Here is a 71,930-nt window from a genome sequence, read left to right as displayed (position 1 = left end):
TCATTAGATGGCCATGGTTAGTCTCTCCCTCTCTGCTAGTCATTAGATGGCCATGGTTAGTCTCTCTCTCCCTCTCTGCTAGTCACTAGATGGCCATGGTTAGTCTCTCTCTCTCCCTCTCTGCTAGTCACTAGAAGGCCATGGTTAGTCTCTCTCTCTCTCCCTCTCTGCTAGTCACTAGATGGCCATGGTTAGTCTCTCTCTCTCCCCTCTCTGCTAGTCACTAGATGGCCATGGTTAGTCTCTCTCTCTCTCCCTCTCTGCTAGTCACTAGATGGCCATGGTTAGTCTCTCTCTCTCCCTCTCTGCTAGTCACTAGATGGCCATGGTTAGTCTCTCTCTCCCTCTCTGCTAGTCACTAGATGGCCATGGTTAGTCTCTCTCTCTCCCTCTCTGCTAGTCACTAGATGGCCATGGTTAGTCTCTCTCTCTCCCTCTCTGCTAGTCACTAGATGGCCATGGTTAGTCTCTCTCTCTCCCTCTCTGCTAGTCACTAGATGGCCATGGTTAGTCTCTCTCTCTCCCTCTCTGCTAGTCACTAGATGGCCATGGTTAGTCTCTCTCCCTCTCTGCTAGTCACTAGATGGCCATGGTTAGTCTCTCTCCCTCTCTGCTAGTCACTAGATGGCCATGGTTAGTCTCTCTCTCTCCCTCTCTGCTAGTCACTAGATGGCCATGGTTAGTCTCTCTCTCTCTCTCCCTCTCTGCTAGTCACTAGATGGCCATGGTTAGTCTCTCTCTCTCCCTCTCTGCTAGTCACTAGATGGCCATGGTTAGTCTCTCGCTCTCCCTCTCTGCTAGTCACTAGATGGCCATGGTTAGTCTCTCTCTCTCCCTCTCTGCTAGTCACTAGATGGCCATGGTTAGTCTCTCTCTCTCCCTCTCTGCTAGTCACTAGATGGCCATGGTTAGTCTCTCTCTCTCTCTCTGCTAGTCACTAGATGGCCATGGTTAGTCTCTCTCTCCCTCTCTGCTAGTCACTAGATGGCCATGGTTAGTCTCTCTCTCCCTCTCTGCTAATCACTAGATGGCCATGGTTAGTCTCTCTCTCCCTCTCTGCTAGTCACTAGATGGCCATGGTTAGTCTCTCTCTCTCCCTCTCTGCTAGTCACTAGATGGCCATGGTTAGTCTCTCTCTCTCCCTCTCTGCTAGTCACTAGATGGCCATGGTTAGTCTCTCTCTCTCTCTCTCTGCTAGTCACTAGATGGCCATGGTTAGTCTCTCTCTCCCTCTCTGCTAGTCACTAGATGGCCATGGTTAGTCTCTCTCTCCCCTCTCTGCTAGTCACTAGATGGCCATGGTTAGTCTCTCTCTCTCCCTCTCTGCTAGTCACTAGATGGCCATGGTTAGTCTCCCTCTCTCCTCTCTGCTAGTCACTAGATGGCCATGGTTAGTCTCTCTCTCTCCCTCTCTGCTAGTCACTAGATGGCCATGGTTAGTCTCTCTCTCCCTCTCTGCTAGTCACTAGATGGCCATGGTTAGTCTCTCTCTCCCTCTCTGCTAGTCACTAGATGGCCATGGTTAGTCTCTCTCTCTCCCTCTCTGCTAGTCACTAGAAGGCCATGGTTAGTCTCTCTCTCTCTCCCTCTCTGCTAGTCACTAGATGGCCATGGTTCTCTCCCTCTCTCCTCTCTGCTAGTCACTAGATGGCCATGGTTAGTCTCTCTCTCTCCCCTCTCTGCTAGTCACTAGATGGCCATGGTTAGTCTCTCTCTCTCCCTCTCTGCTAGTCACTAGATGGCCATGGTTAGTCTCTCTCTCTCCCTCTCTGCTAGTCACTAGATGGCCATGGTTAGTCTCTCTCTCCCTCTCTGCTAGTCACTAGATGGCCATGGTTAGTCTCTCTCTCTCCCTCTCTGCTAGTCACTAGATGGCCATGGTTAGTCTCTCTCTCTCTCTCTTCTGCTAGTCACTAGATGGCCATGGTTAGTCTCTCTCTCCTCCCTCTCTGCTAGTCACTAGATGGCCATGGTTAGTCTCTCTCTCTCCCTCTCTGCTAGTCACTAGATGGCCATGGTTAGTCTCTCGCTCTCTCTCTCTGCTAGTCACTAGATGGCCATGGTTAGTCTCTCTCTCCCTCTCTGCTAGTCACTAGATGGCCATGGTTAGTCTCTCTCTCTCCCTCTCTGCTAGTCACTAGATGGCCATGGTTAGTCTCTCTCTCTCTGCTAGTCACTAGATGGCCATGGTTAGTCTCTCTCTCCCTCTCTGCTAGTCACTAAATGGCCATGGTTAGTCTCTCGCTCTCCCTCTCTGCTAGTCACTAGATGGCCATGGTTAGTCTCTCTCTCCCTCTCTGCTAGTCACTAGATGGCCATGGTTAGTCTCTCTCTGCTAGTCACTAGATGGCCATGGTTAGTCTCTCTCTCCCTCTCTGCTAGTCACTAAATGGCCATGGTTAGTCTCTCGCTCTCCCTCTCTGCTAGTCACTAGATGGCCATGGTTAGTCTCTCTCTCTCTCTCTGCTAGTCACTAGATGGCCATGGTTAGTCTCTCGCTCTCCCTCTCTGCTAGTCACTAGATGGCCATGGTTAGTCTCTCTCTCCCTCTCTGCTAGTCACTAGATGGCCATGGTTAGTCTCTCTCTCCCTCTCTGCTAGTCACTAGATGGCCATGGTTAGTCTCTCTCTCCCTCTCTGCTAGTCACTAGATGGCCATGGTTAGTCTCTCTCTCTCCTCTCTGCTAGTCACTAGATCGGCCATGGTTAGTCTCTCTCTCCCTCTCTGCTAGTCACTAGATGGCCATGGTTAGTCTCTCTCTCCCTCTCTGCTAGTCATTAGATGGCCATGGTTAGTCTCTCCCGCTCTGCTAGTCACTAGATGGCCATGGTTAGTCGCTCTCTCTCCCTCTCTGCTAGTCACTAGATGGCCATGGTTAGTCTCTCTCTCTCCCTCTCTGCTAGTCACTAGATGGCCATGGTTAGTCTCTCTCTCCCTCTCTGCTAGTCACTAGATGGCCATGGTTAGTCTCTCTCTCTCTCCCTCTCTGCTAGTCACTAGATGGCCATGGTTAGTCTCTCTCTCTCTCCCTCTCTGCTAGTCACTAGATGGCCATGGTTAGTTTCTCTCTCCCTCTCTGCTAGTCACTAGATGGCCATGGTTAGTTTCTCTCTCTCCCTCTCTGCTAGTCACTAGATGGCCATGGTTAGTCTCTCTCCCTCTCTGCTAGTCATTAGATGGCCATGGTTAGTCTCTCTCTCTCCCTCTCTGCTAGTCACTAGATGGCCATGGTTAGTTTCTCTCTCTCTCTCTCTGCTAGTCACTAGATGGCCATGGTTAGTCTCTCTCTCTCCCTCTCTGCTAGTCACTAGAAGGCCATGGTTAGTCTCTCTCTCTCTCTCTCTCTGCTAGTCACTAGATGGCCATGGTTAGTTTCTCTCTCTCTCTCTCTGCTAGTCACTAGATGGCCATGGTTAGTTTCTCTCTCCCTCTCTGCTAGTCACTAGATGGCCATGCTCGGACGTTACTGTCACAACTAATGAGCACTGACTGTCATAAAGAAAGGAGGACCAAGGCACTCTTCATATAATACATTAAAATGCCTTTATTTGTATGACATGTTCAATGGAAACAATGTTTTAAAACTCTGACGCGTTTCGGCTTCATGGCCTTTGTCAGGGAGTACATTACTGATTTGGTGTTACATTCTGGTTAAGGGTAAAGTTAGGTTAAGCTTTTAATAGATGGGAATAAGCTAGTGCATGTAGCCTAAGACTTGGCATATAAATGGCATATATGATCAAAATAGACATGGAACATAGGATCATTTCTAGAAGCAATTGTCTGACCTCCTAAATGTTCTCTCTCCCCCAGTATCTCAGTATGTTACGGGGCTGTGAAGGCTACAATGAGATCATCTTCCCTCACTGCTCCTGTGACTCCCGACGCAAAGGCCACGTCGTCACAGCCATCAGCATCCACCACTTTAAACTGCACGCCTGCACAGAGGAGGGAACGCTAGAGGTAAGGAGAAGTGGTCTGTGTGTGTGTGTGTGTACTGTATGTATGTGTGTGTTGACCCTGTCTCTCTCTATAACAGAACCAGGTGATCGTGTTTGAGTGGGTGGAGATGCAACGCTGGGACACTGATGAGGAGGGCATGGCCTTCTGCTTCGAGTACGCCAGGGGAGAGAAGAAACCTCGCTGGGTCAAGATCTTTACCCCATACGTGAGTCCCACACACACACACACTTACAATACACACACACCCCCAACAAATGTCTGAACATGCTATATCAGTGTGCAGAAAGTTAACCCTTTGTTGTGCGGTGTGTCCTGTGCTGTGTCCAGTTCAACTACTTGCATGAGTGCGTTGAGAGAGTCTTCTGTGAACTCAAGTGGAGGAAAGAGGTAAGGACAGTGTTGTATGCTGTGATATACTCTCTACTGTCTAACCAGCAGTCTTATGCTGCACATTTCACTGGCTAATATTCTGTGAATGTTCTCCAATGATATTCTTTGATAATGTTGTGGAATATTGTGTTTATCCAGGTGGAAGAGGAGGCTGTGGATAAGGACAATAAGAACTGCAGTAAAGATGGTATGTGTAGCAAGGTAAGGCTTTGCCTGCCTCTGTCACTGGTACAGCAGCAGCCTGGGCCTGTGTGTGTGTGTGTGTGTGCGTGTGTGTTGTTTGTTTGTCTGTGCCTGTGTGTTTGTGTGTATGCGAGCGAGTGTCCGTGTGCGTGTGCATGTTTGCGAGCCTGCGTGTGTGTGTGTGTTGTCGTTTCCTGAGCCGTGTCTCTGTTTCAGAATATCTTCCAGCTGTTGAGACACAGAAGGGATGGAGGCACCTAGGAGGAGAGATCATCACCTCCTAAACATGCACTCCTCCATCCATCCCTCTGGTCTGGCTCGGCCCGGAACGACCTACCACCAGTACCAGTCCTCACACAACTACTACTACACCAACTACAAAGCAACAAACTACAACTTCTACACACCAATAACAGCAACTACAGATCAACAACCACTACACACCATCAAACTACAAATGAACAACTTCTGGACTGATTGAAGGAGAAACAACCACGCACACTACAACGTAAGCTGTTACTCACCATGAACCCTTGAATACAACCCAACCACCCAATGTAAACACATTAGACAAGCCAACAGGATGCTACAGTAGAAACTTACAGCAGCTTTGTACAGGTGAATAAGTAACTCTGAAGACTTAGATACATGCCTTCATACATTGCATCACCTCTTTGGTTAAAACTTGATGGAGACCTGTGACTATTGGCTAAGGAGGCTGACGTCTTGCGGTGGGATTAGATGAAGGAGATGGTTCTCTGGGACGCTATTGGACAAGGGAATTGACACGTGCAAGGCCATTGGGTGTTTTGTGGCCACTTTGGAGTGCTCTGGACTGGAACAGAGTGCAGTGGAAGAAGAGAAAAAAGGAGAGATACAGATGCTGGAACAGAACCTGTTTTAAAAGAGTAAACAGCTGGTGGTGATGGAACAGAAGTCATCACTGAGGGGACACTGAGGAGACGCATCTGAAAAGTGCAAAAACAGGAACATTGAGCTTCTTTGTGACTTTCATGACACACCATATCCCTCTGTGTGTGTGTGTGATATGTTGTGTGTATGATATGATATGGTATGTATGATATGGTGCGTGTGCAGACTGATTATGGACTGAGCTGTGAGTGTCTAGGTTGGAACCCTGGAGGTAGAAACACAGCCCTTCTCTGTGACTCTGAACCTAACTCCCAGACAGAGTCTAAACAGAGGCAGACAGACAGACAGACATACGGAGGGAGACGGCCCCACAATGTAAGAGACTGGACTCATATGAACTACACAGACAAACAGACAGACAGATATTATCTCCTGTTTGTAGCCACAATCTCCATTTCAAAGAGATCTATTGAAGAGACTATTACAGAGAGAGAGACCGTACATTTCCTTTATTTGTTTGACTTTTGGGCCGAGCAGAGCCAAGGGTAGCAATGTGTGTGTTTCAGCTGCTGTTTCTGTTTTGTTTTGTTGTTTTACAGATGCTGAAATTGCCCTGAAACCATTTTTTTATACACAAACCCTCCCATAAAAAAAACACTGACACACACAGAATGCTCATCATGTAGGAATTGGATCCCAGGAAAGTATTCTGCCATCTTGACAGATACCTGAACAATGAACGTTTACTTCCTGTGTGTTTTGTGCACCTCCTAAAGACAATATTTAAAAAAAACATTTTAAAATGTGGACATTTCAGACATTGGAAAGATAGCACAAAAACAACCCTGTAAGATGTTGACCATGTTAAGCTCAATATGTATTCATTCTGTGCTAGCCTATGCTGTGTGTTCTTCTGATGCCTAACCATGGGTTCTCATGAAGACAGTATTTATGCAGGGGATTGTAAATAACACTGAACTCAGAAGTGCATCTCGATTTACATGTTTTGTGTCTTTCTGTTCTTGAGAAAAGGTGTGATGCTTTGGAAAACACACCGTGATTGTCAGTCTATAGGATATGTCTATTGTGTTGGTTTAGCTGTGTCTCTGGTTCAGTTAATAATACATTGGTCCATGTGTGTCTGTAGAAGCTGCAGTGCTCAGAACTACCTGCAGGGGTCTCCCTCTCACTGAGAAACACTAGATCAGTTCCTCTAGAACAGGGCTGGCCAGTATTCTAACAGAGGGCCGGTGTGGGTGCAGGCTTTTGCTCCAGCCAAGCAGTAACACACCTGATTCAATATCCTCTGGTGGATGATATCATTGGATGTTGAGGCAACACCACACAAGTCTTTAAATGCAGTGTTAACATACAGTGGGGTTTTCCCAGTGGTGTAGTGGGTGCTAAACCCACTTTTTGTTCAGTGGACATTGGGTATACTCACTTCTTAATCCCCACTGATGCGTATGAAAGTAGTGCAGTGGCAGTATGCGCCGTATCAATGATGTGGTTCCTATAGAGAAAGTAGCCTACACAATCGCAAAACACATGAAATATATTCACATGTACCTGCACACAGCCTAGTTTCAGCTGAATACCATGGCAGTAAGAGCTCTCAGCTGGTTGTCCCATGGAGCAGCTCACAGCCGGTAGGGTAGGTAGGAAAGACGTTTCAACTTATATTTACCAGTAAATGATAACTAAGGCTACGATGGGTATGCAAACCAGGTATTGAAAAAGTTTGGTCCAAAGTCTTGGTTGAATCTTTGCAGTGCGCAATTCAGTCATCATGTGCTGTTTTGAATTAACATTTTCAAATGCTTTCCCAAGGAAACCTTCCTAATTAAAGCTGCAATATGTTTCTTTTTGGGCGACCCAACAAATTCACATAGAAATGTGAGTTATAGATCTGTCATTCTCATTGAAAGCAGGTCTAAGAAGTGGTAGATGTATTCTATGTGCGCTATTTCTATTCTTCCCATTCTTAAGTTCAGTTTTTGCATCTTTTATTTTGTTTTGTACACCCGTTCCAAATGGCTGAAAATTCACATGTACTCTACTGTAGGCCTACATTGTACAGTACAAACACTGCTAGCCAAATGGTATTTTGCTAGGTGAATTAAAGGGCAACTAGACCCTCCCCAAAAATGTTATTTTAGATTTTTCCCAGACCTAGAAAATGGTCTCCTTATGCGGTTTAAGCATTGATGTGGGCTTAAAACATGAATTATTTTTGTAGTTTTTGTATGAAACATTTTCGGGCAGAATTACGGTATACTCACTTCTCCAGGCACCACTACACCAATGGGTTTTCCTGTGATCTGTGAGTGATTTGATTTGGGACCTGAATCTCCAACAGGCTTAGTTCTGATGTTTGTTTATCAATGGATCATCCTGCCTCACTCCCATAGGCTACTTCACTTGTCAATCATGTCTCTGCTATCTCGCCCTCTAATCTGCGATATCTCTCTCTCTCTCTCTCACACTCCTTCTCTCTCTCGTCATCAACTCTTTATTTAAGTAAGATATTAAGCAAACTCTACTTCTCTTATTGTACAGTATCTTCACCTGTCTGACAAATCAAGCAAATGAGAAAATTAAAATAATCTGAAGAGAACCACAGAGGGTTGAGTTGATGACCGCTAAAGTCATTTAGTAATGTTACTTACTGACTTATTGTAATTAATTGTAACATATTATTTTAAATGAAATGATTTATTGATGCAAAATATTGATGTCTTCTCTCCTTTGGTGTCTCCAACTCTAATCTCACTTACCTAGTTTATAGTGCACTTGTGCACAAGAATGAAAAGTGTGTGTGTTGTGTTTCTGTATGGCACTTGACACAAGTCTGTGATTGTGTTTGTTCATCGATTAGTTCATTGATAAACACCGTGGATAGATACAGGGTGATGGATATTTGTTCCACTGAAGCCAAATGCTATCTAAGAGAAGTATGTTTTCTACTCCACCCAGGATGGACCATTTACTATGCATCTTAAAGGACATATTACAGCTTCTCTCTCTCTCTCTCTCTCTCTCTCTCTCTCTCTCTCTCTCTCTCTCTCTCTCTCTCTCTCTCTCTCTCTCTCTCTCTCTCTCTCTCTCTCTCTCTCTCTCTCTCTCTCTCTCTCATCAGAGCGGAAAGACAATTATCCATTGGACAGTCAGTGGCTCCTTATCGACCCACACAGAGCCATCTACAGCCACTAATGAAGCAGTATTGATATTACATTTGAGTCATTTAGCAGACGCTCTTATCCAGAGCAATTTACAGTTAGTGAGTGCATACATTTTCATACTGGCCCCCCTGATCGAACCACAACCCGTCAAGCGCCATGCTCTACCAACTGAGCTACACAGGGCCTATCACAGACCACTACCTGACTGATACAGAAAGCCACTAAATGCACATTCTCTGTTTTAAAACTGAGACTTGAAAAGTTGGCGCTAAACTCTAAACAGAAAAGATTCCGTTGATGTGTCTTTGGGTCCATTAGCCCAGGAGAAAGCCAACCTGAACGTCCCTATAACATGTCTTTCCAATGCGACTATAAATCATCATTATTTATCTTCATTCTTTCTCCCTCTCTTCTCATTTTCCAACTGAGCAGACACGGCTGTGTTTGTGTGTGTGTGTGTGTGTGTGTGGATGCATCCCTGTGCAAATGTGTGAACTGCGACAGGACAGAGGACTTGCCGCAGTCACATCCTGGCACTGCATTACTAGTGCTCCTGTGAGTGTGGTGTGTGTGTGTGTGTGTGTGTGTGTGCGTGTGCATGTTCACAATTAAGAGCACATCCGCATGTACAGTGCCTTCAGAAAGTATTCACACCCTTTGACTTTTTCCACATTGTTGTGTTACAGTCTGAATTTGAAATTGATTAAATTTAGATTGTTTTGTCACTGGCCTACACACAATACCCATAAGGTCAAAGTAGAATAATGTTTTTCCACATTTTAACAAATTCATTAAAAATGAAAAGCTGAAATGTCTTGAGTTAATAAGTATTCAACCCCTTTGATATGGCAAGCCTTAAGTTCAGGATTAAAAATGTGCTTAACAATTCACATAATAAATTGCATGGACTGGAATAATAGTGTTTAACATGATTTTTGAATGACTACCTCATTTCTGTACCCCACACATACAACTATCTGTAAGGTCCTTCGTTTGTGAATTTCAAACACAAATTCAACCACAAAGACCAGGGAGGTTTTCCAATGCCTCACAAAGAAGGGCAACTATTGGTAGATGGGTAAAACATTTAAAAAAGCAGACATTTGTATTTATTAAGGATCCCAATTAGCTGCTGCCAAAGCAGCAGCTTCTCTTCCTGGGTTCCAGAACATTAAGGCAGTTATATACAATTAAACATATTACATGACATGACATTTCATTACACTGTTCACAACACATTAAGTGTGTTCGCTCAGGCCACTAATCTACTATCACATATCTACAATACAAAATCCGTGTGTGGAGTGTGTGTCTTTCTCTTCACAGCCACCGCTGTTCCATAAGGTATATTTGTATCTGTTTTTTAAATCTGATTCTACTGCTTGCATCAGTTACCTGATGTGGAATAATAGCCATAGCTATATGTACTGTAGTACTGTGCACCTCCCATTGTCTGTTCTGGACTTTGAATATCCCTTTGAGCAGGGTGAAGTTATTAATTACACTTTGGATGGTGTGTCAATACACCCAGTCACTACAAAGATACAGGCGTCCTTCCTAACCCAGTTGCTAGAGAGGAAGGAAACCATTCAGGGATTTCACCATGAGGACAATGGTGACTTTAAAACAGTTCGAAGTTTAATGGCTGTGATAGGAGAACACTGAGGATGGATCAACAACATTGTAGTTACTCCACAATACTAACCTAATTGACAGAGGGAAAAGAAGGAAGCCTGTACAGAATAAAAGTATTCCAAAACATGCAAAAGAAACCGAATGGAGCTAAGCACAGGCAAAATCCTAGAGGAAAACCTGGTTCAGTCTGCTTTCCACCAGACACTGGGAGATGAATTCACCTTTCAGCAGGACAATAACCTAAAACACAAGGCCAAATCTACACTGGAGTTGCTTACCAATAAGACAGTGAATGTTTCTGAGTGGCCGAGTTACAGATTCTCTGCATCTGTTCTGTCAATGATCAACAACCAATTTACCCAGAGAGACACAGCTTTAATCGCTTCCAAAGGTGCTTCTACAAAGTATTGACTCAGGGGTGTGTTACTTATGTAAATGAGATATTTCTGTATTTCATTTTCAATAAATTTGCCAAAAAATCTAAAAACATGTTTTCACTTTGTCATTATGGGGTTTTGTGTGTAGATGGGTGAGAACAACATTTTTTTTATTTTGAATTCAGGCTTTAACACTACAAAATGTGGAAGGTCAAAGCGTATGAATACTTTCTGAAGGCACTGTATGTGTTTAACCTTTTCTCTCAGTCCACTGAATAAGGCCCTGTCTCTCTCATAACGCTACATTGAAGCTGTTTAGTACTGCTGTCAGATATTAGAACCGCCAATCACCCTCTCCCCCGCCCCCTCCTCCATTAACGACCAATCAGTTAAAACCCTTTTCTCTACCATTTGCGTTGTGTCAGCACTTTCCTCTACCCACCTTTCTCTCCTCTACATCTCTCTATCTCTCTGCATATCTCTCTCGTCCTCCCCCTATCTCACAATGCATCACTCAATCTCTCTCTGCCTATCTCTATCCCATATCTCTTTCTGCATTTCTCTCTGCCCCTCTCTCTGTCTCTGAATCTCTCTCTGTGTCTCTGCATCTCTCTCTCTCTGCATCTCTCGCTCTCTCTGTCTCTGCATCTCTCTCTGCCCCTCTCTCTGTCTCTGCATCTCTCTCTGTCTCTGCCCCTCTCTGTGTCTCTGCATCTCTCTCTCTGTCTCTGCCCCTCTCTCTGTCTCTGCATCTCTCTCTCTGTCTCTGCATCTCTCTCTCTCTCTGTCTCTGCATCTTCTCTCTCTGTCTCTGCATCTCTCTCTCTCTTGCCCCCTACCCTCTCTTTCTCTTCCTCCACCTCTCCCTCTGTGTCGCTGTTAACTGATCTTCGATCTGAGGGAGACCGTCCAGCAAAGACTAGTAGAAAATAAGATAATTTATTTTGAGATGCAAAACGTAGACTGACACCTATTTTAGTTCCTCCAGACAGCCTGTCAACAACCAGTTATGTTTATTTATAAAAAGTATTATTAGAAAGTGACAGTGAGCAAGAGAGAGGGAACAGAGAATGACACAATACAGAAGATAGTTTCTCTTGCCAGAATCTGGTGCCAAAATGAACGTGTTTTTTTTTGTGTGTGTGTGGTTCTTTTGGCTGAAGCAGTGCTGAGCTGAGGCCAGCCCAGTTTGAGCTCGGGCCCCTCTGTCCAATTCCCACCATCACATTCATTAACACATGGCCAAAGGACAATAACATCATTATCAGTGAAGGATTGGACACTTAACTCCCTACATTAGCCAAACTGCGCATGAAGACCCAGAAGATGGAAGAAATGCACAGTAAGCACTTTGAATTTGGGCAGGCCACAAATCTGATTTATATTGACATTTTAATCATTAAGGTGACACTCTTATCCATAGCCACAAAGTTAAAATGAACAGCAGTATTTAAAACAGTTTCACCATGTAGAATCACAAGTTCCGTTTTTGTAACACGGTGAGGTGACAAGCAACTCAAGTGACTGTCCAGTTTCCACATGGTAAGTCTGTACAGCCATGGTCCATTAAGATAGCGATGGTCCTCTTCTCCCACTCTCTTCTCACTCTCTCCTCAGAAGAAGTCCTTGGAGGCGGCCTCCACAAAGTTGGGTGCGGCCATGAGGATGGCGATGGTACAGATGATGTTGAACACACTGAACCCCACCAGACACAGACGGTCGATGACTGCCGCTGCAAACTGCCACTTCTCCGCCACACTCACCCTGCGGTCCTGCTCACGGAAATGATCGGCCAGGAACCGCACCTCCGCCAGCAGGGCCTGGAGCTGGGCCTCCACTACCCCAGCCTGGAAACACCCCGGTCTGGGCATGGCCCGTACCTGCTCCAGCCCCAGCCTCCACACAGCTGGAGCCTGAGGGGTCAGGGTCCAGAGATATTTGTGGAGGGGGGTTACCAGACATTGTGGAGGAGGGTGGGTGGTGGTGGAGGATGGGGGTATCAGAACCCCTTCCTCCTCCTCTTCCTCCTCTCCAGGTGAAAGCAGGGTCTGGTTCAGGAGGACTCTGGAAGCCCATGTAGGGCAGGTGACCATTGGGCTGAGGGTGGGGGGTGGAGGGGGGATTATGCTGAGGGTGGGGGGTGGAGGGGAGATTATGCTGAGGGTGGGGGGTGGAGGGGAGATTGGGGTTAGGGTGGATATTAGGCTGGGGGTTTGGATTATTGTTGGGATAGGACTGGAGTGTAGGATTGGACGGTGGGTGTGGTAGGGGCTGGCTGAGACTGGCCTGCAGAGAGGTGAGGCTCTGGGGGAGGGTGGAGGGGGCCGGGGTGGTGGTGGTGGTGGGAGGAGGAGCAGGTCTTGGTCTGGGGGTTCGAGGGGCTGTGGTGGGGTGTGAGCTCGCCCCACTCTCCTGGACGCTTCATCCTCAGAAACCAGGGAACCCACTGGAGTAGAACCAACTCAACCTGAGAGACACACACACACAGAGAGAGTAGGCAAGAGGACCCAGAGACCCACTGTGGCAGAAAAAAACTGAGATAGGGAGAGGACACACAGCTTAGACACACACACACACACACACACACACACAGTAAGTAGATAAGAGGAACCAGGGAATGTACTGCAGCAGAACCAACTGCATCTGAGAAAAAAGGACAGGACATACACAAGGTCCAGACAGTCACAGATATGAGAGGAACATACACAGACAGTCACAGATATGAGAGGAACACACACAGACAGTCACAGATATGAGAGGAACACACACAGACAGTCACAGACACACTTCAGGATCAATAGACAGACCTAGAGCCTTACCCATTGAGGCATGTCTCCACTGTTGGGGTCGTGGTGATGGTACTGAAGTACAACTACAGTCGCCACCACTGACATCCCTACGGTAACCATGGTGCTCACAAAATACTGACCTAGGATGGAGAGACAGTATTATACACACTGTAATGGAATAGACACTACCACTTCTACACTCCGTCCCCAGGGGGCAGCACCAACAGTGTCAAGACTGCGCTCTGCCAGGATAAGTCCACAAGTGCGAGCAATCAGATTTAATTTGCAATCTGTCACCAGAGGCCTCTCGACCTGCCAGTGTTTGGTGTTGTTTTGTGTTAGTTAACCTCTTTAGTTTAGGCATGCCTCTGTAGATTTATTTTTGTATAGATTTATTATTTCGGTCACCACTTTGAACAAATACTAATTTGCTTGGACTGGCTGACCAAGAGGTCATGATGGAGCTGGTCCTGGATCCTGGTAAGTTTGTTGTCTCCTGGGCACATGTACATACAACACAGTCCTCATAAGGTGCACTATGCAGAAATCGCTTCGCCATTTCCTTGTTGCTAAAATTCTAATAGCTCGCCTAATTTCAGTTTATGTGACAAAACTAGTAAGTATAGTGTAGAGAATCATTGAACCATCTATTTTCCATAACCAAAAAATATTGTATTTTCAGCTGTTTGAAGCTGGTGTACAAAACCAAAAGTAAAAGACATTACATTTACATTTACGTCATTTAGCAGACGCTCTTATCCAGAGCGACTTACAAAGAAACTATACTTAAAAACAGGAAACATAGAAATAGCGCTCATAGAACAGATCTACCGCTTCTTAGACTTGCTTTCAAAGAGAATTATAGATATATAACTCAAATTTCTATGTGAATTTTATCCAGTCGCCCAAAAAGTTACATATTATAGCCAGTGGTGGAAAAAGTACTCAATTGTCATAATTGAGTAAAAGTAAATATAACTTAATAGAAAATTACTCAAGTAAAAGTGAAAGTCACCCAGTAAAATACTGCTTGAGTAAAAGTCTAACAGTATTTTGTTTGAAATATACTTAAGTATTTAAAGTAAATGGAATTGCTCAAATGTACTTACAGTGCCTTGCAAAAGCATTCATCCCACTTGGCGTTTTTCCTATTTTGTTGTATTACAACCTGTAATTTAAATTGATTTTTATTTGGATTTCATGTAATAGACATACACTAAATAGTCCAAATTTGTGAAGTGAAATGAAAAAAATAACTTGTTTCAAGTAATTCTAAAACATAAATAACGGAAAAGTGGTGCGTGCATATGTATTCACCCCCTTTTCTATGAAGCCCCTAAATAAGATCTGGTGCAACCAATTACCGTCAGAAGTCACATAATTAGTTAAATAAAGTCCACGTGTGTGCAATCTAAGTGTCACATGATCTCAGTATATATACACCTGTTCTGAAAGGCCCCAGAGTCTGCAACACCACTAAGCAAGGGGCACCACCAAGCAAGCGGCACCATGAAGACCAAGGAGCTTTCCAAACAGGTCAGGGACAAAGTTGCTGAGAAGTACAGGGTTGGGTTATAAAAACATATCCGAAACTTTGAACATCCCACGGAGCACCATTAAATCCATTATTAAAAAATTTAAAGAATATGGCACCACAACAAACCTGCCAAGAGAGGGCCGCCCACCAAAACTCACGGACCAGGCAAGGAGGGCATTAATCAGAGAGGCCACAAAGAGACCAAAGATAACCCTGAAGGAGCTGCAAAGCTTAGAGATTGGAGTATTTGTCCATAGGACCACTTTAAGCCGTACACTTAAAGCCATTGCTTTAAGAAAAAATAAGCAAACACGTTTGGTGTTCGCCAAAAGGCATGTGGGAGACTCCCCAAACATATGGAAGAAGGTACTCCGGTCAGATGAGACTAAAATTGAGCTTTTTGGCATCAAGGAAAACGCTATGTCTGGCGCAAATCCAACACCTCTCATCACCCCGATGTTTTTCATCGGCAGGGACTGGGAAACTGGTCAGAATTGAAGGAATGATGGATGGCGCTAAATACAGGGAAATTCTTGAGGGAAACCTGTTTCAGTCTTCCAGAGATTTGAGACTGGGACGGAGGTTCACCTTCCAGCAGGTCAATGACCCTAAGCATACTGCTAAAGCAACACTCAAGTGGTTTAAGGGAAAACATTTAAATGTCTTGGAATGGCCTAGTCAAAGCCCGGACCTCAATCCAATTGAGAATCTGTGTCATGTTCGTTTAAGGACGGGTCAGACCAAGGCGCAGCGTGATATGCATACATGTTTATTTACCAATAAACACACAAACAAAACAACAAACCAAACGAAACGTGATGTCCAAAGGCTGAACACAAAACTAGCCTAAACACGGAACAAGATCCCACAACTAATGAGTGCCAATAGGCTGCCTAAGTATGATCCCCAATCAGATACAACGAGTGACAGCTGCCTCTGATTGGGAACCACACCGGCCAACATAGATCTACACATACTAGATCATACACATAGATATACACAACATAGAATATTCACACCCTGACTCAACATATAAGAGTCCCCTGAGTCAGGGCTTGACAGTACCCCGCCCCAAAGGTGCGGACTCCGACCGCACAACCTTTACATAACAGGGTAGAGGCCGGGTGGGCATTCCGCCTCGGAGGCGGATCCGGCTCCAGGCGTGACGACCACATACTCTCCGCCTCCCTATTGCGCCCCTAGTCTGGTCTGGACCTCAGCGCGCTGCCTCCCCTCTCCTTCCTCCCACGATACTCCAAGCCCTGTCTGGACCCTGGTGTGGGAGACCCCGAACCTGGAGAGGGGATGACGTCTGGGTCTGGACTGGAGCCGCTGACCGGAGCTGGACTAGACCCCGATGCGAGGAGCAGGAACGGACCGGGCCGGACTGGGGACACACACCACTGGTCTGGTGCGAGGAGCAGGAACGGGCCGGGCCGGACTGGGGACACACACCACTGTCTTGGTGCGAGGAGCAGGAACGGACCGGGCCGGACTGGGAACACGCACCACTGGCTTGGTGCGGGGAGCAGGCACGGGTCATACCGGGCTGGCGACACTCACCACTGGCTTGGTGTGGAGAGCGGGAACAGGCCGGGCCGGACTGTGGAGGCGGACTGGAGGTCTGGAGCGGAGAGCTGGCACAACCCGTCCTGGCTGGCTGCCCACTTTCGCACGACACGTGCGGGGCGCTGGCACAGAACGCACTGGGCTGTGCATGCGCACTGGCGATACAGTGTGTATCTCCGCATACCTAGGTTCCTTTATTAACCCCCGCTCCTTATGCTGCCTAACCAGCTCCTCTCTCCGTGCCCCTACTGCCTCCTTATCCCTACGAGCCTCCTGCAGTGCCTCCTCTTGAATGGATCTTTCCCGCTCTATTCTATCTATCAGCCCCCGTAATATGGTGGCCTCCTCTCTTACCCTGCAGATCCGATCCTTCTCTCTCTCTCGGCATTCCTCCTCCAGTGAGGACTCCTCCGGGAGCGCCCACGAGTTAGGGAACAGAAACTCATCGTCGTCGTCATCCTCCGACTCCTCAGTATAATACTGTTCCCACTCTTCTTCCCATGGTCATAGGGAATCAATCTGGAAACCCACCGGGTGCAGTGGTCGGGGCTCCTCTCTCTCGCTCCCCGACCACCCCTTTAGCCCCCCCAAAAATGTTTTATTGGGGCTGTCTCTCGGGCTTCTTCCTCGGCCGGCGCCTTCTGCGTTGCCGTTGCTCCTCTCTATACCGGGCCTCCACTGTCTCCTCCCAAGGACGGCGATCCATCCCAGCCTGAATCTCCTCCCATGTCCAGGATCCCTATCCGTCCAGGATCTCCTCCCATGTCCAGGCTGTCTGCTCCTGGGCACGCTGCTTGGTCCGTGTTTGGTGGGATCTTCTGTCACGTTTGTTTAAGGACGGGTCAGACCAAGGCGCAGCGTGATATGCATACATGTTTATTTACCAATAAACACACAAACAAAACAACAAAAAACGTGAAGTCCAAAGGCTGAACACAAAACTAGCCTAAACACGGAACAAGATCCCACAACTAACGAGTGCCAATAGGCTGCCTAAGTATCCCCAATCAGAGACAACGAGCGACAGCTGCCTCAGATTGGGAACCACACCGGCCAACATAGATCTACACATACTAGATCATACACATAGATATACACAACATAGAATATTCACACCCTGACTCAACATATAAGAGTCCCCTGAGTCAGGGCGTGACAATCTGTGGTATGACTTAATGATTGCTGTACACCTGTGGAACCCATCCAACTTGAAGGAGCTGGAGCAGTTTTGCCTTGAAGAATGGGCAAAAATCCCAGTGGCTAGATGTGCCAAGCTTATTTTTTCATTTTAAATATTATTATTTTTTCACCTTTATTTAACCAGGTAAGCCAGTTGAGAACAAGTTCTCATTTACAACTGTGACCTGGCCAAGATAAAGCAAAGCAGTGCGATAAAAACAACAACACAGAGTTACATATGTGGTAAAACAAAACATAAAGTCAAAAAATACAACAGAAAATATATATACACTGTGTGCAAATGTAGCAAGTTATGGAGGTAAGGCAATAAATAGGCCATAGTGCAAAATAATTACACCCCAGTATTAGTATCACTGGAATGATAGATGTGCAAGAGATGATGTGCAAATAGAGATACTGGGGTGCAAATGTGCAAAATAATTAACAATATGGGGATGAGGTAGTTGGGTGGGCTAATTATTATAGAGACATACCCCAAGAGACTTGCAGCTGTAATTGCTGCAAAGGGTGGCTCTACAAAGTATTGACTTGGGGGGGGGGGGGGAATAGTTATGCACGCTCAAGTTTTCTGTTTTTTTGTCTTATTTCTTGTTTGTTTCACAATAAAATATATTTTGCATCTTCGAAGTGGGTGGCATGTTGTGTAAATCTAATGATACAAACCCCCCCCAAAAAAATCCATTTTAATTCCAGGTTGTAAGGTAACAAAATGGGAAAAATGCCAAGGCGGGTGAAGACTTTCGCAAGCCACTGTAAGTATCAAAAGTAAAAGTAAAAGTATAAACTATTTCAAATTTCTTATTTTAAGCAAACAAGAGGGGACAATATTCTTGTTTTTTTTATTGACGGATCGCCAGGGGCACACTCCAACACTCAGACATAATTTACAAATGAAGCATTTGTGTTTAGTGAGTCCGCCAGATGTTCTCTTGATAAGTGTGTGAATCTGACCATTTTCCTGTCAAAAAGTAACGAGTACTTTTGGGTGTCAGGGAAAATGTATGGAGTAAAAAGTACATTATTTTCTTTGGGAAAGTAGTGAAGTAAAAGTAAAAGTTGGCAAAAATATAAATAGTAAAGTAAAGTACAGATACCCCAAAAAACTACTTAAGTATTACTTTAAAGTATTTTTACTTAAGTACTTTACACCACTGACTATAGCTTTAAATCAGGTTAAAGACCAGTTAACTAGGTTTAAGACCCCTAGACTTAGCGAGAGCAACAATATATGTATTGGCAGGCTAGTAAAACACAGACATACAGTCACTGACCTATCAGTGGAATGCAGTCTGAGGTAGCGGGCATAATCTCAGCCACCAGCAACATGAAGACAGTCAGAGAGAGAAGAATTGTAATGCCTGGAGAGAGGGGAATAGGATACATTTACGCTGGGAAATACAACAGTACATGTGGGTAGAACAAGTCTCCATCGCTCTGCCAACTCACCCCACCCATCCTTCTCTCCCTCCATCTCTGTCCCTCCCCACCACCCTTCTCTCCATCTCTGTCCCTCACCTCCCCTCCCCGTCCCCCTTCTCTCCCTCAATCTCTGTCCCTCTCCTTCGTCACAACCCCCTTCTCTCCTTCCATCTCTCTTCCTCCCCTCTGCTCTCTGTCTTTTCTAATCGTAAACATTTAATAGAGGTTTTCTTGAACGCTGCAGAATTACTGAAACAGATTCAGTAAATGAGAGCGGGCACGTACAGAGAAAAGAGAGGAGAGGAGAGAGAGTAGAGAAAGAGAGGGAGGGAGAGAGAGAGAGGGAGAGAGATATTTTACACTTTCCAGCGCCTCAGTCCTCCCCTTTTCACCTCCAACATCTCTCCTGTCTCCATCCCTGCTCCCTTTACCCTCTCCCTCCCCCTGTCCTTCACCTCTCCTCCTCCTCTCCCTCCCTCTCCTCCTCCCCCTCTCCTCACCTAGACCTATCTTCTCCCCCGATCGGGCTGGCAGTATGAACAACAGCAGTGTCAAAGAGGATATGAGAACACAAGGGACGAGGAGGTTGAGAGCGTAGAACAGAGTTCTCCGCCGTAGGGTCACAACAAAGGTCACGTCAGAGTAGGGCTCTGTACAGCACTCGTAAAATATCTCATGACGATCACCTGGTACACCTATAAGAGGGGGAGAGGAGGAAAGAGGGAGTGCGAGATTAGAAAATAAGACGGCGGAGAGAGAGATACAAGAGGGATGGAAAAGAAGAGAGGGAGGGTAAAGTGTGGAGGGACAAGCTGGGTCAGGTGGCAGACAGAGCTGTCTCACCCAGCAGGTCCCACTCTCCATTGGACATGTATCCTGACAGGTCAGCCTCCTTCATCTGGAGGTCCAGCAGCCAGCCGTCAAACGTCCACGAGCCAAACTTCAGCTCACAGCGTTGGATGTCAAAGGGAAACCAACGCACGTCCACATTACACGCACTGCTGAAAATACCTTGGACAGGGACAGTGGGGGATGGTGAGAGATATGGGGGGAGAGGGAGAGAGAGAAGGGAGAGGGGAAGAAAATAAAAGAGAGATTGAGAGAGAAGTGCATTACCGGTATGTCTATGTGAAACTATGAGTGAATATCCCTAAAATGAGAGAGGAAGGTCAGAGAGGAATAAAAAGAGAGAAAGAAAGGTTGATCTATAGACGTACCTGGAGGTAGGTACTCACAGAAGCCACTGGAGTTGACCAGCACATTTGTCTTAAAGGTGGCATCAAACTTATCATGGGCACTGAGAAGGGCAAAACAGAGATAGGTGTGTGTGTGTGTGTGTGTGTGTGTGTGTGTGTGTGTGTGTGTGTGTGTGTGTGTGTGTGTGTGTGTGTGTGTGTGTGTGTGTGTGTGTGTGTGTGTGTGTGTGTGTGTGTGTGTGTGTGTGTGTGTGTGTGTGTGTGTCAGACCCACCTGTTGTACAGTAGTATATCAGGTATCCAGACCTGGTCAGTAGTGAAGCGAAGGGTTTTCACTCCTGGGTATTCTGACTGGTTCCACTGAAGGTAGTGGTCAAACCATTGCTATATAAATCCAGTCAATCAGTCAATCAATTATTAAGGTTACAAGGAGCAACACACATGTGCACACACACACACAAGCATGGACACACATGCATGGACACGCACAGACATGCTCACCATCTGAAGCCAGGCATTAGTGGTGAGGATCTGGTTTTTCGCATCCTGTAATAAGATGAAGACAGTTAAATTAGTGTGTGTGTGTGTGTGTGTGTGTGTGTGTGTGTGTGTGTGTGTGTGTGTGTGTGTGTGTGTGTGTGTGTGTGTGTGTGTGTGTGTGTGTGTGTGTGTGTGTGTGTGTGTGTGTGTAAGAGAACATGGGAGCGTACCACATCCATGACTTGTAAGAGAGTGTAGGAGAATCGGACAGTGAGTGGTAGAGAGTCGTTGGCCACAGGTCTCTCCATACGGTTATAGTCCCTCAGTAGCTCCCTCAATAGATTACGCTGGTGGGGACCCTGCTCAGAGACTGAGAGAGGGGGAGGGAGAGAGAGAAGGAGGGGGATAAGGAGTGGAAAGGAGGGAAATGGATGAGGAGGAGGGAGGAGAGCGGGAGAGAGAGAGTGCAATGACGAGAGGGAAAGAATAGGAAGACAGTGGATCAGAGGAGACAAAATAGACAGTTACAAAGAGACAGCTACATTCCAGAAGACAGAAGGAAAAATGAGAGAGAGAAATATATAGAAAAAGGAGGAGAGTGAAAGAGATATGATTGCACTGATAGAGGAAGAATATCTAAAACAGGGGGAAGAGATGAGCTGTAGGAGAAGAAAATATTAATAGAGAAGGGTGTGAGAGATTAAAACATGATGAGAAAAAATACATCAAAAAAAGAAGAGATCATCTGAATGAAACGGTTTCAAATGGTTTTGAACGAAGCTGCTTTGTAAACAAGTACATAGATTTATAGATGACTGGAAGAGGCAGGGGGCGGGGAAGTGAAGAGAGGGTGAAAGAGGAGAATCAAGAGGAGAGAGTGTGAAGAGAGGATGAAAGAGGATAATCAAGATGATAGAGAGTGACGAGAGGGAGAAAGCGTATTTTCTGTGGCTGTTAAAACGTCTGATCTATTCCTGGAAATAGTGACACATTAAACACTAACACACTCCACTCAGACAGACAAAAAGACAGACAGACAGACAGACAGACAGACAGACAGACAGACAGACAGGAGGACCAGAAACCACACTTCTAGCAGCTCCATCGTGGACTGACTTCCCTCATTTCGGTTTCACAACTGTATCAGACTTCATGTATCTGTGCAGTTGATTAAATTCTGTAGCAATGTCTAACGAGTGAATGTAGGCCCACATACAGTACAGTATATACAGTACCAGTCAAAAGTTTGGACACCTACTCATTCAAGGGTTTTTCTTTATTTTTACTATTTTCTACATCGTAGAATAATAGTGAAGACATCAAAACTATGAAATAACACATATGGAATCATGTAGTAACCAAAAATATTGTTAAACAAATCAAAATATATTTTATATTTGAGATTCTTCTAAGTAGCCACCTTTTGCCTTGATGACAGCTTTGCACACTCTTGGCATTCTCTTAAACAGCTTCACCTGGAATGCTTTTCCAACAGTCTTGAAGGAGTTCCCACATATGCTGAGCACTTATTGGCTGCTTTTCCTTAACTCTGCAGTCCAACTCATCCCAAACCATCTCAATAGGGTTGAGGTCAGGTGATTGTGGAGGCCAGGTCATCTGATGCAACACTCCATCACTCTCCTTCTTGGTGAAATAGCCCTTACACAGGCTTGAGGTGTGTTGGGTCATTGTCCTGTTGAAAAACAAATTATAGTCCCACTAAGCGCAAACCAGATGGGATGGCGTATTGCTGCAGAATGCTGTGGTAGCCATGCTAGTTAAGTGTGCCTTGAATTCTACATACAGTCGTATGAAAAAGTTTGGGCACCCTCTGAGGCTGCATAATAATTTACTCTGTCGTCACAGAAAATGATCACAGTGGCATGCCATTCATTTTCTAATAAAAGTTGAGTACTGGGGTATTGTCCAGACAAATATTTATTGTGTAGCAATATTAAGTTGTATGAAATTAAATCAGATGTGAAAAATAGGCTATGCAAGAATTTGGGCACCCTTGTCATTCTGTTGATTTGAATACCTGTAACTACTTAGCACTGATTAATTGGAACACACAATTGGTTTGGTGAGCTCATTAAGCCTTGAACTTCATAGACAAGTGCATCCAATCATAAGAAAAGGTATTTAAGGTGGCCAATTGCAAGTTGTTGTTCTCTTTGACTCTCCTCTGAAGAGTGGCAACATGGGGGCCTCAAAACAACTCTCAAATGACCTGAAAACAAAGATTGTTCAACATTATGGTTTAGGGGAAGGCTACAAAAAGCTATCGCAGAGATGTAAGCTGTCCGTGTCCACTGTGAGGAACATAGTGAGGAAATGGAAGACCACAGGCACAGTTAAGGCCAGAAGTGGCAGGCCAAGTAAGATATCTGTCACGATCGTTACAGGAAGAGACGGACCAAGGCGCAGCGTGATAAGCGTACATTTTATTTCGTACACAACACACGAACAAAACGATACGTGAAGTCCTGAGGTTACACAACACAAACCTTTACGGAACAAGATCCCACAAACTAACTGGTGCCAACAGGCTGCCTAAGTATGGTCCCCAATCAGAGACAACGAGCTACAGCTGCCTCTGATTGGGAACCACCCTGGCCAACATAGAACTAAACGATCTAGAACAAAAAACATAGAAAACTAAACATAGAAAATCCACACCCTGGCTCAACATTTAAGAGTCCCCAGAGCCAGGGCGTGACAATATCGGAGAGGCATGGTGAGAACGGTCAAAAACAGCCCACAGACCACCTCCAAAGACCTACAACATCATCTTGCTGCAGATGGTGTCACTGTGCATCGTTCAACAATTCAGCGCACTTTGCACAAGGAGAAGCTGTACGGGAGAGTGATGCGGAAGAAGCCTTTTCTGCACACATGCCACAAACAGAGTCGCTTGAGGTATGCAAACGCACATTTGGACAAGCCAGCTTCATTTTGGAATAAGGTGCTGTGGACTGATGAAACAAATATTGAGTTATTTGGTCATAACAAGAGGCGTTATGCATGGCGGCAAAAGAACACAGCGTTCCAAGAAAAACACTTGCTACCCACAGTAAAATTTGGTGGGGGTTCCATCATGCTGTGGGGCTGTGTGGCCAGTGCCGATACTGGGAATCTTGTTAAAGTTGAGGGTCGCATGGATTCCACTCAATATCAGCAGATTCTTGAGAATAATGTTGAAGAATCAGTCACAAAGTTGAAATTACGCCGTGGCTGAATATTTCAACAAGACAACGACCCAAAACACTGCTCAAAATCTACCCGGGCATTTATGCAGAGGAACAAGTACAATGTTCTGGAATGGCCATCCCAGTCCCCAGACCTGAATATCATTGAGAATCTGTGGGATGATTTGAAGCGGGCTGTCCATGCTCGGCAACCATCAAACCTAACTGAACTGGAGATGTTTCGTAAGGAGGAATGGTCCAAAATACCTTCATCCAGACACTCATTAGAGGCTATAGGAAGCGTCTAGAGGCTGTTATTTTAGCAAAAGGAGGCTCTACTAAATATTGATGTGATTTTTCTGTTGGGGTGCCCAAATTTATGCACCTGTCTAATTTCGTTTCGATGCATATTGCAAATTTTCTGTTAATCCAATAAACCTAATTTCACTACTGAAATATTACTGTGTCCATCAGTTATTTGATAGATCAAAATCAAATTGCTGATCCAAACACCCAATTATTTATAAATGGAAATCATGGAAATTGTCAGGGGTGCCCAAACTTTTTCATACGACTGTAAATCACTGACTGTCACTAGCAAAGCACCCCCACACCATCACTCCTCCTCCATGCTTCACGGTGGGAACAACACATGCGGAGATCATCCGTTCACCTACTCTGCGTCTCACAAAGACACGGCAATTGGAACCAAGAATCTCAAATTTGGACTCATCAGACCAGACAGATTTCCACCGGTCTAATGTCCATTACTCGTGTTTCTTGGCCCAAGCAAGTCTCTTCTTATTATTGTTGTCCTTTAGTAGTGGTTTCTTTGCAGCATTTTGACCATGAAGGCCTGATTCACGCAGTCTCCTCTGAACAGTTGATGTTGAGATGTATCTGTTACTTGAACTCTGTGAAGCATTTATTTGGGCTGCAATCTGAGGTGCAGTTAACTCTAATGAACTTATCCTCTGCAGCAGAGGTAATGCTGGGTCTTCCTTTCCTGTGGCGGTCCTCATGAGAGCCAGTTTCATCATAGCGCTTGATGGTTTTTGCGACTGCACTTGAAGAAACTTTCAAAGTTCTTGAAATGTTCCATATTGACTGACCTTCATGTCTTAAAGTAATGATAGACTGTCATTTCTCTTGGCTTATTTCAGCTGTTTTTGCCATAATATGAACTTGGTCTTTTACCAAATAGGGCTATCTTCTGTATACCACCCCTACCTTGTCACAACACAACTGATTGGCTCAACTTTGAAGAATCTCAAATATAAAATATATTCTGATTTGTTTAACACTTTTTTGGTTACTACATGATTCCATATGTGTTATTTCATAGTTTTGATATCCTCACTATTATTCTACAATGTAAAAAATAGTAAAAAATAAAGAAAAACCCTGGAATGACTTTTGACTGGTACTGTATAACTAACTGTATGTTGTGTTTATGTAATATGATATTATGCACCACAATCAGACCCGTCGCCAGGGTCTGACCTCAGTCTTAAGGGGGGCATATGAAATGCATGGGAGGGCAGGGCACAATTGTTATTAGCCTACAGTACATATATTTAATAATAAATTCCCTCAAGTGGGGGGGCACAAGTATTTTTAGGGGCGGGCCCGGCCATAGCGACGGGTGTGACCACAATGCTTATAAATTGCCCACTGAGGTATTCATGTGTTGTGTTTTGTTGTATTGTATTGCAATGTATTGTATTGTATTGTATTACTCTGGTGAATATCACCCCACAGATAGATAGTTCCAGATGTTACCATACGGCCAATTCCAAGGTAAGAGAATGATGCTGAGAGTCCGATTGTAAAAGTATTGCCAAACAAAAACCATTCATTGCAAAGTTAAACAAGCTATACAACTCTATGCACAAGGGCTACTTTTAACAATTTCCACAGAAAATTTGACAAAAACACATTTACTCAAAGAACAGTGCAGATGTACATTTGGTAAGATAATGATGGTAAAATCTTCCCTCAATTCTTTATGTGACAAAGTTTTCCAAAAACTCTGTTAAATATCCACTCTTAATTACAATTCGAAGATGTTTGCAGAAAGAATGGGGTGTCCGCTATGATATGACACTTTGAGTTTGAAAAAATCTATTTTGGTTATTGAACTATATATAGTAAGGGAAGTGGATTAACACCCCGGTAACAGAATGATGGCAACATATTGAAATCATGGGTCCCTGATTTGTACAGAAATCCATAGTTATGAAAGTCATTCTCTTCATGGTGACATATCCTGAATAGGTACACAAAGGTAGAAAACATGTATACATCACAGGAGTAACATCGCAAGACTTCCGGTGGGAATGCTTGCGAAACAGACCAAGCAGACCAGGCCGGAGTTTGGGATTTGAGAAGTCAATGAGATTAGTGCCTTTGATTTGACGGCCAGCACGTGCGTCGTTCGGAGCGAGACGACCGTTAGACCTGACGTTTCAGTGCATGAGTTTAGCTAGCCAATGTCGCCATGGCATCGCCTACAAGCGTAATCTGGGATTTTTATTGGAGAAGAAGTTTTGGCCTATCTTCATAATGTACTGTCTTTTTTAATATCCTCCTTTGCATGTCTGGGTATTATTCTACACACTGACTATTATTCTAATGAGCTCTACCCCCAAACGAGGCCAAATCTCTACCAATCATAGAGGTCTACTATGTTTCCCAACTGTGGACATCACAGTCCAGCAGTAAAGCACAGTACAGCACAGTAGAGTAGAGTAGAATTGGAAATGAGTTTTTCTTGCATATTTGAGACACCCTCGCAGCGTGGGGTCACGGACAGGGTCTGCCATTATCAACAACGACCCTGGAGCAATTAGTTGTTTAGTGCCTTGCTCAAGGGCACATCGACAGATTTTTCACCTTGTTGCCTCTGGGGATTCAAACAAGCAACCTTTCGGTTACTGGCCCAAAGTAGAGTTCTGTACAGTACAGTACAGCACAGCACAGTATAGTACAGTAGAGTTCAGTACAGTATAGTTCATTAAATTACAGAACAGTACAATACAGTAAATTATACTGTACTCTAGTGTGCTCTACTGTATCTTACTAAACTCTACTCTACTGTACAGTACAGTATTGTACTGTGCTGTGTTTACCAACCCATACTCTACTCTACTCTACTCTACTTTTCTTTACAGTACTGTGCTCGACTGTGCTGTACCGTCCAAACTTGTGAAACAGATGTCTATGATTGGTTCGGATTTGGACTGACCAAATTTCAACTACTTTTCAACGTCCATGTCCAGTGTGGGTCGGTGCTCAGTGGGTGAGGGGGATGGTTACAGTAAATAGAGGGAGCAGGGGTTGTCCAGACTATTTTCACACTCTTGCTTTGAACACCACGCGACAGAAAGAGAAAGAAAACTGTTATGAGCTGTATATAACAGTATGCCAGTGGAAGGGAGGACAGTAGCAGGTGACCCAACTGTGGTTTGTGACTACTATGATTTCCGACTGTGGCCAATTCAGTTGCAGTCCTTTTATTACATATATTTTTAGTCATTCTGTTACCGATTTGGTAACGGAATGACACGTTTTAATCACTTCATAAATCATAAAACAAATTGTTATGTACCTTTACTTGTTACTTCTGTCATCCTCATCCTCATCCTCCTTCCTCATGAGGAGAGAAATTAGAAAATATCTTAAAGATATGTGGATTTTTTGTAACAAAATGACAAGACACTAGGCAATATTGCTTAAACGTACAGAAGGCAAATAATTTCTGCCAAACTAAATACAGTGTATAAATACTGATATTAGTCGGCAGGGGCATTCACTTCAACATTATTGGGTTTTCATGTATTTCTGATACCTTTTCAGACTTTTTCTCCTAGATGTTTTCTATGACCCGTTTTCCATCTGTTTGACCAGACATCACATCCTTTGCTTATTCAATTTTTAGGATGGAAAATGGTAGAAAAATGTATATATGCCTTAACCTCTCAAAAATATTGACTATTAGCTTTTGACGTGCTCCCTCATTATGAACTTTACATGTTAGAGCTCATGGGGCATGGAAATGCCCATATCAATAAACAGTCACAAGATGTTAGCCATCTAAGATACTGCTGCTGGTGCAGAGATGAATGAATCAACCAATAATGGATTAAAACAGACAGGAGGGTTTGATTTTACAACTGTGATGAACAACATCCTAACCTGTAAGCTCTGTGATCGTTCCTCTCTGTTGTCTCTCTTTATTCCTGCTCCTCTTCTCTCCTCCCTCTCTGTTCATTTCCCTCTCCTCTCTTCTCTCTCTTCTATACAGCTGGAACTGTACGGTTGAGTTATCTCATATATCAATGGCCTTGCACCCAAACATACAAGCTGTGTGTCCCTGTCTATACAAAGTTGTGTAAATTCACTGTCACTGCAGTGCCACTATACATACAGTGATCTCTCTCTCACACACACACACACACACACAGATACATGCAGTACACACACACACTGTACGTACACGTACAGACACACACCTGCAGACACACATACCCAACAAACACACACAACAAACACACACACAAACACACACAGAGAGAGAGAGAGAAAATGAAAGTCCCTCACCTTGGAGCAGAGCTGAGAGTCCAAACAGACAGATAGCCACAGACTGCCTCATGTTGCACTACTGAACATAGAGAGCAGAGAAAGAGAAAGGGAACAACAGAGAAGGAGAAAGAGAGGCAGGGTAGAGTGGAATAGAGAGGGAGGGAGGACACGTCAGGAGCAAGTCAAGCAGCAACAGAGGGAGGGAGGGAGAAGAGGAGGAGGAGGGGGAGAGGGGGGGGAGAGAGAGAAACAAGGAGTGTGGGGCAGGGAGGGAGGTTGAGATGGTAGAGAGGAAGAGAAGCTGGCAGCAATACAGGGAGAGGGGAAGAGAGGGAGGAAAGGAATGAGCAGTTCTGATGAAAACGGAGAGGTTGAGACAGACAGAGGCAGAATCACCCCAATATCCAATACATTCCCAATACACTACTCATCTCTCTCTACCCCCACCCACCCCTTAACCTCGCTCTCTGCTCAGAAAGACTTTCTCCCTGTCTTTCCCCTCTTCTCATTTTCTCTGTCTCTATTCCCTTCTCTCTCCCTCCCCCTCCCCTATTTCTCCTCTCCTCTTCTCTCTCCCTTCCCCCTCCCCTATTTCTCCTCTCCTCTTCTCTCTCCCTCCCCCTCCCCTATTTCTCCTCTTCTCTCTCCCTCCCCCTCCCCTATTTCTCCTCTTCTCTCTCCCTCCCCCTCCCCTATTTCTCCTCTTCTTCAGTCTCCAGTGAGAGGGGGAGCAATGAAATGTGGCTAGAATGAGTGGGGAAAGGGGGATTCAAAAAGTAACATATAGAAAATAGTTAGTGAAGAACAGTGGGGAAAGAGAGAGAGACAGAAACTGATGCAGCGATATTGAACACTGCTCTGATGAGGGTTGGCACAGCCACACATAAGAATTTCTAATTACTGTAAGGAAGTGACATTTTGAAAGTAAGCAGTGTACCGTACTGTAGCTTCTACTTTAGAATCTCATTATACACTCCAACACACCTGCAACAGACTCAGTTTGTGAATGCATAAGTAAACCTGTATCAAAAACGCATCCAGATATAGTTATATCATGAACAAGCACCAAACAACAACTGGATTGCCCATTACCAATCCCCCAGTAGGCATGTGCCTAGGGGTAGAGTTTGGGTTTGTTTTGAAAATTGGCATTTGTTTGTATACTTGACTGAAAGACGTATGATAATATGATGCACTGACTGTAGCCTACTGGACATTACAGTGACGTCTTTCAGTTTGATTCGCTGTGACTTTGAGCAGGAAAGAGCAGGACAGAGGACTCAATGGAGTGGTGCTGACACCTACTGGAGGATGTAATGAGTGCAATTTGCAGGAAACAGTTTGAACATGGATCCAGTCTGATCCATTGGTTGGTGGATTGTATAGCAGCCTATAGCTCTATGAGTTGGTGAGCGTACAGGCACTGCAGAAGGCTGTGCTGCTGTAACCAGGTATGTGGATCTGCTTCCACTGCCTCTGTTTATGTTTGTTTTAAATAGTTAGTTAAATAGTTCACTAGTGTTCATTACAATATACAGTCGTGGTCAAAAGTTTTGAGAATGACACAAATATTAATTTTCACAAAGTCTGCTGCCTCAGTTTTTATGATGGCAATTTGCATATACTCCAGAATGTTATGAAGAGTGATCAGATTAATTGCAATTAATTGCAAAGTCCCTCTTTGCCATGAAATATGAACTTAATCCCCAAAAACATTTCCACTGCATTTCAGCCCCTGCCACAAAAGGACCAGCTGACATCATGTCAGTGATTCTCTCGTTAACACAGGTGAGAGTGTTGACGGGGACAAGGCTGGAGATCACTCTGTCATGCTGATGATTAGAATAAACTTAGACAGCTATGGAAACTTATGCAAAGGTACAGGGATTGGACTGTTGAGGACTGGGGTAGTCATTTTCTCTGATGAATCCCCTTTCCGATTGTTTGGGGCATCCGGAAAAAAGCTTGTCCGGAGAAGACAAGGTGAGTGCTACCATCAGTCCTGTGTCATGCCAACAGTAAAGCATCCTGAGACCATTCATGTGTGGGGTTGCTTCTCAGCCAAGGGAGTGGGCTCACTCACAATTTTGCCAAAGAACACAGCCATGAATAAAGAATGGTACCAACACATCCTCCGAGAGCAACTTCTCCCAACCATCCAAGAACAGTTTGGTGACGAACAATGCCTTTTCCAGCATGATGGAGCACCTTGCCATAAGGCAAACGTGATAACTAAGTGGCTCGGGGAACAAAACATCGAAATGTTGGGTCCATGGCCAGGAAACTCCTCAGACCTTAATCCCATTGAGAACTTGTGGTCAATCCTCAAGAGGCAGGTGGACAAACAAAAACCCACAAATTCTGACATACTCCAAGCATTGATTATGCAAGAATGGGCTGCCATCAGTCAGGATGTGGCCCAGAAGTTAATTGACAGCATGCCAGGGCGGATTGCAGAGGTCTTGAAAAAGAAGGGTCAACACTACAAAAATGGACTCTTTGCATACTAATTGTCAATAAAAGCCATTGACACTTATGGAATGCTTGTAATTATACTTCAGTATACCATAGTAACATCTGACAAAAATATCTAAAAACACTGAAGCAGCCAACTTTGTGAAGACCAATACTTGTGTTATTCTCAAAACTTTTTACCACGACTGTACATAACTAATATGATGTTTCATTGTGAGAGATGCGGGGTACCCCTGCCTAAGGGGGATGCACACTCTGCTTGCATGACCTGTCTTGGTTTAGATCACGCACGGAGAGCGGTTAGAGAACCCAATAGTTGTTTGGCCTGCGCCGCCTTTGGAGAATGTATTTGCTTAGCACGCCGGGAGGGGATGAGGGCCACAGTACAGTCCTCCCCATCTGATGACCGTATTCCCCCCTCTGGGGTGATGCGTCTTCGCGGCAGCTCACTTTGGCCGCTTTGGGCACCCCCTCCTCCAAACTCAGTATGGCTGAGGAGTTGATCCGCCTGCGGGAGGAAGTGGACGCTTTACGGGGGGATGATGACGGCGACGACTCTCTATCCACGCTGGAGACGAGATGGAGTTGGGTGACAGTGCTTCAGTGTTCCGAGCACATTAGGGATCGACCCAGTCCAAGCACAGCTACGGAGGCACCCCCAGTGGTGACGGAAGAAACACAGGAGCTTTTAGCGAGAGTGGCTACCGCTCTTGATATCAAGCTGGAAGAAGCACCATCTGAGCAGCTCCTTGTCCCCTGGCACTCCAACAGTTCCTGCCCTACTTGGAGGGGAAGCATGTCCTGGTCAGATCAGACAACACCACGGTAGTGGCATATATCAATCACCAGGGGGGACTGAGATCTCGGCACCTCCACGAAATTGCTCGGGAGCTCTTACTGTGGGCTCAGACCCGCTTAGCGCCACTGCGGGCAGTGCATATCCCCGGGGTCTTGAACCGGGCAGCAGACATGCTTTCGAGAAATGGCCCGATGTAGGGGACTGGAGTCTACACCCTCAGGTGGTGTTACAGCTGTGGGAAAGGTCGGGAGAGCGCAGGTGCACCTGTTTTGCATCTCAGGAGAACACTCATTGTCCCAGCTGGTTCTCGATATCGGACCCTCCAGGCCCTCTGGGTTTGGATGCCCTCGCTCACGACACTTTATGCGTTCCCACCATTTCCCCTGATCACAGCTACGCAAGACAGGGTCAGTTTGAAGGGCCACCGACTGCTCCTGATAGCCACATACTGGCTGAGACGACCATGGTTCAGCCTCCTGTTGTCCCTCCTCTCTGGGACCCCATGGCAGCTGCCGCTGAGACCCGACCTTCTCTCTCAGGCTCGGGGGACGCTCTGGCATCCGGACCCACGCCGCCTCCAGCTTTGGGCTTAGCCCCTGAGAGGCGTAAATGGGCAAGTCTAGGCATTCAGGACAATGTGGTGAACACGTTGCAGAACACCAGGGCTTCCTCCACCAACGCGTCATATAAAATGCGGTGGGGCATATTCTGTTCATGGTGTGAGGGTCATAATGTGTTGCCCCCGAGTCGTGTGATATACAAACGGTTTTACACTTTTTACAATCACTGCTTGATTCGGGCCGAGCGGCATCTACTTTGAGAGTGTATTTGGCCGCAATTTCGGCGTGCCATGACGATGGCTTGGAGGGACCCACGAGTGGCCACCCATTGTTCTCCAAGTTTATGAAAGGAGTTGGACGTCTGAGTCCAGCGAAGGCCCGTTCGGTGCCAAACTGGGACCTTGACGTGGTGCTGTCAGCACTTCCTAGGCCACCCTTGGAGTCCCTGGGGTTAGCGTCTTTGAAGCACCTATCCATGAAGGTGGCATTCCTGTTGGCCATTACCTCCACTAAGAGGGTTATTGAACTTCATGCTCTTTCAGTGAGCGCTGAATGTTTCCGAATGTGTGCAGACAACGGGAGTGTTACCATCCGGCCTAACCGCTCTTTCTTGCCGAATGTCCTGTCTGACAGACATGTGAACCGGCCATTACATTTGTCCGCATACGCAACTCCCATGGCTGTGAGTGGGCTGGGTTTTTCCCCAAGTGTGCTGTGCCTGGTGAGGGCACTAAGACACTTACGTTACACAGACTAAGACAATACGACAGTCGGATCAGCTGTTTGTGTGTTGTGGTCAGAGAGTTCTGGGGAAGAGCCTATCGAAAACAGAAACTCTCACATTGGATTGTGGACACTATTACTACAGCATATCAGCTGCCCAGCCGGCCTTTGCCGTCTGCTGTGGTGGCACATTCTACTAGAGGGGTAGCTACATCGTGGGCCCTGCTCCAAGGAGTTCCCCTCAATGTTGCTGCCGCCAACCAGGTCGGGATGGTCGTGTTGGGTGTTGCCTCCACTTCCCTGGAGCAACCATGACTGCCCTGAGCTCAGTCCTATGGGATTTTGCTCTTGTCTGGCCATGCCTAGTTCACCGATTAATCTGGTATTGTGACACCATATTGGAGTGATCCAATATAGTGCTACATAACGAAGGTTGCGTATGTAACGACAGTTATGTGAGCTATTGGATCACTCCAATCCTCTTGTCTGTGATTTATGGCGCCTCGAAAAGGAAACAAGATGGGAGTAGTGCGGCGGCAGCTATTTAAGGGGGTCAGCCACAGCACTACCCGGAACAAGGGACTAATCTGAAATTCTTACTCGGAATGTATCCGGCCGAGCGGAAGGATACCATATTGCTCACATAACCGTGGTTACATACGTAACCTTCGTTATTGTCAGTCTATGGTTTTGATTTGATTTATTTCATTCATGCTCGCAATCGACACGACTGAATTATGCAGAATGCACAGTTAAAAAACAGAAGTTACTACATTCAATTAAAAAGGTACAAGCTAACAATAAATTACAGTTTAAAAGTCACATTTGGTTATTAAAAGGTCTGATAGCAGTGGCTATGGCCAATTTTTCAGTCTATTTGTCCTTGCATTGATGCTGGACTCTGCCAGTGCTGTCTCTCCCTGTAGGAGATCCTGTAGAGGGTGGTCAGTTTGGGGCATGTCAGTGACCAATCTTACTGCTGCTTGCTCTCTGTCTATGGTGTTGGTATGTATTCAGGGATGGAAATTAAGCTAGCCCGTGGCTAGTACTTTTCAGAACAGGCTAGTAGAAAATGTGCCAAACTTGCACGCCGGCTAGTGCAATCTATGCCTTTTCTATTATCACATAGCACAGATTTTGGACCTGGGCTGGTAAAAATTGCTGTCTACTAGCTCGGCTGACCAGTGCCCAGATCCTTACATTCCATCCCTGTGTGTATTGATATGTCTATGGTTTTGTTTTAACTGTGTGTCTGGTTCAGTTGCTGCGCTGGTCCATGTGTGTCTGGAGAAGCTGCAGTGCTTAGAACAACCTGCAGGGGTCTCCCTCTCACTGAGAAACACTAGATCAGTTCCTCTAGAACAGGGCTGGCCAGTATTCTAACAGAGGGCAGGTGTGGGTGCAGGAGTTTGCTCCAGCCAAGCAGTAACACACCTGATTCAATATCCTCTGGTGGATGTTATCATTGGATGTTGAGGCAACACCACACCGTTTTTAAATACAGTGTAAACCTACAGTGGGGTTTTCCTTTATCTGTGACATTGAATTGTCATTACAGTTTTTTCAATTGTTTACACGCGATTTTGAAAACAGAGTTCTTTTTGTCAAAATATAATCACAATTATCCAAACATCAATTAGCAAAATTCCTAGATTGTTTGCAAAATGACACACTTCAGTCAAAACATACACACTTCAGTCAAAACATATACACATATTTGTGAAAATGCTATTTGTTTTCATTTAACCAACACAGTCATCAATGATCATACACTATTGCAGCCAGTTTTACACTGCTGTGATAAATAAAAAACACATTTGTAAAAAAAAAAAAAAAAAGATTTTTGGCCAGACATTCTTACTGTATGTGAGAGATAATTTAGGTGACAAAAAATAGTGAGAAACTCACAACATTATTCATGATTTGTTTTGAGATATAAGGAGAATGTAGACAAATACTGTAGGCCTACTATAACCTTACCAAGCACTGCACAACACTTGATGCTGCAGACTGAATATTTCAAGTATTTATTTCAATACTTACAGTATTTCTTACCATAATCAGTTACAGTAATCAACCAACAATGATATCAATTACTGTAAACAAATAAAATCCGTAGACAAATAAAAATTACTGCATGAATTACAGTACATACACTTTGACTCTGAAGAAAAGTACAAGTAAACAGAAATGAAAGAAAACTACTGTAAAAGCAACAAGAATACTGTAACTATCCGTCTCTCCGTCTGGCTGGATCAGGCCATAACATTTCATCCACATCACAGGCTATGTCTTCATTGGCAAGGCACCGTTGGAAGAATCGCCTTGTGTGACGAATCCACCCCTGCACTGAAGCTGCTTCAATAAGATCACATGCCTGTTCCATGGCCTGAATGAGGGGCAAACGGTCATAAGGCCGCAGGTCATATACCTTCCACCGCCACGCTGAAAAAAAATATTCTATAGGATTCAGGAAGGGGGAGTATGGGCGAAGGTATAAAACTTCAAAATCAGGGTGATCATGGAACCAGTTCTGGACTAGAGCAGCCCGATGAAATGAGACATTGTCCCAAACGACAATGTACCGCATCTGGTCCACTTGGTGTAATGCTGTGACAATCTCATGCAATCGGTCAAGAAATGCAAGTATCAGATTTGCATTATAGGGTCCCAGATTTGCATGGTGGTGGAGGACCCCATTTTGTGTGATAGCAGCGCAAAGGGTGATGTTACCCCCTCGCTGCCCTGGCACATTGGTGATTGCCCTGTGCCCAATTACATTTCTCCCTCTTCTTCTTGTTTTTGCAAGGTTAAATCCAGCCTCATCCACATATATAAATTCATGTTGAATTTCAGCAGCATCCATTTGCAAGACTCTCTGAAACACATTAAAGAAAATAGGATGCTATTCAATATCTATAGCACAGTATTTTTTTTGTGACAGAATATTATGAGCAGTGCATGATACCACACCATAGTCAGATGAACAATGCATACCTCCACATACTCATTGCGCAGATGTTTCACTCTCTCTGAATTTCTGTTAAATGGTACCCGATACAGTTGCTTCATGTATATTAGATTTTTCTTTAGGATTCGACCTAATGTTGACAGATGTTATTGAAAATATTGTCATCATTGATGATATTGGCTTGGATTTCTCGTAGCCTGATACAATTATTGGCCAAAACCATGTTCACAATGGCGGCCTCTTGTGCACGACTAAACATAGGGCCCCTTCCACCTTGGTGTCCTCGACCCTCAATCCTATGTAAAAACAAAATAAGATAAAAATAAATAAATATATATATATATATATATATATATATATATGCAGCCTACTGTCAAATGTCACAGTAAACAATATTGATTATACAAGCTTCAGTTTCAATGTATACTGTGTGGTTAGCTTACCTGTTTTCTCGATGAAATGTCCGAATTACTGACGCAACAGTATTTCTGCTGAGATTTGGTTGAACTCTTTGTCCAGCTTCCATCAGTGTCAGTCCATGGTTGATAACATGGTCAATAAGTGTTGCACGGATTTCTCGAGTCAAATTTGGTCCACGTCTTCTTTGTTCAGGTTCTATCAACTCTTCAAGTCCTTCTCTACCTCTTCCTCTACCTAGGTGTCTTCCTCTACCTCCTTCTCTTCCTCTACCTTCTTCTCCTCTACCTATGCCTCTTCCTCTACCTCCTTCTCCTCTTCCTCTACCGCCTTCATCTCCTCTTTGAGCTCCCCCTCTCATTCTCACTCTTCTTCTTCTTCTAACTCCTTCCATTTTTGTTGAAGACAGGTGAACTCACCTGCTGCCTTTTATAGCACATCTGAGTGCTGCGTTTTCAAATTAGCACATGTGTGCTTCCACACCTGGTAGATGTGTTTATCCAATTCGTTCATTAGTGTGGTAATTGGCAATCCGGTGCTTTGTAATTACAAGGAAGTAACCTCACGATCCTTATCTGTGTCTAAGGTGTGAAAATGTGTGTAGAGTTTTACAAATCACTGTGTGTAATGTTTTGCAAAAAGGGTGAGGCGGACATTGTGTGTAATGTTGTGCAAATCTGTAGAGGTGTTTTGCTCATTGGAGTACAATTTTGCTAATTGTGTGGAAATTTTAATTTTAGTGTGTAAACAATCGTAAAAAACTGTAAATGATTGAATTGGGAATTGAATCTCCAACAGGCTTAGTTCTGATGTCTGTTTACTCAATGGATCATCCTGCCTCACTCCCATAGGCTGCTTCACTTGTCAATCATGTTTCTGCTATCTTGACCTTTAATCTGCGATATCTCTCTCACACACTCTTTCTCCATCTCTCTCGCATCTTAAATCAGAATGGACATATTACAGCCCCCAGCTGCTCTCTCTCTCTCTCTCTCTCTCTCTCTCTCTCTCTCTCTCTCTCTCTCTCTCTCTCTCTCTCTCTCTCTCTCTCTCTCTCTCTCTCTCTCTCTCTCTCTCTCCTCGCTCTCTCTCTCTCTCTCTCTCTCTCTTTCTTTCTCTCTCTCTCTCTCTCTCTCTCTCTCTCTCTCTTTCTTCTCTCTCTCTCTCTCTCTCTCTCTCTCTCTCTCTCTCTCTCTCTCTCTCTCTCTCTCTCTCTCTCTCTCTCTCTCTCTCTCTCTCTCTCTCTCTCTCTCTCTCTCTCTCTCTCTCGCTCCCAATCCCTCTAATGAGAGTGGTAAGACAATTATCCATTGGACAGTCAGATGGTGGCTCCTTATTGACCGAAGATTCAGTTGATATGTCTTCGGATTTGTATGTAAACATTTGAGAGCACATCTGTGTGTGTCTCTCCCATTACTTTACAGTGAAACTGTTTAGTACTGCCGTCAGAGAGAGAACTAGCCGCCAATCACCCGCCTCCAGTAATGTCCAATCAGTTAAACCCTGTGTCTCTACCTTTAGCGTTGTCAGCACTTTTCTCTACCCCCCCTTCCTTATCTCTCTCTGCATATCACCCCTCCTCCCCTCTCTCTATCTCACTCTCTCTCTGTGAATATCTCTCTTTCTCTTTCCGCATTTCTCTCTGCCTCTCTCTCTGTCTCTGCATCTCACTCTCTCTTTCTCTTCCTGTACCTCTCCCTCTGCGTTAACTACTCTTCGATCGGAGAGAGACCGTCCAGAAAAGACAAGACATGACCGTAAAGTAGATCATTTATTTTGTAGTTCCTCCAGACAGCCTGTCAACAACCAGTTATGTTTTATTTATTTGTGTGTGTGTGTGTGTGTGTGTGTGTGGTTATTTTGGTTGAAGCAGTGATGAGCTGAAGCCACAAAACCTGGTGCCAGCCCAATATGACTTCTGACCCCTCTCTGTCCAGTTCCCATCATCACACATATCACATGAATTAACACATGGCCAAAGGACAATAACATCATTATCAGCGAAGGATTGGACACATAACTCCCTACATTAGCCAAACTGGGCATGAAGACCCGGAAGACAGAAGAAATGCACAGTAGTTGCACAGAATTCAAATTCAATATCTTAATACAAATTCTAAGTTATGGAATTCAAATACAATTTCTGTTCCCACTGAAATCGCTGCATAGTCTCCCACCCCCTTTCTGGGTGCAGGGGGGTCCGGGGGCATGCTCCCCCGGGATGTTTTTTTTTTGTAGAACAACTGTTAGATGGTCACTTCTGGTGACTTTTTAAAAGGACATTCTACTCCAAAATGAATGAAAATGTAATTATGTTGACACCTGAAATATTAATTTATCTTTAAAAGCATTATAACTTGTAGCCCAACTGATGCAGCATAGCGGCTTTAAATAAATAAGCTTAAGCATGGGTTTGCCCATCTCCATTTACCTCTATGAAAATCCCAAAAGACTCTGAATGCATCAAATGCAACATCTCGGCAGAAGCTCATCTCGGCAGAAATATGTATGTACATTTTATCCATATTTTTTGGGAGTGGCGCCAACGATTTAGAAGCAGCTGGGCTCCTTCTCAGAAGAAGTCCTTGGAGGCGGCCTCCACAAAATTGGGTGCGGCCATGAGGATGGCGATGGTACAGATGATGTTGAACACACTGAACCCCACCAGACACAGACGGTCGATGACCACTGCTGCAAACTGCCACTTCTCTGCCACGCTCACCCTGCGGTCCTGCTCACGGAGACCCTCGGCCAGGAACCGCACCTCCGCCAGCAGGGCCTGGAGCTGGGCCTCCGCTTCCCCAGCCTGGAACACCCCGGCCTGGGCATGGCCCGTACCCACTCCCCTTGCTCCAACCCCGTCCTCTACACAGCTGGAACCTGAGGATGAGGGGTCAGGATCTGGAGATGTGGGGGGTTGTGGCGGGGGGCTACCGAACGTTGTGGGGGAGGGTGGGTGGTGTTGGAGGATCGGGTGTCAGAACCCCTTCTTTCTTCTTCTCCTCTTCCTCCTCCTCCTCCTCTTCCTCCTCTCCAGGTGACAGCAGGGTCTGGTTCAGGAAGAATCTGGAAGCCCATGCAGGGCAGGTGTCCATTGGGCTGAGGGTGGGGGGTGGAGGGGAGATTGGTATTAGGGCTGGGGTGTAGGTTAAGAAGGGGCTGGGGATTTCGATTTGGGTTAAGGTGGATATTAGGCTGGGGGTTTGGATTATGGTTGGGATAGGACTGGAGGGTAGGATTGGACAGTGGGTGTGGTAGGGGCTGCCTGAGACTGGCCTGCAGAGAGGTGAGGCTCTGGGGGAAGGTTAAGGGGGCCGTGGTGGGTGTAGTGGGGGGAGAGGAGAAGGTCTTGGTCTGGGGGTTCGAGGGGCTGTGGTGGGGTGTGAGCTCGCCCCACTCTTCTGGACACTTCATCCTCAGAAACCAGGGAACCCACTGGAGTAGAACCAACTCAACCTGAGAGAGACACACACAGAGATAGTAGGCAAGAGGACCCAGGGACCTACTGCGGCAGAACCAACTGAGAGAGAGGGAGAGGACACACACACAGATTAGATACACACACACACACACACATATAGTAAGTAGATGAGAGGAACCAGGGAATGTACTGCAGTAGAACCAACTACACCTGAGAAAAAAGTACAGGACATACAGAAGGTCCAGACAGTCACAGATATGAGAGGAACACACACAGACAGTCACAGACACATTTCAGGATCAATAGACAGACCTAGAGCCTTACCCACTGAGGCATGTCTCCACTGTTGGGGTCGTGGTGATGGTACTGAAGTACAACTACAGTCGCCACCACTGACATCCCTACGGTAACCATGGTGCTCACAAAATACTGACCTAGGATGGAGAGACAGTATTATAGTACACTTACACACAGACACACACACACAAACACACACACAGACACACACACACACACACACACACACACACACACACACACATACAGTCACTGACCTATCAGTGGAATGCAGTCTGAGGTAGCTGGCATAATCTCAGCCACCAGCAACATGAAGAAAGTCTGAGAGAGAAGAATTGTGATGCCTGGAGAGAGAGATGGGCAATACGATACATTTACGCTGGGAAATACAGCAATACTTTTGGGTAGTACAAGTCTCCATCTCTCTGCCAACTCACCCCACCCATCCATCTCTCTCTCCATCTCTGTTCCTCCCCTCCCCACCCACCCCCCTTTTCTCCCTCCATCTCTGTCCCTCCCCTACCCCCCTTTTCTCCCTCCATCTCTGTCCCTCCCCTACCCCCTTCTCTCCTTCCATCTCTGTTCCTCCCCTCCCCACCCACCCCCCCTTTTCTCCCTCCATCTCTGTCCCTCCCCACCCCCTTCTCCCTCCATCTCTGTCCCTCCCCTACCACCTTCTCTCCTTCCATCTCTGTTCCTCCCCTACCCCCTTCTCTCCTTCCATCTCTGTTCCTCCCCTCCCCTACCCCCTTCTCTCCCTCCATCTCTGTCCCTCCCCTACCCCCTTTTCTCCCTCCATCTCTGTCCCTCCCCCCTATCTCTCTCTCCCTCTCCCCTCCCCTTCTCTCCCTCCATCTCTGTCCCTCCCCTACCCCCTTCTCTCCTTCCATCTCTGTCCCTCCCCTCCCCCACCTTCTTCCCTCCATCTCTGTCCCTCTCCTACCCCCCTTCTCTCCCTCCATCTCTGTCCCTCCCCTACCCCCCTTCTCTCCTTCCATCTCTGTCCCTCCCCACCCCCTTTTCTCCCTCCAGGTTTTCTTGAACCGCTGTAGAATTACTGACGGAGAAACTTCATCACTCTGAAGTATCATTTATTTCTGTTCTATCTTTCCCTTACACCTCATCTCCCCTCTGTTCTATCTTTCCCTTACACCTCATCTTCCCTCTGTTCTATCTTTCCCTTACACCTCATCTTCCCTCTGTTCTATCTTTCCCTTACACCTCATCTTCCCTCTGTTCTATCTTTCCCTTACACCTCTCCCTCTTCCCCCCCTCTCCTCCCCTCTTCTCCCCCTCTCCTCCTCCCCCTCTCCTCACCTAGACCTATCTTCTCCCCCGATTGGGCTGGCAGTAGGAACACCAGCAGTGTCAAGGAGGAGATGAGAACACAGGGGACGAGGAGGTTGAGAGCGTAGAACAGAGTTCTCCGCCGTAGGGTCACAACAAAGGTCACGTCAGAGTAGGGCTCTGTACAGCACTCGTAAAATATCTCATGACGATCACCTGGTACACCTATAAGAGGGGGGAGAGATTAGAAAATAAGACAGAGGAGAGAGAGATACAAGAGGGATGGAAAAGAGGAGAGGGAGAGTAAAGTGTGGAGGGACAAGCTGGATCGGGGGGCAGACAGAGCTGTCTCTCACCCAGCAGTTCCCACTCTCCATTGGACATGTATCCTGACAGGTCAGCCTCCTGCATCTGGAGGTCCAGCAGCCAGCCGTCAAACGTCCACGAGCCAAACTTCAGCTCACAGTGCTGGATGTCAAAGGGAAACCAACGCACGTCCACTTCACACGCACTGCTGAAAATACCTGGGACAGGGAGAGAGGGGGTGGTGAGAGATGTGGGGGGAGAGGGAGTGAGAGAAGGGAGAGGGGGAGAAATTAAAGAGAGATTGAGAGAGAAGTGCATTACCGGTAAGGGAAAGTGGGGTAAGTTGAGCCATTTGTTACATTCAGCATCAAGGGAAATACAGTGAGCACCATAATTAATTGGACAGTGAACATTTGTTTGTTATTTTGGTTCTGTACTCTAGCACTTTGAGTTTGAAAGGATACAATGACAATGAGGGTGAAGTGCAGACTGTCAGCTTTAATTTGAGGGTATTTTCATACATATCGGATGAACCGTTTAGAAATTCTAGAAGCTTTTGTACATGGTCCCCCCCATTTTCGGGCATCAAAAAACATTGGACAGTTTAACATAATGAGAATAAAGTAATCATTGTTAATATTTGGTCGCATATCCTTTGCATGCAATGACTGCTTGAAGTCTGCAATGCATCGACATCACCAGACGCTGGGTATCTTCCCGGGTGATGCTCTGCCAGGCCTGTACTGCAGCCATCTTCAGTTCCTGCTTGTTTCGGGGACTTATTGCCTCCAGTCTCCTCTTCAGCATGTAAAATGCATGTTCAATTGGATTCAGATCCGGTGATTGACTCAGCCAGTAATATCGCCTTTCTGTTCTTCAGGCTTATCAGTGGTTTGCATCTTGTAGTGTACCCTCTGTAGTCCTGCTGGTGTAGTCTTCTATGTATGGTAGACTTTGACACATCTACACCTGCATCCAGGAGAGTGTTTTTGATCTGTTGGGCTGTTGTCAGGGGGGTTTTCTTCACCATAGAGAGTATTCTCCGGTCATCCACTACAGTGGTCTTCCTCGGTCTACCAGGTCTGTTGACATAATTGAGTTCACCGGTTGTTTTTTTCTTGTTAATGATGAACCAAACTGTTGACTTGGGCATGGCCAGGGTTTTTGCAATGTTCCTGCTTGATTGATTTTCATTTCTGAGCCTTATGACAGCCAGCTTCATTTGCATCGACAAACACCATGCTCTACCAACTGAGGTACATCCCTGCCGGCCATTCCCTCCCTTACCCTGGACAACGCTGGGCCAATTGTGCGCCGTCCCATGGGTCTCCCGGTCGCGGCCGGCTACGACAGAGCCTGGATTCAAACCAGGATCTCTAGTGGCACAGCTAGCACTGCGATGCAGTGCCTTAGACCACTGCGCCACTTAGGATACCCTCAAATTAAAGCTGACAGTCTGCACTTAACCCTCATTGTCATTGTATCCTTTCAAACTCAAAGTGCTAGAGTACAGAACCAAAATAACAAAAAAATGGTCACTGTCCAATGAATTATGGTGCTCACTGTATAGTATTCTTTCTAACAAAGATATCTACATATATTTCAGGATGTTGTGAATCCCTGGAAATAATCAGAATGAATGTAAACACTACAGTTTTGAAAACACAGCTTGTCCAAAAAAGGCTCAACTTAGCCCATGGCCATTGGCTCAACTTACCCTAAGGCAAACATTTTGATTATATTAGCCCACACAGCTACAAGGATGTACTTTCATGCTAGGTTTAGGACCTCATATTGAAGCTTATAGAGACCCCAACTGATGTGACTTTGATCTACGGCGCACAATTGGCCCAGCGTCGTCCAGGGTAGGGGAGGGAATGGCCGGCAGGGAGGTAGCTCAGTTGGTAGAGCATGGCGTTTGCAACGCCAGGGTTGTGGGTTCGATTCCCACGGGGGGCCAGTATGAAAATAAAAAAGAATAATGTATGCACTAACTGTAAGTCACTCTGGATAAGAGCGTCTGCTAAATGACGTAAATGTAAATGTTTAGATATAAGCATCATGAAACCTCTAACACAATACATTTGTTTGACTTGGTGAAAATACTTTTTTTGGACATAACTTGCTTACCACTTTTCCCATTTAGTTTCTTCCTTCACAGACAAATATTTGATCAAATAATACATTTTGTGTATGATTTCCTAGAAACAAGTGTGGCTCAACTTACCCCACTCTCTAAAATGAGAGAGGACGGTCAGAGAGGAATAAAAAGAGAGAAAAAAGGTTGATCTATAGACGTACCTGGAGGTAGGTACTCACAGAAGCCACTGGAGTTGACCAGCACGTAGCTCTTAAAGGTGGCATCAAACTTATCATGGGCACTGACATGGACAAAAAAGAAAGATCAGCATGGTGTGTGTGTGTGTGTGTGTGTGTGTGTGTGTGTGTGTGTGTGTGTGTGTGTGTGTGTGTGTGTGTGTGTGTGTGTGTGTGTGTGTGTGTGTGTGTGTGTGTGTGTGTGTGTGTGTGTGTGTGTGTGTGTGTGTGTGTGTGTGTGTGTGTGTGTGTGTGTGTGTGTGTGTGTGCGTGCGTGTGCGTGCGTGTGTGTGCGTGTGTGTGTGTGCACTTCAAAAAAGCCAACTTAACCAGTTGCTTAATCAGCCTTATTCTGGAAGTTGAATAGACTTCAAAATAGCGTTGAAGTTGATTCAAATGAAAATATCAAGGCAACCAGCTGCAATATGATTTATAGTTTGCTCAAAGCCACGCCCATCATTGACATATTTCCCAGCATGCAGGATGATTTTCAGAATTGTTTGGTTTAATACCTGTGTTTTTGCATACACATTGTTTGGTTGATTCATCTTATGCTACACAAAGATAAATAAAATACATTTTTCTAAACTAATCCAATCTGTTAATCTGGATATCCTCACTCTGGCTGAATTCCAAAAGGAATTACACATAACTTTGCAAGCAGGCTTGATATGGCCTGTAAACCAGGAGTTTCAGATCACTGTGTTAGGGTGTAACTAGTGATGAGCATCCCAAGTCTTTTCGGTGAGCCAGATCTTTTGGCGCCACTCACGTAATGAGCCGTTCATTTTGCTCCCTAACGGCTCTTCATTTAGTAGCGCATAAAAATGTGAGAAAAACCCATAAAAAATAGCACATTTCTAATGTAAAGCCTAAAATGTTCCCTACCATTATGCAGATAGTGAAATGTGAGTTCAAATACATTTTCCCAGGACTAAATTAGATTGCTTGGCTCTCTCCTCAATAACTATTGTTCCTGCAGTGAGGAATGAACATCTTCAGAGAATGTTTTAATCTACAGATAATGGTTGTCTGGAGCTCAAAAGGCAGCAGTAGCAGGGAGCCAAATGAATGACTCTTTCACAGATACGATACGGTTCCCGACATTCACCAAAAATATCTGTTCAAAAAGAGCCGTTCATTCGCGAACAACTCATCACTAATATGTAATTTATTATAATGTATTGTCATAAAGAGATTCATTTTAAACATATTCACTTACAGTGCCTTTAGAAAGTATTCACAACCCCTTGACTTTATCCACATTTTGTTGTGTTACAACCTGAATTTTAAATTGATTACATTGAGATGTTGTGTCACTGGACTACACAAGATACCCCATAATGTGAAAGTTGAATAAAGTTTTTAGAAATGTTTAGAAATTAATGAAAAATGAAAAGCTGAAATGTCTTGAGTCAATAAGTATTGAACTTTTTTTTATGGCAAGCTTAAATAAGTTCAGGAGTAAAAAAAAAAAAAAAGAAGCTCACTCCGTGTGTAATAATAGTGTTAAACAATGGACTCACTCTGTGTGCAATATTAGTGTTTAATATGATTTTTTCATGACTACCTCATCTCTGTACCCCACACATACAGTGGGGGAAAAAAGTATTTAGTCAGCCACCAATTGTGCAAGTTCTCCCACTTAAAAAGATGAGAGAGGCCTGTGATTTTCATCATAGGTACACGTCAACTATGACAGACAAATTGAGATTTTTTTTCTCCAGAAAATCACATTGTAGGATTTTTAATGAATTTATTTGCAAATTATGGTGGAAAATAAGTATTTGGTCACCTACAAACAAGCAAGATTTCTGGCTCTCACAGACCTGTAACTTCTTCTTTAAGAGGCTCCTCTGTCCTCCACTCGTTACCTGTATTAATGGCAACTGTTTGAACTTGTTATCAGTATAAAAGACACCTGTCCACAACCTCAAACAGTCACACTCCAAACTCCACTATGGCCAAGACCAAAGAGCTGTCAAAGGACACCAGAAACACAATTGTAGACCTGCACCAGGCTGGGAAGACTGAATCTGCAATAGGTAAGCAGCTTGGTTTGAAGAAATCAACTGTGGGAGCAATTATTAGGAAATGGAAGACATACAAGACCACTGATAATCTCCCTCGATCTGGGGCTCCATGCAAGATCTCACCCCGTGGGGTCAAAATGATCACAAGAACGGTGAGCAAAAATCCCAGAACCACACGGGGGGACCTAGTGAATGACCTGCAGAGAGCTGGGACCAAAGTAACAAAGCCTACCATCAGTAACACACTACACCGCCAGGGACTCAAATCCTGCAGTGCTAGACGTGTCCCCCTGCTTAAGCCAGTACATGTCCAGGCCCGTCTGAAGTTTGCTAGAGTGCATTTGGATGATCCAGAAGAGGATTGGGAGAATGTCATATGGTCAGATGAAAACAAAATAGAACTTTTTGGTAAAAACTCAACTCGTCGTGTTTGGAGGACAAAGAATGCTGAGTTGCATCCAAAGAACACCATACCTACTGTGAAGCATGGGGGTGGAAACATCATGCTTTGGGGCTGTTTTTCTGCAAAGGGACCAGGACGACTGATCCGTGTAAAGGAAAGAATGAATGGGGCCATGTATCGTGAGATTTTGAGTGAAAACCTCCTTCCATCAGCAAGGGCATTGAAGATGAAACGTGGCTGGGTCTTTCAGCATGACAATGATCCCAAACACACCGCCCGGGCAACGAAGGAGTGGCTTCGTAAGAAGCATTTCAAGGTCCTGGAGTGGCCTAGCCAGTCTCCAGATCTCAACCCCATAGAAAATCTTTGGAGGGGAGTTGAAAGTCTGTGTTGCCCAGCGACAGCCCCAAAACATCACTGCTCTAGAGGAGATCTGCATGGAGGAATGGGCCAAAATACCAGCAACAGTGTGTGAAAACCTTGTGAAGACATACAGAAAACGTTTGACCTGTGTCATTGCCAACAAAGGGTATATAACAAAGTATTGAGAAACTTTTGTTATTGACCAAATACTTATTTTCCACCATAATTTGCAAATAAATTCATTAAAAATCCTACAATGTGATTTTCTGGAATTCTTTTTCTCATTTTGTCTGTCATAGTTGACGTGTACCTATGATGAAAATTACAGGCCTCTCTCATCTTTTTAAGTGGGAGAACTTGCACAATTGGTGGCTGACTAAATACTTTTTTTCCCCACTGTATAATGATCTGTAAGGTCCCTCAGTCGAGCAGTGAATTTCAAACACAGATTCAACCACAAAGACCAGGGAGATTTTCCAATGCCTCGCAAAGAAGGGTAACTATTGGTAGATGGGTAACAAATTAATAAGCAGACATTGAATAGCCCTTTGAGCATGAAGTTATTAATTACACTTTGGATGGTGTATCAATGCACCCAGTCATTACAAAGATACAGGCTTCCTTCCTAACTCAGTATATTGTACAATCCAGGTGTGCAAAGGTCTTGCTATCTATGCTATTCTGTTGAGCAAATAAGAAACCCTATTGCAGCTGGTTGCCTTGATATTTTAAGTTAAATAAACAAATACATTTTTAGAGAGAGAGAGACCCACACCTGTTGTACAGTAGTATATCAGGTATCCAGACCTGGTCAGTAGTGAAGCGAAGGGTTTTCACTCCTGGGTATTCTGACTGGTTCCACTGAAGGTAGTGGTCAAACCATTGCTATATAAATCCAGTCAATAAATTATTAAGGTTACAGGGGCTGCGTTTACACAGGTAGACCAATTCTGATCTTTTTTCCACTAATTGGTCTTTTGACCAATCACATCAGATCTTTTCACGTCAGATGTTTTTCAGAGCAAAATACCAATTAGTGAAACAAATATCAGAATTGGGCTGCCTGTCTAAACACAGCTAGGGAGCCACACACACACACACGCATGGACACACATGCAGAGTCACACACATGCATGGACATGCATGGACACACACAGACATGCTCACCATCTGAAGCCAGGCATTAGTGGTGAGGATCTGGTTTTTCTCATCCTGGAATAAGACAAGACAGTTAAATTAGTGTGTGTGTGTGTGTGTGTGTGTGTGTGTGTGTGTGTGTGTGTGTGTGTGTGTGTGTGTGTGTGTGTGTGTGTGTGTGTGTGTGTGTGTGTGTGTGTGTGTGTGTGTGTGTGTGTGTGTGTGTGTGTGTGTGTGTGTGTGTGTGTGTGTGTGTGTGTGTGTGTGTGTAAGAGAACATGGGAGCGTACCACATCCATGACTTGTAAGAGAGTGTAGGAGAATCGGACAGTGAGTGGTAGAGAGTCGTTGGCCACAGGTCTCTCCATACGGTTATAGTCCCTCAGTAGCTCCCTCAATAGATTACGCTGGTGGGGACCCTGCTCAGAGACTGAGAGAGGGGGAGGGAGAGAGAGAAGGAGGGGGATAAGGAGTGGAAAGGAGGGAAAGGGATGAGGAGGAGGGAGGAGAGCGGGAGAGAGAGAGTGCAATGACGAGAGGGAAAGAATAGGAAGACAGTGGATCAGAGGAGTCAACATAGACAGTTACAAAGAGACAGCTACATTCCAGAAGACAGAAGGAAAAATGCAGGAGCACAACTTTGGTGGGGGGTGGGGGACTTTAGAATGAGATGTTCGACGAGCAGGTGTCCACATACTTTTGGTAATGTAGTGTATATATATATATATACTGTAGCTACAGGCTAGAGCTGAACTGGCTGTGGTAGCTACTCTCTAGCTAATTCATTCACCTCAGTCAAGAGGGTATGAAACATTAGCTAACGTTACATGTCAGTTACACTACTAGCTCAGCACTGGGAATAAACACTCATTTAGTTTTTTTTCTGTTAAGTTAAACAGCATTTACCTAGCCAGCTACATCAGTCAACTAAAGAGTAGCCAGTTTCTGCTCTGCTTGCTTTTACAACTCAGAGAAAGAGCACAACACATACGGACTGACAACAGCTGCCTCTGTTCAACTCTCCCATGCTGGTCCAGCCAGCCTTTCAGAAGCTTGGCCTTCACACAGCCTGTCCACCCGCTCTGTGGTATCCGTGTGGTCCTAAATCCAGCCGTCTAAAACCTCCAAACAGCATACCCGACTGCTCTAAGGTGTCCACATGGTCCTAAAGCACACCAATGCTGTTTTTGGTATCACTATGCAATGATAAATGCAATTTCAGAATTTTGGGGGGTCATTCCCCCAGTCCCCAGTGAATGTTGCGCCCCTGGAAAAATGAGAGAGAGAAATATATAGAAAGGGAAAGAGAAAGGAGTAAAGTGAAAGAGATATGATTGCACTGATAGAGAGGAAGAATATCTAAAACAGCTGGAAGAGATGAGCTGTAGGAGAACAAAAGATGAATAGAGAAGGGAGTGACAGAGATAAAAACATGATGAGAACAGAGACACCAAAAGAAAGAAGAGATCATTTGAACGGAACGGTTTCAAATGGTTTTGAACGAAGCTGTTTGAAAACGAGTACAGAGATGTATAGATGACTGGAAGAGGCAGAGGGCGGGGAAGTGAAGAGAGGGTGAAAGAGGAGAATCAAGAGGAGAGAGAATGAAGAGATCGATGGAGTATCCAGACAGGCCCATTAATTGTTAAAGGTAGAGTCAGCGATATGACGTAGATTAACAAAGTAAACAGCGTAGTGGGTCAATTTCCGCAACAACTAAAAACGTTGGAGAGCAAGGCTAAACCTCTCTTTCGGTCCCCTGGCTACCACATTGTAATAGCGTGAAGCGAACCTGTGCACATACGCAGATACTGTGTGTGACTGTGTGAGAGCAAAGTATTGCATCTTGCTCATCGCAATATCTACGCTGCTGTTCATGCAACGACATTTCGCTGACTCTACCTTTAAGGGGATCGACCAGTAACAGACAGTCTTTCTGTGGTCGTTAAAACGCCTGATCTATTCCACGCTGGAAATAGTGATGCATTAAACACTAAAAACCTTCAACTCAGACAAACAATCAGACAGACAGACAGACAGGAGGACAGGAACCTCACTTCTAGCAGCTCCATCGTGGACTGACTTCATTCATTCCCGTTTCACAACTGTATCAGACTTAATGTATCTGTGCAGTTGATTAAATTCTGTAGCAATGTCTAACGAGTGAATGTAGGCCCACATACAGTAGAGTACAGTCTGTATAGCAGCATGTTGCGTTTGTATGTAATATACTATTATGCACCACAATGCTTGTAAATGACCTTTGTGGGGATTCATTTGTTGTGTTGTATTGCAATGTATTGTATTGTATTCACACCCGTCGCTATGGGCGGGCCCGCCCCCAAAAATGCTTGTGCCCCCCCCCCCCCACTTGAGGGATTTTTTTTATTAAATATACATACTGTAGGCTAATAATAATTGTGCCCTGCCCTCCCATGCATTTCATATGCCCCCCTTAAGACTGAGGTCTGGCGAGGGGTCTGATTGTATTACTCTGGTGAATATCACCCCACAGAAAGAGCATCAATATGCAGTAACTAGATGGATCATATCAATATACAGTCACAAGATGTTAGCCATCTAAGATGCTGCTGCTGGTGCAGAGAGGAATAAATCAACCAATAATGGATTAAAACAGACAGGAGGGTTTGATTTTACAACTGTGATGAACAACATCCTAACCTGTAAGCTCTGTGATCGTTCTTCTCTGTTGTCTCTCTTTATTCCTGCTCCTCTTCTCTCCTCCCTCTCTGTTCATTTCCCTCTCCTCTCTTCTCTCTTCTATACAGCTGGAACTGTACGGTTGAGTTATCTCATATATCAATGGCCTTGCACCCAAACATACACTACTGATCCTGCACCAAGCCATACACTGCTGATCCTGCACCTTCCCATACACTGCTGACCATGCACCAAGCCATACACTGCTGACCGTGCACCCAGCCATACACTGCTGATCCTGCACCCAGCCATACACTGTCTATACAAAGTTGCATAAATTAACTGTGTCGGTGCAGTGTCATTATGCATACAGTGGTTTGAAATAGAGTGCAATATGTCTCTCTCACACACACACACATACACGCATTGCGCACATGCGCAATACACACACACACATATTGTACGTACACGTAGACACAAATATACATACACAAACACACAGAGAGAGAGAGAGAGAGAGAGAGAGAGAGAGAGAGAGAGAGAGAGAGAGAGAGAGAGAGAGAGAGAGAGAGAGAGAGAATGAAATTCCCTCACCGTGGAGCAGAGCTGAGAGTCCAAACAGACAGATAGCCACAGACTGCCTCATGTTGCACTACTGAACATAGAGAGCAGAGAAAGAGAAAGTGAACAACAGAGACGGAGAGAGAGAGGCAGGGTAGAGTGGAATAGAGTGGGAGGGAGGAGAAGTCAGGAGCAAGTCGGGCAGCAACAGAGGGAGAGAAGAGAAGAGAGAGAGAGACAAGGAAGAGAAGGAGGGTAGGGAGACAGAGAGGCAAGAAGAAAACAAGCTGAGTGGAAGACAGAGAGAGGGAGAAAGAGCGAGGTTGGATTGGTGGAGAGGGAAAGAAGCTGGCAGCAACACAGGAAGAGAGGTACAGGGCAGGAGAGAGGGAGAAATAGGTGAAGAGGCAGTAGTTACTCTTAGAAAAAAGGATTCCAAAAGGGTTCTTCAGCTGTCCCCATAGGAGAACCCTTTTTGGTTCCAGGTAGAACACTGTTTGGTTCCAGGTAGAACTACACTATATATACAGAAGTATGTGGACACCAGGATTCAGCTATTTCAGCCACACCCGTTGCTGACAGGTGTATAAAATCGAGCACACAGTCATGCAATCGCCATAGACAAACATTTGCAGTAGAATGGCCTTACTGATGAGCTCAGTGACATTCAATGACTGCCCAACTTTCTGCCCCGGTCAACTGTAAGTGCTGTTATTGTGAAGTGGAAACGTCTAGGAGCAACAACGGCTCAGCTGCAAAGTGGTAGGCCACACAAGCTCACAGAACGGGACCGCTGAGTGCTGAAGCACATAGCGCGTAAAAATCGTCTGTCCTCGGTTGCAACACTCACTACCGAGTTCCAAACTGCCTCTGGAAGCAACGTCAGCACAAGAACTGTTCGTCGGGAGCTTCATGAAATGAGTTTCCATGGCCGAGCAGCCGCACACAAGCCTAAGATCACCATGCGCAATGCCAAGCGCTGACTGGAGTGGTGTAAAGCTCGCCGACATTGGACTCTGGAGCACTGGAAACATGTCCTCCGGAGTGATGAATCACGCTTCACCATCTCGCGGATGCCAGAAGAATGCTACCTGCCCGAATGAATAGTGCCAACTGTAAGGTTTGGTGGAGGAGAAATAATGGTCTGGGGCTGTTTTTCATGGTTCGGGCTAGGCCCTTTAGTTCCAGTGAAGGGAAATCTTAACGCTACAGTATACAATGACATTCTAGACGATTCTGTGCTTCCAACTTTTGGCAACAGTTTGGGGAAGGCCCTTTCCTGTTTCAGCATGACAATCCCCCTGTGCAAAAAGCGAGGTCCATACAGAAATGGTGTGTTGAGATCGGTGTGGAAGAACTTGACTGGACTGAACCAAAAGGGGTTCTTCAAAGGGTTCTCCTATGTGGACAGCTGAAGAACCGTTTTAGGTTCTAGATAGCACCTTTATTTCTAAGAGAGAGGTAGTGAGCCAGGCGTTAGCAGCAACAGCGAGAGAGAGGGCAGAGAGGCGAGGGGAAGAGAGGCAGGAAAGCAATAAGCAGTTTTGATACAAATGGAGAGGTTCCCTATGTTCTGGATGGAGAGACTGTGTGAAAGAGGGAGAATCACCTTGATACATTCAGTCATTTCCTTGCTAAAGGACCCATGAGCACCAACATGTGAAGTTCATAGGAGCAGGTCAAATTGGGTGTCAAATGAAAACTAAGTCTATATATTTTTTTAAATTAAGAGTAGAGTTCAGGACACAGTACAGCACACTAGAGTTGAGTAAACTATAATGTAGTGTACTGAGCTATACTCTACTGCACTGTACTGAACTGAACTCTGCTGCACTGTACTGAACTCTTCTGTACTGTACTGAACTATACTCTATTTGACTATACTCTACTGCAGTGGTTCCCAACCGGGGTACTAGGACCCCTGGGGGTACTTGGCCTATCAACAGGGGGTACTTGAGAAGACTCATGAGACCATAGACTTACTGGTAAAATGCACACAAGATGGTACTTCAGGGGTACTCCGGGCAGAGCTAAATTCAGTTGATGGTACACTAACCAAAAAAGATTGGGAACCACAGCTCTACTGTACTGAACGCTACTGTAATGCACTGAACTCTACTGTTCTGTGTTGTACTCTACTGTACTCTACTGAGCTCTGCTGTGCTGTACTTCGTTGTCCAAACTTGTGAAACATAGACGTCTATGATTGGTTCAGATTTGGTCCGGTCCAGACCAACCAAATTTGGTCTTGTTTGGTGGCGGAGCTCAATAAAATAATAGCTATTGTGTAAAATAATACCCAAATATGCAAAGGAGGATATTGCATATTTCTACCTTTGTGTACCTATTTAGGATACATCGCCATGAAGAGAATGACTTTCATATCCATAATTATTACTCTTGTTATTATACCATGTATCGTGATGCCTAGTCACTTTACCCTGCCTTTATTTACATACAGTATATGTATCTACATCTAATGTCTCGTAACCCTGCACATTGATCTGGTACTGGTACTCCCTGTATATAGCTTCATTCTTGTGTATTTTATGCCTCTTGTGTTATTATTATTATTTATGTTTTACTCTGCATCGTTGGGAAGGGCTCATAAGCAAGCATTTCAAGGTAAGGTCTACACCTGTTGTATTCGGTGAATGTGACAAATACAATTTGATTTGGTTGAATAATTTCTGTGTAGTTCAGATTAGGGACCTAAAATGAAATTCCGTGTCACGCCCTGGCTCTGGGGACTCTTAAATGTTGAGCCAGGGTGTGGATTTTTCTATGTTTAGTTTTCTATGTTTTTTGTTCTGGATCGTTTAGATCTATGTTGGCCAGGGTGGTTCCCAATCAGAGGCAGCTGTAGCTCGTTGTCTCTGATTGGGGACCATACTTAGGCAGCCTGTTGGCACCAGTTAGTTTGTGGGATCTTGATCCGTAAAGGTTTGGTGTGTGTAACCTCAGGACTTCACGTATCGTTTCGTTTTGTTGTTTTGTTCATGTGTTGTGTATCAATAAAGATGTACGCTTATCACGCTGCGCCTTGGTTCCACGAGTCATCAGTCAACGAGCGTGACAGAAGATCCCACCTAAAGAGGACCAAGCAGCGTGTCCAGGAACAGACAGCCTGGACTTGGGAGGAGATCCTGGACGGGAAGGGATCCTGGACTTGGGAAGAGATTCAGGCCGGAATGGATCGCCGTCCTTGGGAGGAGACTGTGGAGGTGCGCTACAGAGAGGAGCAGCGGCAACGCAGAGGGTACCGGCCGAGGAGGAAGCCCGATAGACAGCCCCAATATTTTTTTTGGGGGGGGGCTAAAAGGGTGGTTGGCGGAGCCTAGAGTTAGAGCAGAGCCAATTCCCCGTACTCAGGCTAGGAAGCGTGAGACTGGGCAGGCTCCGTGTTATGCGGAGCCACGTACTGTGCCGCGAGTGTTCCGGCACAGTCCTGTACGTCCGGTGCTAGCACCACGCACGTGTCGTGCTAAGATGGGCATGCAGCCAGGACGGGGTGTGCCGGCTCAACGCTCGTGGCCTCCAGTACGCCTCCTCGGTCCCGTATATCCTGCGCCAGTGCCACGTGCTGTAGCGCCAGTACGAGTGCACAGCCCTGTACATCCTGTGCTGATGCCTCACACATATTGTGTGGAAATAGGCATTCAGCCAGGACGGGTTGTGTCAGCTCTCCGCTCCAGACCTCCAGTCCGCCTCCACAGTCCGGCCCGGCCCGTTCCGGCTCCCCGCACCAAGCCAGTGGTGCGTGTTCCCAGTCCAGCCCGGCCTGTTCCTGCTCCCCGCACCAAGCCAGTGGTGCGTGTTCCCAGTCCAGCCCGGCCTGTTCCTGCTCCCCGCACCAAGCCAGTGGTGCGTGTTCCCAGTCCAGCCCGGCCTGTTCCTGTCCCTCGCACCAAGACAGTGGTGCGCGTCGCCAGCCCGATCCGGCCTGTCCTGACCCTCGCACCAAGCCAGTGGTGCGCGTCGCCAGCCCGGTCCGGCCTGTTCCTGTCCCTCGCACCAAGCCAGTGGTGCGCGTCGCCAGCCCGGTCCGGCCTGTTCCTGTCCCTCGCACCAAGCCAGTGGTGCGCGTCGCCAGCCCGGTCCGGCCTGTTCCTGTCCCTCGCACCAAGCCAGTGGTGCGCGTCGCCAGCTCGGTCCGGCCTGTTCCTGTCCCTCGCACCAAGCCAGTGGTGCGCGTCGCCAGCCCGGTCCGGCCTGTTCCTGTCCCTTGCACCAAGCCAGTGGTGCGCGTCGCCAGCCCGGTCCGGCCTGTTCCTGTCCTTCGCACCAAGCCAGTGGTGCGCGTCGCCAGCCCGGTCCGGCCCGTTCCTGTCCCTCACACCAAGCCAGTGGTGCGCGTCGCCAGTCCGGTCCGGCCCGTTCCGGCTCCCCGCACCAAGCCAGTGGTGCGCGTCATCAGCCCGGTCCGGCCCATTCCTGCTCCCCGCACCAAGCCAGTGGTGCGCGTCGTCAGCCCGGTCCGGCCCGTTTCTGCTCCCCGCACCAAGCCAGTGGTGCGCGTCGTCAGCCCGGTCCGGCCCGTTCCTGCTCCCCGCACCAAGCCAGTGGTGCGCGTCGTCAGCCCGGTCCGGCCCCTTCCTGCTCCCAGGGCCAAGCCAGTGGTGCGTGTGTCCAGTCCGGCACGGCCTGTGCCTGTTCCACCGGTGCCTGGTCCGGCACAGGTCAGCTGCTCCACTCCGGAGTCAGAGCAATCCGCTCCACCGGGGTCCGGTCCAACTCCAGTCAGCGGATCCACTCCGGAGCCAGAGCAATCCGCTCCACCGGTGTCCAGTCCAGCTCCGGCCAGCGGCTCCAGTCCGGAGCCGGTAAGGTTTGGTCCACCGTCGTCGGGTCCAGCTCCAGTCAGCGGGACCAGACCAGGGGCGCAACGGGGAGGTGGAGAAAAGGTGGTAGTCACGCCCGGAGCCGGATCCGCCTCCATTTACATTACATTTTACATTTTAGTCATTTAGCAGACGCTCTTATCCAGAGCGACTCACAAATTGGTGCGTTCACCCTATAGCCAGTGGGATAACCACTTTACAATTTGGGGGGTTAGAAGGATTACTTTATCCTATCCCAGGTATTCCTTAAAGAGGTGGGGTTTCAAATGTCTCCGGAAGGTGGTGAGTGACTCCGCTGTCCTGGCGTCGTGAGGGAGCTTGTTCCACCATTGGGGTGCCAGAGCAGCGAACAGTTTTGACTGGGCTGAGCGGGAGCTATGCTTCCGCAGAGGAAGGGAGCCAGCAGGCCAGAGGTGGATGAACGCAATGCCCTCGTTTGGGTGTAGGGACTGATCAGAGCCTGAAGGTACAGAGGTGCCGTTCCCCTCACTGCTCCATAGGCAAGCACCATGGTCTTGTAGCGGATGCGAGCTTCAACTGGAAGCCAGTGGAGTGTGCGGAGGAGGGGGGTGACGTGAGAGAACTTGGGAAGGTTGAACACCAGACGGGCTGCGGCATTCTGGATGAGTTGTAGGGGTTTAATGGCACAGGCAGGGAGGCCAGCCAACAGCGAGTTGCAGTAGTCCAGACGGGGAGATGACAAGTGCCTGGATTAGGACCTGTGCCGCTTCCTGTGTAAGGCAGGGTCGTACTCTCCGAATGTTGTAGAGCATGAACCTGCAGGAGCGGGTCACCGCCTTGATGTTGGCGGAGAACGACAGGGTGTTGTCCAGGGTCACGCCTAGGCTCTTCGCACTCTGGGAGGAGGACACAGCGGAGTTGTCAACCGTGATGGCGAGATCATGGAACGGGCAGTCCTTCCCCGGGAGGAAGAGCAGCTCCGTCTTGCCAGGGTTCAGCTTGAGGTGGTGATCCGTCATCCATACTGATATGTCTGCCAGACATGCAGAGATGCGATTCGCCACCTGGTTATCAGAAGGGGGGAAAGGAGAAGATTAGTTGTGTATCGTCAGCGTAGCAATGATATGAAAGGCCATGTGAGGATATGACAGAGCCAAGTGACTTGGTGTATAGGGAGAAAAGGAGAGGGCCTAGAACTGAGCCCTGGGGGACACCAGTGGTGAGAGCACGTGGTGCGGAGACAGCTTCTCGCCACGCCACTTGGTAGGAGCGACCGGTCAGGTAGGACGCAATCCAGGAGTGAGCCGCGCCGGAGATGCCCAGCTCGGAGAGGGTGGAGAGGAGGATCTGATGGTTCACAGTATCAAAGGCAGCAGACAGGTCTAGAAGGACAAGAGCAGAGGAGAGAGAGTTAGCTTTAGCAGTGCGGAGAGTCTCCGTGACACAGAGAAGAGCAGTCTCAGTTGAATGACCAGTCCTGAAACCTGATTGGTTTGGATCAAGAAGGTAATTCTGAGAGAGATAGCAAGAGAGTTGGCTAAAGACGGCACGCTCAATAGTTTTGGAAAGAAAAGAAAGAAGGGATACTGGTCTGTAGTTGTTGACATCAGTGGGGTCGAGTGTTGGTTTTTTGAGAAGGGGAGCAACTCTCGCTCTCTTGAAGACGGAAGGGACATGGCCAGCGGTCAAGGATGAGTTGATCAGCGAGGTGAGGTAGGGGAGAAGGTCACCGGAGATGGTCTGGAGAAGGGAGGAGGGGATGGGGTCAAGCGGGCAGGTTGTTGGGCGGCCTGCAGTCACAAGTCGCAGGATTTTATCTGGAGAGAGAGGGGAGAAAGAAGTCAAAGCATAGGGTAGGGCAGTGTGAGCAGGACCAGCAGTGTCATTAGACTTAACAAACGAGGATCGGATGTCGTCAACCTTCTTTTTCAAAGTGGTTGACGAAGTCATCCACAGAGAGAGAGGAGGGGGGAGGATTCAGGAGGGAGGAAAATGTGGCAAAGAGCTTCCTAGGGTTAGAGGCAGATGCTTGGAATTTAGAGTGGTAGAAGGTGGCCTTAGCAGCAGAAACAGATGAAGAAAATGTAGAGAGGAGGGAGTGAAAAGATGCCAGGTCGGCAGGGAGTTTAGTTTTCTTCCATTTCCGCTCCGCTGCCCGGAGCTCTGTTCTGTGAGCTCGCAATGAGTCATCAAGCCACGGAGCTGGAGGGGAGGACCGAGCCGGCCGGGAGGATAGGGGACACAGAGAGTCAAAGGATGCAGAAAGGGAGGAGAGGAGGGTTGAGGAGGCAGAATCAGGAGATTGGAGGGAGAAGGATTGAGCAGAGGGAAGAGATGATAGGATGGAAGAGGAGAGAGTAGTGGGAGAGAGAGAGCGAAGGTTGCGGCGGCGCATTACCATCTGTGTAGGGGCAGAGTGAGTAGTGTGGGAGGAGAGCGAGAGAGAAAAGGAAACAAAGTAGTGGTCGGAGACATGGAGGGGAGTTGCAGTGAGATTAGTAGAGGAGCAGCATCTAGTGAAGATGAGGTCAAGCGTATTGCCTGCCTTGTGAGTAGGGGGACGGTGAGAGGGTGAGGTCAAAAGAGGAGAGGAGTGGAAAGAAGGAGGCAGAGAGAAATGAGTCAAATGTGGACATAGGGAGGTTGAAATCCCCCAAAACTGTGAGGGGTGAGCCATCCTCAGGGAAGGAACTTATCAAGGCGTCAAGCTCATTGATGAACTCTCCAAGGGAACCTGGAGGGCGATAGATGACAAGGATATTAAGCTTAAATGGGCTAGTGACTGTGACAGCATGGAATTCAAATGAGGAGATAGACAGATGGGTTAGGGGAAAAATTGAGAATGTCCACTTGGGAGAGATGAGGATTCCTGTACCACCACCCCTCTGACCAGATGCTCTCGGGGTATGCGAGAACACATGGTCAGACGAGGAGAGAGCAGTAGGAGTAGCAGTGTTTTCAGTGGTGATCCATGTTTCCGTCAGCGCCAGGAAGTCGAGGGACTGGAGGTTGGCATAGGCTGGGATGAAGTCAGCTTTGTTGGCAGCAGAACGGCAGTTCCAGAGGCTGCCTGCGACCTGGAACTCCACGTGGGTGGTGCGTGCAGGGACCACCAGGTTAGAGAGGCAGCAGCCACGCGGTGTGGTGCGTTTGTGTAGCCTGTGCAGAGAGGAGAGAACAGGGATAGGCAGAGGCATAGTTGACAGGCTGTAGCAAATGGCTACAAAAATGCAGAGGAGATCGGAATGAAATGAGCTAAGCATCTGGGAGCAGAGAGAGCAGGGCCTCCCTCACCAAAAACTTCTACCTCAGAAACTAAAATTGTTTCACTGAACCACCCGAACAAAAACTCTCCCAACTTCCACCTTTAGAAATCAGAATTGTTGTGAACCACAGCGGTTCAATGTTTAAAGGAATAGACTCAACCCACTTTATTCAACTATGACACCATAGCTAACTAGCAAGCTAGCATCCAATAACAATAACACACCGTATAGCACCAACACTTGGTCACAACAAACCACCAATAGTGTGATAACACACTAAACAGATCATTTGTGTCTGTGTCAAGTTCCTTTCATGACGCAGCAATGATTAGACGTTGGCTAGCTAGGACAAGTATATTGTATTTAGCTACTACCGTACAGTTAGCTGGTCGTGTTGGGTAGCTAGCAATGGCCACTGTGTTGACTTTGTTTGAAGAACGGCTAGCTAGCTAGCTTCGTGCTACACCCGGCACACAATGGCTATTGTGTTGACTCTGACTCTGTTCGAAAAAACGGCTAGGTAGCTCGCTTCGTGCTACAGCCGGCACTGCCAAGACACAGTAACTACCCACAACAACCCACGATGCCTAGCTATGACGCCGTAGCTACCTTGCAAGCTAGCATCCATTAACACACAATTTAGCATCAATACTTGGTTACAACAAACTGCCAAGAGTGTGTTAGCACACTAAACAGATAATTCAAGTCCGTGTCTAGTTCCTTTCATAACGCATAACGCAGCAAAAATTAAACGTTGGCTAGGACTACATTAACATTGGAAACAGCTCTCCAGCGTTGCTAATCGATACCAGTAGCTACCCGCTAGCTAGCTAGCCTCGTGCTTCAATACTAACCTACAATTACCTACGGAAACCTACAATAACAACAATACTAACCTATAATAAATACAATACCTAACTACAGCTAACTACCTACCTACGATCTAATACATGGTTAAGCTTTACTCAACACCATATGAGAAGCTTACCTCCTGCTTACCTCCAGCTAGAGAAAAACACGACTGACAGGCCCCCTGGGCTCCCCTCCGAGGCGGAATGCCCACCCGGCCCCTACCCTCTTGTGTTTGTGTGGCGCGGTCGCAGTCCACGCCTTTGGGGGGGGGGGGTACTGTCACGCCCTGGCTCTGGGGACTCTTAAATGTTGAGCCAGGGTGTGGATTTTTCTATGTTTAGTTTTCTATGTTTTTTGTTCTAGATCGTTTAGATCTATGTTGGCCAGGGTGGTTCCCAATCAGAGGCAGCTGTAGCTCGTTGTCTCTGATTGGGGACCATACTTAGGCAGCCTGTTGGCACCAGTTTGTTTGTGGGATCTTGATCCGTAAAGGTTTGGTGTGTGTAACCTCAGGACTTCACGTATCGTTTCGTTTTGTTCGTGTGTTGTGTATCAATAAAGATGTACGCTTATCACGCTGCGCCTTGGTTCCACGAGTCATCAGTCAACGTGCGTGACATTCCGTTACCGCAATTCTGTTACCGCAATTCTGTTACCGCAATTATGTTACTGTGTGTAAATCCACTTCACTTACTGTTGTTCAATAACCAAAATAGATTTTTTCAAACTCAAGGTGCCATGTCATAGCTGATACCCCATTCTTTCTGCAGACGTCTTTGAATCTTAAATCGGAGCAGATAATTAACAGAGTTTTTGGAAAACGTGGTCACATAAAAAACTAGATTTACCTCAATTCTGTTACCAAACTTTGCATCTGCACAGTTCTTCCAATAAATGTGTTTTTGTAAAATGTTCAGTGTAAATTGTTAAAAGTAGTCCTTATGCATAGAGTTCGTTCAACTTTGAAATAAATGTTTTTTTGTTTGGCACACATTTTAGGTGAAAAATCTTAGTCTCAGCACAATTTCCCATTCCCAATACACTACTCATCTCTCTCTCTCTTTACACCCACCTTTCTCCCTGTCTTTCCCCTCTTCTCACTTTCTCTGTCTCTATCCCACGCTCTCTCCCTCCCCCTCCCCTATTTCTCCTCTCCTCTTCTCTCTCCCTCCCCCTCCCCTATTTCTCCTCTCTTCTTCTCTCTCCCTCCCCCTCCCCTATTTCTCCTCTTCTCTCTCCCTCCCCCTCCCCTATTTCTCCTCTCCTCTTCTCTCTTCCTCCCCCTCCCCTATTTCTCCTCTTCTTCAGTCTCCAGTGAGAGGGGGAGCAATGAAGTGTGGCTAGGGAGAGGGGGATTAAAAAGTAACATATAGAAAATAGTTAGTGAAGGACGGTTGGGAAAGAGAGAGGGGCAAAAAACTGAGACAGCAGTATTGAACACTGCTCTGATGAAGGTTGGCACAGCCACGCATTAAAACGTATAATTACTGTAAAGAAGTGACACTTTGAAAGTAAGCAGTATACTGTACCATAGCTTCTACTTTGGAATCTCATTATACACTCCAACACACCTGCAACAGACTCAGTTATTGAATGCATAACTCAACCAGTATCAAAAAACAATACCAAAACGTAGGCATGTGCCTAGGGGTAGAGTTTGGGTTTGTTTGAAAATGGGCATTTGTTTGTATACTTGACTGAAAGACGTATGATAATATGATGCACTGACTGTAGCCTACTGGACATTACAGTGACTTCTTTCAGTTTGATTCGCTGTGACTTTGAGCAGGACAGAGGACCCAATTATATTTTTACTGTTTTTACATTTACATTTTACATTTAGTCATTTAGCAGATGCTCTTATTCAGAGCGACTTACGAGTTTGTGTTTTTTGTATGACGTCTATGTGGACTTTTGTCTGTATTCTGTTTGTGTATTGTCTATTGCTGGCAGCACCTTCTCACTAAGGCAAATTCCGGGTATGTGTAAATGTACTTGGCGAATAAAGGTGATTCTGATTCTAAATAGAGTGGTGCTGACACCTACTGGGGGATGTAATAAGTGCAATTTGCAAGAAACAGTTTGAACATGGATCCAGTCTGATCCATTGGTTGGTGGATTGTATAGCAGCCTATAGCTCTATGAGTTGGTGAGCGTCCAGGCACTGCAGAAGGCTGTGCTGCTGTAACCTGGTATGTGGATCTGCTCCCACTGCCTCTGTGTATCATGCTGTAAATTGTTCACTAAAGTGTTCATTACAAATTACAGGTCTCATGTTTGTATTTTGTTGGATTCTCCCTGTTGTATATGGGGCCTTTTTTTACTACCACCGTCTCTCACCTCTATCCAGCGAGCCATGCTCTGGGTCTTGAGTCTGGTTCCTCTCAAGGTTTCTTATAGGAAGTAAATCCCTATAAGATGTACTAGCTCTTTGCATGGTTCATGCCAGCTAGGCCGGGTTTGTAGCAAATGGATTTGTGGAAGGTTTTGTAGCATACATTTATTACAGTTCATTGATTATTTATTTGAGATCTGATTAATCCAGTCCCAATCCTAAACAGGGGAATGCAATAGCAGTGGCTTGGAGGTACTTCTATTCCACATGTCCTATTCACCTGCCTAAATGTCTCCAATCAACCTGCCGCAGCAAAGGTATTCCACCTTGTCTGATGTTCTTTTTTGGGGGGACTGCAGTCTGCAGTAAAATGGACCGCGTCACTCCAAATGCGTCAGGTAAACTGTCGCAAACTAGTGATGTCATTATGCGCCCCCCTAACCCCGTTGTTTCTTTGTCGACACTGTCGCTAGCAAGCAGGAACTCGGACTGATACAAAGCTTCAATCGCAAACCCAGGTAAATTAATTACATTTTGAACTCTGTTTTTACTTTTCGCGGTGGTTCAATTGAGACCTATATTTGGTTTCGCGCTGACTGCATAGCTTTCAAATGCGGCTATGGTTGTTTGCACGCTCGTGCCGCAGTGATGCTCAATCAATGCTAACGTTAGCTAGCAAGCTATATAGCTAGCTAGTCAGTCCGCGCTATGCATATTTATCATTATTTTCACTGCATTTGACGTCGCGTTGCATAGCTGTTTACCCTTGGGAGTTTATTGGGTAAGTGTTTATGGAACATATCGACAGTTGTGCATGTTATCTTCTCTGCACAACCGCGGTTCTACGTTACCTAGCTAGTGAACCCGCCTCGAGCCGCCATCTGCGCAATATCTTGTTCGGAACATGCGTGTACAGTCCAAATGACAACCATCCATTCAATGATGGCAGTTGAGTTGATCTCTGCGGCGGGTTGCTGAGATAAATCAAATACTAATTTCAGGTTATATTCATGAAGGACCTCAGTCAGGGGATAAACGTCTGCGTGAGAGCGACAGTGAGGAGGGAATTGAGGATTTAAGAGGGATTTACTGAAAAACTGCTGTGTCCATCCAGCAACAGGCAGCGTAGGGGGTCGCAGGAGGGATGAAATTGCACACTGATAGTTGATCCTCCTAGCTAAGTAGTTGTGCAGCCTATGCATTGTGCAGGGTTCACTTTGACTGGGGGAGGGGGGCATTGAAAATGGTGTGCATCAGAACCATCCCATAGAGAAAATAAATATGGGAAGGTTATTCAGTGGCGTCTTTAATTCCACACTCAAACTGTTGGCAGCAGTGATTTATTAGTTAGGTTTTAGAAACATTTTGAACCGCTCCAGAGATTATTAACAGAAATGCTCTCTCGCGTGGCAGTTAGATTTTCCATTGTATGTATGCATGCGTATCCCTGCGTGATGGAATTGGGTTTGATGCTGCGTTCAAAACAACTGTGAACTCGGAAATCTCCTACTTCAGTGCGTTCAAGATAACTGGGAACTCCGAGAAAAAAAACTAGTTCAGACTGGGGGAAATAGTTTTGAACGTCATCCAAGTCGGAAATACGGGCATCTTTCTAGAGCTCCGACCTCAAGATCACTGACGTCATGATTTGACCTCGTTTCTTGAAAGCACCAAGATTCGGGTATAGTGGCCAACAATAGTTTCACTCAACAACAGCTGTGAGACGTGACAACTAAGAGGCGATTTTGAGTTATCACGTGTTAGTCTTTTTTTAGGGGGGGTGAATGTTTGAGTTAGGCTATGCATATATAGGCATAATTTCTGAAGGCGTTCTTGTCCAGATTGATATTTTCTCAAATAATCGAATATAAAAACGATTCGCTTTGCATTTCAATCAATATACTGGATCCTCTAACAAAAAATACATCCTGTTTGGGGCGGCGCATAATTGGCCCTGCGTCGTCCAGGGTAGGGAATGGCCGGCAGGGATGTAGCTCAGTTGGTAGAGCATGGCGTTTGCAACGCCAGGGTTGTGGGTTCAATTCCCACGGAGGGCCAGTATGAAAAAATAAATAATGTATGCACTCACTAACTGTAAGTCGCTCTGGATAAGAGCGTCTGCTAAATGACTAAAATGATGTTTGACATAACACTACAGCACATTTGCTTTCACATGTGGTCCTCTGTAGCTCAGCTGGTAGAGCACGGCGCTTGTAACGCCAAGGTAGTGGGTTCAATCCCCGGGACCACCCATACACAAAAATGTATGCACGCATGACAGTAAGTCGCTTTGGATAAAAGCGTCTGCTAAATGGAATATTATTATTATTACATGACAAGGACCGATTCTTTTTAATTATTTGACGTCATATTATACACATCGGGTTGTGAGAAAAGTACATTCAAGTATTCAAACATGTAGCCTTGGTACCTTGAGCTTGCACCAGTTTTGGCTACATTCATACTCTAGGTAGTGAAACCTATGATTGACACCATTGCATCACGTGACTCGCCCAGAGCTACAGAGCGTTTCTAGAGAAAGGAAAACGAAACTATTTTGCTTTTTCGTGCTGTTTCTCATGTTAAGAAACTATTAAGGCAGACTTTTCTATGTGTTTCTAATAGGCCTATCCATCATTTCACATTGTAACGTCTGGTATAAGTATCTTGAATGGTAGGGGTACTAGATTTCCCTTTGAAATTGAGAAGCGCTCGTGCGGTATGTAAAAAAAAATAAAATAAAAAGCGTTGTTTGTTGGGTGGGTAAAATACATTGATTTTTGAGAAATATAGCCACGTAGTTTAATTATTTTCGTTGTATTTTGATAGAACGTAACTGTTTATCTAGACTGTTTGAAGTGTAGTCACCTTCTGGCCCCGGCGGTACGCGCGCAGACTTCTACATCTCTCTGCTGTTAAAAAGTGGCTGAAACCTACTCGCCTTTCTGCTGCCTTCAGGCCAGGTGGTGAGGTAGTACATCTGTATTTTATCCCGCGAACTTTAAGGTACGTTCATTGAATTAGTCTTTCTACTGTCATCGAGTCATTTATGCAACCCACAAAGCATTAACTTTTTATAAAAACACTTTGACCAGGGTGTATACTCAAAGTATGACATTCAAATACAAGTGACTCATCAATAATCCACACCGCGGCGTGTTTTAGGAACGGGAACAAACCGAAAACACGGCCAGACAATGTCTGTCCGGTCCATGGCCCAAATACGTCCTAATATTTAATGCGCCGCTCTGGATATTCATATTGCCCATGGAGGCAGCAGAGGGAACTGAATTTGACCCATGCTGGGTTGTTATTTGGGCCAACAGGTGCCCGCTTGCATTAGGGTCAGCATGAGTCAGCCAGATCCCGCTTTGACCCTGGGGGCACCGGACCCAGTGCTGCTGCTGTCCGTTAACATTGACGTTAAAGTCGAACGGGAGCGATATATATATATATATATATATATATTATTAATATGGTGGCATTCGTAGCTATCGTGTCGGGAGCAGCGTGACAGACAAGTCTATGTTGTCTAGCACCATGCCTGGCAGGGCTGAAATCTGAGGAGCATGGTTGAGTGTCTTCCTGTTGTCAGTGACAGATATCATTGAGTGCAGGGAAGAAGCTTTGTGGTATGGGATTTTCATTAAAATGACTTTTTTCCCCCTTCAATGTCATTTTCCATGCCCTTCAGATTTAGATGTAATTGGCATGAAATTAGTAGTGCATATGAAATATTTTAGCAGAGAAAATATTCAGTGTATTAATGTTGTTTGACCTGAATTGAATGTCAGGTTTGCTGTACTAGAAGTTGCCCATAATATGAAAAGGTCTTTGAAAATATCCCTATATGTTCTATGGCAAGAAGTAGAACGTGCTCAACCAACGTGAGTAGAGGTGCAACCTAAAAATGTGTAGACATCATTGGACTCTCATTAGCACCACCAGCTGAAGAGTTTTCTCCCTAATTATCTTCCCCATGCCCTGTATCAGGACTGCCCAACCCTGTTCCTGGAGAGCTACTGTCCTGTAGGTTTTTGCTCCAACCCTAATCTAGCACACCTGATTCTAATAATTAGCAGGTTGATAAGATTAATCAGGTTAGTAACACCTGGGGATGGAGCGAAAACCAGGAACCGGTTTGGGCATCCCTGCCCTATATGAACTTGTCAATTCCCATTGTGATTATTCTGAAGAACGCAGAAACTTAAATCTTTTAAACTTGTCTAATAAAACTACGTATTTTTAATGGCGAGCGAGCGCTGTGCCTTTTCCTGTCCAATGTATGTTCTATGGCAGCAGGACACCCAACCTTTTATCAAGTTCAACATCTATTATTTATCTACTGTGCGGTTGTTTAGCCTAGTCTGTCAACAGTTACAGTGGAGCAACTCCTGTCCTTCACTGACCTCCTTGAATCTTTTCTTTCTTCTGTCTTACTGTCTCACTTTTCCTTCCTATGTGGAGCTGCAAATCATCCGTTAAACCAGAAATAAAACGGTTAAGCCACAACAGCCATTAATTATAAATGTCTAGCCTTTTTATACGGGGATCTAGTTTCGGGCCAAGTTGGATCCAACAGCATGTTACACTGGGGCTGTATTGGAGACAGGATGGGGTACAGTGGGACTGTGTAGTGTAAAAATTATTTGTCGTAAACCCTTGATCTACACTTCCTGTGTTTTCTTCCGCCCTTTTGCCATTTCCATCACCATTTTCCACTAGATTCTGACCAATCTTATGTCCCTAGTTTCTTCTTCACATTGCTTTTATATTTGGCTTTTAATTTTTTATTTCATGTCTCTTTTTCCCACCCACTCAGTCACTTTTGCTTTCGCTCATACCCATCTCGTTCTCTCTCTCAGGTGCTGACTGCCACTTTGCGATCATCGCCCACCCGGCCGTTCTGCCAGACAGTTGCTGCATCAGTATCCAACACAGAGACACATCCTCCTATCTGCTGCATAACAGGCGGCCCTGGTCCCCCCTCAACCTGCCCCCTGCGCTATGAGCAGAGGACGAGGAGGGCCCCCCATAGAGCATTACCACCGACCCCCTCTCCCCCAACTGCAGGCTAAGCAACAATACTACAGAGCTGGACCCCTGGGATTTCACCCCAGAGCCCCCCCGCAACAGGCCCCACACCCAAACGTCCATTCATACATAGGCCCAGTCCCCCCTCTAGTACCACCCAGTGCCCACTCTCAGCCGCTCTACCCCTCCGCCCCTCCCCCACCCGGCCACAACCCAGCCCTGAGTCAGCAGAGCTCTTGTCCCAGTGGTCCTAACTCCTTCAGGCAGCAGCAGGTCCACTTCCTGAGGGGACAGAACACTGAGGCGCCCCAGTTTAGGGTGAGCCCCAGAGGGGCACAGAGCTTGGGTCGAGGGGGACCGAACGGACTCTATAACGGATCGAACCAGTCCCAGGCAGGGTACAGCATATACTCCCAAAACAGCTCCAGGGGGAGAGGGGGATACAGCAGCGAGCGAGGCAGAGGGAACGGTAGGGACTTCGGGTACCCACCCAGTCAGGGACCCCCTAGAGGACCAACCAGCCCTAGATTCTGGAACCAGAAGCAGACTTTGACCCAAAAGCAAGGCTTCAACAGACAGTGGAGCCTGCATGCAGACTGTGCTGACGGGCTGTCTTTCTCAGAAGGCTTTCAGAGTTTATCCTTAGACAGAGAGAGGTCCTACAGAGGAAGAGTTGACAGAGGCGACAGCTTTGACAAAGCTTCTGTCGGTAGTAGTAATAATTCAAACAACAAGAGTGCCCCTACAGTTCAACTACCCGACATCCGAGAGCAAGTTTTGCAAGCCTTGGCAGATTTGAGCCCCGGCGAGACACTACAAGCAAAGTGTTTGGCGAAAACGCTGCGGCTGCCCAAAAAGTTTATCAACCAGGCCCTTTACGCTCTCGAGCGTGATAAGAAAGCTTCGAAACACGGTGAAAGTCCTCCAGAGTGGACTGTCTACATAGAACCACAGGAAGAACCGGAAAGTAGAGATTCTGATCCGGAAAACCCACGTTCACAACAGAGGGAACATTCTGTGGAGGTGTCACAGGAAGGGCCTTCAGAAGATTGTTCTCTCTTCCTATCTGTGAAGGAGGAGGACGTTGTCATCGAGGCTGAGATCCAGCAAACTGAAACGCAGACCCCTGAGGGCGACAAAGAAGAAGATTACTACGTAGAATCCGATTCGCACTCCTCTTCCTCAGAACCATCCGAGTCATATCGGCAACATTCCCAGTCCCAAACCCAACAACCCAGTATCAACAGCAGCAGTAACGAAGAGCTTGACCTAGACTTTGACGAGAGAGACATGGCGGACTGCGGCAGTAACCAGAAGGAGTTGATCCTGCAGTATCTGCTGGAGGCAGGGGAGGTCACGGCCCTGGTGATCTCCAAGAACTTGGGCTTGAGGGGTGCCAAGCAGGTCAACCCCACCCTGTACGCCATGGAGAAGCAGGGCGATGTGAGCCGCAACGCAGAGGTGACCCCTCACACCTGGGAGCTGTCTGTCCACCGCAGGGAGAGGATGGAGAGGAGCCTCAAGGCCGAGCGCAGCACCCCTGCCAAGGTCGAGGGAATGGGGTCTGGATTCCAGGCGGTGCCACCCGGATTGGAGGGTCTAGGGGCCAACGATGAGGCGGTAGGTGGACACTCTCACGGCGAGGGGGGGTGGTGGGGGGATAGGGAGTTTGGGTGGGGAATTCACTGGTGACCCCCCTCCCTCACTTGGAGCCCGTCTCCTACGGAGAGTTGGAATGGGAGGAGGAGGAGTGCGGCTGTTACCCTAGTAACATAATGTTGGTTGGAACGTTGATGGGTGAACAGAGCGCTGTAGATTCCGAGCTGAGAATGCCAGGCCTGAAACCGATCCCACTGACCCCCCAACTTCTGCCACCACCTCTTTCTTTCCTCACCTCCCTCCTATTCCTCCTCTCCATCCTTCATCCCTCTATCAGGAGGACGAGTCGAACGGAGGGCAGTGGGCGACCGACGATATCCCAGAATTCCTCAACGCCATCAGCCGGGACGGAGGGGGGACAGTGGCAGTCTCCCTGGCAGCGCCCCCACCTCAGAACCTCCGTGCCAAACTCCAGGAGGTGAGGGCCAAGAACCCAGTCAGCGGCCTGATGGAGTTCGCCCAGTACCAGGGACACAATTGCGAGTTCCTGCTCCTCGACCAATCAGGGCCTTCACATGACCCCAGGTCAGTGATGTCATAATGTTCCCAATCAATCATGGTTGGCCGTTGCTGGTATGTCTGTAAGGGGAAACTAAATGATTGATTTAGCAAATTCTGTATTTATTTTTTTATGTGTGACGAAGCAATATCTGAGCACAGTAGCTAGCTAGATACAATGTTTTGTTGTCCCTGCTCTTTCTCTCTACCTCTCACTCCCTTGTATTTTTCTCCCTCTCAGATTCCGTATGCAGGTCATGCTGGACGGAAGGTTGTTTCCTGTTGCTGAGGCATCTAATAAAAAGGTGGCGAAGAAAGATGCCGCCTCAGCGACCCTGAGGATTCTGCTTCGCGAGATAGAGGGGGGAGGGGCTGAGGAGGGGCTCACTGCAGGGGTGGACCAGGCCATGGACCCCACATCTGACATCCCTGTAAGTCTGAAGTGTGTTCTTGTGTGTGGAGGTTAATGATAATACATGTGCTCTGTGTTGTGGTTGATTGTGTGGTGTAAAGGCCACACAATCAATTTTTAAAATAATTTTATAACTCCTCTCTCTTCCTCCCTTGCTGTCTCTGTCTGTCTCTCTCTCCCTCTCTGTCAGGAGGTAGTGGAGGGTCCGCCCCAGGCCCTGTCCCGTTCCCTGCCGGGGGGTAAGAACCCAGTGTCCATGCTGATGGAGTACAGTCAGCGCACTGGAAACCCGATCGAGTTCATCAACACTGGACAGGAGGGCCCACCTCACGACCCACGGTATCCATCTGTCTACATCCTTCTCATCAGGGATGGGGTCGATTCGAATTGAAGTCAGTCAATTCAGGAAATAAACTGACATTCCAATTCATTAATTGAAAAAATAGCATCCGTTTTCAATGATGTCTCTGTAAACTGAAAAGGAGAAGCTATTTATTTCACGTTTTTCCATTTTTGAATTTTAAATTCAAATCACTTCCTGAATTGAGTGACTTCAATTCGAATTGAGCCCAACCCTGCTTCTCATCTTTCTCTCCCTGTTCCTCTCTCCTCCTCTTCTATACATAAATCCATCATTAGGAAAGGTGGGCCTGCCCCCACCCTCACCTCTCTTTCTCTCTCCCCCTCCCTCGGGAGCAGTTATTTGTGTCCTGGATGACTTTCATACTGCAGCAGTCTGCTGACTGGGGGACACAACAGCACCTCTGTCTCTCTCTCTGCATATATCCTTCCCCTAGGCACCTACTGTACTGTCCCGCAGTAATCTGATACTGGGAAGTGTGACCATCTTTGTCCCTCTCCTCCATCCTCTTCCTCCTCCTAAGTGATGTAGTCTCTGTGAAGCAGATTCACAGCTCTGTTCTTTGATGCCCCCATGTGGTTAGAGAGGGATGTCCTCTTACTACTCTCACTGATGTATGTTTAGGATGTATATGTTAATCTCTGTTCCCTCCTCCTCAGGTTCATGTTCAGGGTGAAAATAGGGGAAAGCCTGTGTGCTGAGGCCTCAGCCCCCAGTAAGAAGGCTGCCAGGCAGCTGGCCGCAGAGGAGGCCGTCAAGGAGTTAATGGCCGACGGGAGACTGCAGCTCAACAAGGTGAGTAAAGGACCCGAACGTGGCACTGAAAGATTTTAAAACTAAATGGATGGTTCCCTAAAAAAACACTACCCCTTTAACTTAGGATTTAGGCTTGACAAACATTGGCTCTGGGACAAGCTAGCTAGCTATTTAGGATGTCATAAGACCCAGTCATGTGGACTTTTCTCATTGTGCCTCCAGGCAGTGATTCTCAGAAAATATCATCCGAACACTAAGATCACTCTTCCCTCTACTCCTACCATCTTTTCACTGCCTCATCTCTTTTCTTTCTTCCTCCTCCTCCCTCGCTCTCATCCCCTCTTTCTGCTTCTACCCTTCTTCCATCCATTGCCCCACCTTCCCCCTCTCCACCTGTCCTCTCCTCCCTCCAGCCCCAGTTCCCCCTGTGTCTGTCTGGTGATGAGGGGGGCTTCATGCCCGCTTGCCCCTCCCTGCCCCCTCTGACAGAGGAGGAGCTGCGTTCTGCCCACGAGGCGGGGGTTGGTGACCTCATCAGCCACCTGAACAACAACGCCGTGTCAGGCCTGCTGGAGTACGCCCGGGCCAGGGGCTTTGCTGCAGAGATACGGCTGGTCGGGCAGTCAGGACCACCGCACGAGCCCAAGTCAGTACACATA

The 71,930-nt window shown here is 46.3% G+C and overlaps 2 protein-coding genes and 2 pseudogenes across 5 annotated transcripts in view; 2 read left to right on the top strand and 2 right to left on the bottom strand.

Annotated features, from left to right (window-relative positions):
* Positions 1–6,406, top strand: part of LOC123488393 (sorting nexin-27-like) — a 6,573-nt gene extending 167 nt beyond the window's left edge. Inside the window, exons 2-6 of the mRNA XM_045219319.1 lie at positions 3,815–3,964; positions 4,041–4,169; positions 4,292–4,351; positions 4,493–4,555; positions 4,754–6,406. Of these exons, the coding sequence (XP_045075254.1) occupies positions 3,815–3,964; positions 4,041–4,169; positions 4,292–4,351; positions 4,493–4,555; positions 4,754–4,798 (447 nt within the window). The 3' untranslated portion in view covers positions 4,799–6,406. The remainder of the gene's footprint in view (positions 1–3,814; positions 3,965–4,040; positions 4,170–4,291; positions 4,352–4,492; positions 4,556–4,753) is intronic.
* Positions 6,407–11,413: 5,007 nt separating this feature from the next.
* On the bottom strand, positions 11,414–28,255 carry LOC121543780 (annotated as a pseudogene).
* Positions 28,256–38,341: 10,086 nt separating this feature from the next.
* LOC121542354 lies at positions 38,342–51,431 on the bottom strand (annotated as a pseudogene).
* Positions 51,432–62,986: 11,555 nt separating this feature from the next.
* The window catches only part of adar (adenosine deaminase RNA specific), a 16,563-nt gene continuing 7,619 nt past the window's right edge, over positions 62,987–71,930 (top strand). For 3 of the 4 annotated variants that reach the window (XM_041852238.2, XM_045219316.1, XM_045219318.1), the window contains exons 1-7: positions 62,987–63,069; positions 67,417–69,205; positions 69,522–69,769; positions 69,984–70,173; positions 70,345–70,493; positions 71,175–71,310; positions 71,685–71,917. In XM_041852238.2, coding sequence (XP_041708172.2) covers positions 67,559–69,205; positions 69,522–69,769; positions 69,984–70,173; positions 70,345–70,493; positions 71,175–71,310; positions 71,685–71,917 — 2,603 coding nt within the window. In that variant the 5' untranslated portion in view covers positions 62,987–63,069; positions 67,417–67,558. Of the gene's footprint in view, positions 63,070–65,362; positions 65,558–67,416; positions 69,206–69,521; positions 69,770–69,983; positions 70,174–70,344; positions 70,494–71,174; positions 71,311–71,684; positions 71,918–71,930 lie in introns of those variants that run through there. The other variant, XM_045219317.1, reaches the window with a different exon arrangement.

The sequence above is a fragment of the Coregonus clupeaformis genome, unplaced genomic scaffold (genome assembly GCF_020615455.1).
Source record: "Coregonus clupeaformis isolate EN_2021a unplaced genomic scaffold, ASM2061545v1 scaf2261, whole genome shotgun sequence".
In the NCBI taxonomy this organism is placed as follows: Eukaryota; Metazoa; Chordata; class Actinopteri; order Salmoniformes; family Salmonidae; genus Coregonus; species Coregonus clupeaformis.
This window is presented reverse-complemented; position numbering and strand designations above follow the sequence as displayed.